Source organism: Dromiciops gliroides, chromosome 5, assembly GCF_019393635.1.
Source record: "Dromiciops gliroides isolate mDroGli1 chromosome 5, mDroGli1.pri, whole genome shotgun sequence".
Classification (NCBI taxonomy): domain Eukaryota; kingdom Metazoa; phylum Chordata; class Mammalia; order Microbiotheria; family Microbiotheriidae; genus Dromiciops; species Dromiciops gliroides.
The window spans coordinates 90,877,242-90,949,330 of record NC_057865.1 but is presented as its reverse complement, the minus strand read 5'-3'; the positions used below and the strand labels follow the sequence as shown (position 1 = coordinate 90,949,330).

The following is a 72,089-nucleotide window of genomic DNA, read 5'->3' as shown; positions in this document are numbered from 1 at the left end:
TAATTAAAAACCAGTGGAATAAGAGCACTGTAATAAGCCTGATCAAGCAAAATGAACCTGCAGTATCCATGTCCAAAAATGTGTGGATGTAGTCTATCATCTCTATCAGGAGGTAGCTAACATACTTCATCATAGGTGCTCTGGAGGAATTGGTTGATACTCTGACCATAGTTCAATATCTTATAAAGTTGTTTTCCTTTATAATGTTTTCTTTAAATAAGGCATTCTCAATAAAAAAAAGATAAATAAGTCATTCTCCTAGTTCTAACTATACTTTGTACAAGTTTATTATACTGCCTAGAATTCCCTAAAAATCATTTTCCATGATTGATTAAGGAGAAAAAGTATTGTTACATTAATATACCATAGTTTCTTGAGCTATTCCCAATTGATGGGTACCCTCTTATATTCTGGTTCTTTTCTTTTTTTCTTTTAATCCCCAATTAAGCATCAGGAAGTTTGTTTTGCTTGTAACTTATTCCCTCTCTGGTATTATCCTCTCTCTTATTTCTCCCCTCCTGTTTCCACTTATTTCCCGGTTGATTTTAATGTATTTCTATAAAGGACAAGTGTTCAAACCTCCTCTTCCTAATTCAGATAAGAGTAGTGGTGAACTTTACCAAAAAAATGGAATCCCTGAAACCTAGAGTAGGCCAAACAGAACTCCTCTATGAGGAAGCAATGAATATTAGAACAAAATAAAAAGATTGAAAAAAATAGAAGAAGATATATTAAAAAAAAACTTGGAAAAAAGATCAAAGATAACTTTTTAAAAAGATAATTTAACAATTGCTAGACTCCTAAAACCCATAAAAAAGAATGCCTGAGCAGTATACTTTAAGAAATCTTAAATGAAAACTGCTCAGATCTATTAGAACCAAAGGGCAAAGTAAAGATAAAAAGAATCTACCAATCACCTCCTGGGGGAAGAAAACCACCACCAAAAAACCAACATATTGCAGGAATGTCAAGGTCAAAATGTACAATTTTACATCAAAGAAAAGTGATGCAAATAGCCAGAAAGAAGGCATTCAAGTACCAAGTACTCATAGTCAGGATCACTCTGAGATGAGACCGGCCAACTCTACTACAAATGAGAGGAGAGGTTAGAACACAATATTTTAAAAGTAAAAGATAGGACCATATAACCAAGAACAACCTGCCCTGCAAAATTAAATGTTATCCCTGGGTGGTAAAAAATGGACTTTGAATGCAAAAGAAGATTTCTGATGAACTAAATGATCAGACCTGAGTAGAAACTTTGAAAAACAAATATAGATACCAAGAGCCAACATTACATGTAATTGTTGTTTTGTTGTTAAGTCATTTTTCAGTTGTCTGTCAGTTGATATATAATTGAGAAAAACCTTTTCCATAAGATGCAGGGATAAAGCACAAATGCCCATTATCACCAATAATATTTAACATAGTCTCAGTGATGCCAACTATAACAATAAGACAAGAAAGAAGAAATTGAAAGCAAATACAAAATGATCAATTTTTGTAAATTATATGATGTACCTAGAGAATTCTAGAAAGTTGACTGAAAATTAAAATAATTTTAAAATTCAGTAAAGATGTGGGATATAAAATGTTGTTGTTTAGTCATTTATGACTCTTCATGACCCCATCTAGAGTTTTCTTGGCAAAGATATTGGAATGATTTGTCATTTCCTTCTCCAGCTGATTTTACAGATGAAGAAATGGAGACAAATAGGGTTAAGTGACCTGCCCAGGGTCACACAGCTATAAGGGTCTTGAGGCCAGATCTGAACTCATGAAGATAAGTCTTCCTGATTCCAGGCTCAGGACTCTATCTACCCTGTCACCTAGCTGCTCAGGATATAAAATAAATCCACCTAAATCATCAGGATTCCCACATACCACCAACATAACCCAGTAGGAAGTTGTGGGAAGAGAAAGTTCATTGGAAATAGCTACAGAAGCTATGAAATATATTGGAGTCTTTCTGCCAAGACAAACCCAGGAACTATATGAATCCAACTACAAAACTCTTTGCAAAAATGAAGATGGACCTAAATAAATGGAACAGAGGAAGTGTAGCCTTGAGAGGAATGAAGATCTGGCTAGTCTGGGCCTCCTCTTTGAAATGGAGGTTCTGATGATGGAGAGGCAGAAGGGGCAGAGGGTGAAGGGGCACGGTAAGTGGTCCATGATAGAGTGAGCTTCCAGTTGAAGAAGTTTCTGGAGAATAACTAGGAAAGTCCAGAGTACATCCTGGAGAGGAATATAATAGAGTAGAAAGGGATAGAAGGGAGTGAAATTTGCTATTTCTTATAACTGGGGTGTGTGAGAAGATAATACAAATATGGAAAGTAGAGAGGGGAGTCAATATCAGACAAAGGACTTTTGAACATAAACATACACACAAAGGTTTTAGAGTAGAAATACATCAAACTCAACAGGTAAAAAAGTGTGTGGTAGGGGAGGATTAAGAAGAAGGATAAAACCACAACAGCCAAGAGCAAAACAAACTTCCTTATGCTTAAGGGGGAATTTAAAGGAAAAAGAAAAGAATTGGAAATGAAAGGAATACCCATCAAATGAGGAACCACCAAAAATGTGGTTATAAGATGGAATATTACTGGGCCATAAGAAATGATGAAATAAATGACTTTAGAGAAAACTGGGAAATAGGAACTGATGTAGAGTGAAGTGATCAGAACAAGAACACTTTTTTTCACTTAATAGTATTTTATTTTTTCCCAATCACAATAAAGATAGTTTTCAACATTCATTTTTGTAAGATTTTGAGTTTCAATTTTTTCAACCTCCCTCCTTCCCAAGACAGTAAGCAATCTGGTATAGGTTATACGGTGTAATCATATTGAACATTACTCATGTTGTAAAAGAAAAATCAGAACAAAAGAGAAAACCACGATAAAGAAAAAAAACAAAACATAACAAAAAGTGAAAATAGGATGCCTCTATTTGCATTCAGACTCCATAGTTCTTTCTGGATGTGGAGAACATTTTCCATCATGCATCTTTTGGAGTTGTCTTGGATCATTGTATTGCTGAGAAGAGCTAAGTCTATCTATACTTGATCATTGCACAATGTTGTTAATACTATGTATGACAACATGGGGCTTAGGATAATTCAGAAGAAGTTTCTCCTGTGAGAAGCAAAACCAAAGATGACCAGATAACAGGACAGACATATCACAGAATCAAGGGACTATTAAAGTTTAGATTGGCCAACTAGATAGCAGGATAGATGAACTGAAGAACTAAGAGAATATAAAATTCTATAGCAGGAAAGTCATTTAGGTGTGACTACTACCTGACCAGAGCTTGGAGACACCCCCCCCCATCAAAGGAACTTTCCACTTTCAGGTGTACACCTCATCTATCCTCTATAAAAGTTTTTGCCTTTCTTCTGTTCTGAGAGGAGGAGAATGTTTCTGAGTCCTCTTCCTCAGGGGTGAAGTCTTTGACTTACTCCTCAATCACTTTCTCTAGCATCAAATAAAAGACCATTTAAATTCTAATTGGACTGTGTGCTAGAGTATAATTCTTTACAGAGGAATACCTAAGGACCCTACCACCTTTTTCCCCATGACATATAATGTTCTTCTGGTTCTGCTCACTTCACTCAGCATCAGTTCATGTAAGTCTTTCCAGGTTTTTCTGAACTCTGCCTGTTCCATTATTTCTTATAGCACAATAGTATCCATTACATTCATATACCACAACTTGTTCAGTCATTCCCCAATTGATGGGCATCCCCTCAATTTCCAATTCTTTGCCACCACAAAAAGAGCTGCTATAAATATTTTTGTACTTGTGGGCAGGAGAACACATTTTACAATAACATTATAAAGAAAAACACCTCTGAAAGATTTAAGAACTCTGATCAAAGCTCTGACCAAAAACATCTCCAGAGCACCTAATATGAAGCCATTTACCCACTTCCTTAGAGAGAGGGGATGATTCATAGTATAGATAGACATACAAATTTTTGGACATGACTACAGTGTGGATATGTTTTACTTAATTATGCTTATTAGGGATAAGCCCCCACCCCCAATTTGTTTTTAACATTTTAACAGGGGTTGGGGGAGAGGGGAGAGAGCCCCAGGGAAGAGTCAAGAGGTTGTGGAGGAAAGAGTATTAGCAATACAGTTGCCAAAAAAAGAACAATGGAATATTTTTAAAATGCTTACAAGAGAACAGAAAGAGGTTTAGAAGGAAGCACAGACAAGTAGGGGGGCTTTGGAAGTAACAAGTGCCCTTAATTGTGTGTGTGTGTATATATATATATATTTTTTTTTTTTTAAAGCAATGTAAGGGGCTAAAATTCTAGCTAGTCTGTCTAAAATATCTAATGAGTGGTTGCCAATAAATTATAAGCTTTAGCAAGAGTTAGACTTTTAAGCATTTATTAAGGAGAATAAGAATTTGGTGAAGAGAGAAAGGCCTAGATTCATCTATCTATTAAAAGGAGAGAGCATTTTGAGCTCCACTCTCAACCAGAGTCCTGACAAAAGAGAGAAAGAGCTCCAGCCTTGTCCCCTCTTCCTCCCACAAGCAAATATCACTTCCTGATGCCAAAGAGCCGCATGTCTTGCCCTCAGACACCTTCTCCTCATGGCAGAGAGTCCTTCAATAAGTCTCCAGCAGGTGGCATCATTCCAATCATTACAGTAAGCAGTACAAAAATAGGAATATGTGATTTCATGTATGGTCTTTTTTGTGTTCTATGCACATGGAAATGCTTTTTTGTGTTTAAATTCATCATAAAAATAAAATTATAAAAAATAACCTCATTGCTTCTAAGGGGTACTCTTTGAACCCTGTGTGTTGGGAAATTAAGTCCAGGGATTATGAAGCTACGTATATGAACTTCATTTTATAAATTAAATTCTATTAAAAAATACTAAAGGAGTTCACTATTTAGATACAACATGAGACAGAAGCAAGAATCCTTTGCAAAGTGACTCTTTGTATAATTTATCTTTGGAATTTCAGACAATAGATTTACTCTGAGGGACACCTATAGTGTCTCATTTAAAGGGGCCCCATTTACAAATCCTACAGCTTTAAATCAAGGCAGCATGATAAAGTTAGAAATCCTCAATATTATTTATTAGCTGTGTGACCTTAGCCAAGTCTTTGAACTTTAGTTTCCTCATCTAGAAAATGGAATAATACTCTCCCTACTTCACAGGGTTATGGCAAGGATAAAATTTAGTCTGATCAAACAGAAACTCTCAGGACCTGGGTTTAAATCTCAGGATGTTTCTCACTGGATATTCCCCCTTAGGTATCTTACTTTCTTTCTATGGGAACTTCCTCAGCTATAAAAATAAGGGGATTGGATAGGTGAGGTATAAGGTCCTGTAACGCATGTAAAAACAACTATAACCAGAAAACTCTATATAATCATTTGCTATTATTATTAAATATAACTCTCTTTAAATGAACTATTTGTAAATTATTAGTAAGGCAATTAAATATCTTTCAGATCCTTCTTTAACAATGTTGAAAATTAAGAAACATTGATGACATATATACCATAAAAGCATTAAGTATTTCCCCCCCCTTTACAGGGATTCTGTAAGATCCCAGAAAATAGATGACTAGAATCCAATATTAAAACCCCCATTGCTGCTATTACTACAAGATTTCAGTTCCTGTTCATTCTAAGAAAAATCACATTTTCATTTCCTATATTTTATTTATATTAGAAAGACACTCCAATATTAATTCAAATATTCCTCCATTAAATGCAAAAATGTTAATGTAATATTAAGGATGAAATTTAAATCAAAGCAAGAAATATAATATGAAGGTTCCCATGGCAACTGTAACTACACGTTTCGCTTCCGCATTGTAATAGGATTATTCGTTACAGGTTCACATAAAATTTTATTTGGCAAACATTTACTTAATAAGTATAGGTTAATTCATGTCGATTCATGTTTTTAGATGCAGTGCCATGTAACATGTCAGGGAAAGAATTCCCACATGTATTAACTAAGATGCTTACCTTAGTCTTTAACTTCATGAAATTAATAGAAGGTTCACTGATTTGGGGCAATAAGGTGGTGCTTGTCCATATGAATCCTATACCATTTTGCAGATCTATACTGTTTTTTAATCTTTTTGTATGAAAACCATGTTATTGAGATTCTGAAAAATGTCTCAGTTCTTGCTCAATTAAGCCAGATTTATTGAATTCTAAATTTCTGGGGAAAAAAATCAGCTACATGATGACGTATATAGAGCACTGAAGACTTGGGTTTAAATCTGGGCCCAGACAGGGTAGCTACATGATGCTTAGCAAGTCAGCTTTTCTGTGCCTTAGTTTCCTCATCTGTAAAATGAGGGGAATAGTACCTATCTTTCATAGAGATACTATCTCTAAAGAACTGCGTCTACCTTAAACCACTATATAAATGTTAGCTGTCATTTTTGTTATTTTAAAATATTTATGTGATGGGTAAGGCTCTCAGCTATAAGGAAAGATGTTGGGAGATTCAGGGAACTTCAGTAGTTTTTACAAATCGGCTATATTTGGGGTCATGAAATCACAGTACTAAAAAATAGGAGCAACCTCTGTGCCAGGCAAACTGGCTCAGTTCATGTGCTCCCTATTACCAGAGTCCGTTAATGATTCCCACGTTGTTAGTTCTTCCCACCTTGGTCCTCCAAGTCACTTGGTATTTCGGATATATTATATATTTACATATCTGTTGTGATAAAATAATGGGATTTGGCAGATGCCCAGGGGTCCCATCTGAGGATTGATTTAGAATTGTTGGAATTGGGTGAGATTGAGAAACTATCTACTTAAGGGTGATTGAATGGAGCCCACACCTGGCTGGCCCTCTCTGTACTTAGCTAGTGTAGTTCTCAAAACAGTATACTACTGACATCAGCAAGAGACCATTCTCAACCAATCAGCTTGAAGGACCTCCCCTTTCGGGGAGGGAGATAGGAACTAGGAAGTGGAGGCTCATTGGCTGAGGCGGTCTCTTTTCTTGGAGGAACTGGCGTGGTGGCAGACAGGAGAAAAAGGAGGGTCCCCCTGGTCATCCAGGACTTTTGGTGTAGCGAGGGATTTCATGTGGGCTGCTAGGAAAGGAAGTTTGTTTTTTTCTCTCTGGCTATACCTAATAGATCTAAGATGGGATTTTCCATGCTATAAGAAATCTGTTCTCAATCACTCTCTCTCTTCACTAACTTTTAATATATTTTAATAAATCCTTAAAAGCCTAAAGTCCTGCTGAATTTATTAGTGATTTTAGCCAGCTTCCCCCAAAAAACTGGGGGGGGGCAGATTAGAACCCACATTTAGATTTTAAACAACACACTGTATACATGGTTTTCCCCAATGAATGTAAGCTCCTTGAGGGCAGGCTGTTTCATTTTTATTTTTGTATTTCTAGCACCTGACACACAGAAGGCACTTAATAAATTGTTTTTGTTATAATAATAAATTGTATTTTGTTATTAACCAGTCATATATATATATATATATATATATATATATATATATATATATATATATATATATATATATATATATATATATGTCTACTTAATGGAAGAGTGGACACAACTGAAACTACTGAACGACAACAATGAAAAAAGTTAGGAAGTTTTCCCTTATATGAAGCCTGAATTGGTCTCTGCAACTTTTATTCACTGCTTGTAGGACTCCCATCTGGCACTAAGCAGAGTGAGTCTGAACACTAGACTACATTTCAACCCAGATCTCAACTTGGTCTGACTAAGGTAGAATACATTGGTAGTTCTGCCTCCCTAGTTCTGAACACTGCAGTTCTGTTTACTCCACATACAGGGCTTTCCCTATTATAACATATTGTTTGTAAATAGTTGGAAAACCTGTTCACTTCTTATCATCCTCTGACATTTTGGCCTCCACTACTGCAGCGATCTAAGGTGTCCGTACAGGACTGAGGAAAATTATATAACAGCCAACATTTATGTAGTGCTTACCATGTACCAGGTGCTATGCTAAACTATCTCATTTGATCCTCACAATAACCCTGAGAGCTAGGTGCTATTATTATCCCCATTTTACAGATGAGGTGGTTGTTGTTGTTGGCTCATTTTTTTCAGTCGTAGCTGACTCTACATGACCCCATTTGGGGTTTTCTCGGCAAAGATACTAAAGTGGTTTGCCACTTCCATTTCCAGTTCATTTTAATTTTTTTTTTTTAAGTGAGGCAATTGGGGTTAAGTGACTTGCCCAGGGTCACACAGCCAGTAAGTGTTAAGTGTCCGAGGCCGGATTTGAACTCAGGTACTCCTGACTCCAGGGCCGGTGCTCTATCCACTGCGCCACCTAGCTGCCCCCTCCAGTTCATTTTATAGATGAACTGAGGCAAACAGGGTTAAGGGACTTGCCCAGGGTCACACTACTTCTAAGTGTCTGAGGTCAGATTTTGTTGTTGTTGTTGTTGAGGCAATTGGGGTTAAGTGACTTGCCCAGGGTCACACATCTAGTAAATGTCAAGTGTCTGAGGCTGGATTTGAACTCAGGCCCTCCTGAATCCAGGGCCAGTGCTTTATGTACTGTACCACCTAGCTGCCCCTGAGGTCAGATTTGAACTCAGGAAGATGAGTCTTCCTGACTCCAGGGCCAGAGCTTTATCCACTTTGCCACTTAGCTGCCCCCCAAACCACAGAATTGTCAGAAGTTGGATGAGGAAAGCAGGACAAACAGAACTTGCCCAGGGTCACACAGCTAGTAAGGCTGAGGCTGATTTCTCATTCAGGCCTTCCTGACTCCAGGCCCAGCACTTTATCCTCTGAATCAACCACCTAGCCATTTCATAGGTTTCCATGACCGAAGAATTTATCATTAAGCGGCCATTCTTTGGTGATGTGCCTCTCTGTACTTAGCTAGTGTAGTCCCTACAAAACAGACCCAGTCCCTGGTTGGGACCGTACTCAAAGTCCTTCCAGTTAGGTAGAATACACCAGAGATTTTACTCTTCTGGGTTCTTTTAGAACCTAGGGTCATCACAACGCAGTAATGAGGCATCCATCAGGGTTGTGGGGTTAAGGATCCAGTATAATTTTATTATTTCAAGAATCCTGTGGAATAGTACTTCTGGCAAGGCTTGGACTGGCTGCCTGACAATGGAGCCTAAATTGCTATGAATGGAAAGAGAGGAAGGTATTTCAGGTTCAGAACTGGAGGGTGGAGTTTTCCAGAGGAGAGAGAAGAACAGTAGCAACAGCAAGAGATGAAGTAGGCTTTCTGGGAGACTGATTTTAAGCCTAGCAGTGGTTTGTTCTTTTCCTTTCCTTGGTTTACAGAGTTTCCATCAAGGAGGTCTGAATTATAGCCACTCAGAAGAACTGCTGCAACAATGAGAAGGGGAAGGGGGAAGGGAACAAGTATTTATTAAGCTTGTACTATGTGCCAGGAATTGTGCTAAGCACTTTACAAATATCATCTCATTTGAGTCAATGGTAAATAGACTCCACTCTTTATCTCCTCTGTTTTATTGCCACATGCAACGGACACCATGGCTCATTACTAAGTATGTTTACCATTTTAAATTTTACTTACTAATGATATTTTTACTGGTGGTTTATTATATATTATTTATGTATCTTGCTTATATTTATCTTTATTTATATTGCCTGTAGTTATATTCATTACTATATATTTCCATACATATGTATATATTTTTTAATTGCACCTTGAGTTTGAGTTTTTGCTTAGAGTGTGATTATTTAAGGAGGAGGGTAGAATCTGGCAGGAGAACCTATGGATAACTGATCACACTAAATTCATTAGGCTTTGGGAACCACTTCCTGGTTGCCTGGTGGCTTAGAGCATTTTTTTTTTTTTTGGCAAGGCAGTGAGGGTTAAGTGACTTGCCCGGGGTCACACAGCTAGTACGTGTCAAATATCTGAGGTCGGATTCAAACTCAGGTCCTCCTGAATCCAGGGCCAGTGCTCTATCCACTGCACCACCTAGCTATCCCCCCCACCCTTAGAACTTTTTTTTTTTAAGTTAAGTGACTTGCCCAGGGTCACACAGCTAGTAAGTGTGTGTTAAGTGTCTGAGGATGGATTTGAACTCAGGTACTCCTGACTCCAGGGCCGGTGCTCTATCCACTGCGTCACCTAGCCGCCCCTCTACCCTTAGAACATTTTATAAATTTTAAGTTTTTAGTTTTACAGAGAAAGGAAATCAAATGGATTTGCTCTAATCAAAAACCCTCACCAGCTAATCTCATTATGACCAAGCAGATTTGGAATTTCTAGCACCCACAGGCCTTTTGGTTTTCACCCTTTCCCACCCCTTCAGGCAAGAGAATAGGGAGAGCCAGTACCGACCTCTAGTCAGGTTACACCCTGAGCCACTCCCAATAGCGAAGACAGGTGTGGTCAGTTCTACTCACTTCCCTCCAAGGAAAGGGTGTGTACGTGTGGGGGAGAGGGGAGGGGTGTGTGTGTGTGTGTGTGTGTGTGTGTGTGTGTGTGTGTGTGTGTGTGTGTGTGTGTGTGTGTGTGTGTGTGTGTGTGTGTGTGTGTGTGTGTGTGTGTGTGTGTGTAGGGGGGGGCAAACAATTGTGTCCCTTGCCTTCAAAATGCCCAAGACCTGATCTGGGCTCAGAATTTCCTGTAACACTACTTAAGTTCATCATCCTGATAATTAAATGTATATTGTATACCCAGGGCCATATTATTAAATGTTTGAGGAAGATAATGTACAGAGATTAAAGATTATGCTCTCCACACCAAGCATTTTAGAAGGAAGGCTGAGGTCCACATAGGTCAAAGGAAAAGGAAAATGGTCCCATGGAACTATACAACACTTACCACTTTGAGGAAGGTCATTTTCTTGTATATGCAGCTCTGTATTGAGGATGGTGGGGAGTGTAAAGGTTGAGTGTTTATAATCTAAAATGGCTGATAGTGGTGCTAAGGGAAAAATTAACTCAGGCCAAAAAAACAAACAAAACCAAAACTCCACCCTCCCAAAACCACTTAATTTTTAAAATTAAGAAAATTAGTGTAAGTTGGTTTTGCTTAGTAGAGAGTGTAGTTTGCATGTTAAAATGTGGGAACAGGCATAAATTATATTTGAGACCATTACCCCCCTCTACATGGTATATCTCTTTTAAGTACTAATGTCTAAACAGTAAAGTATTATCTATGATTTGTTTATAGTACAATGAGACTGGGAAATGTTGTATCTTATAGCTCATTCAGAAACCCATTCATTTATAGATATACAGAGTCAAATTGAAGGGGTCATTTAGTAAATGGGAAATGAGTCTGTCCAAACTCATTAAAACAAAATTTTCAAACCATGGCTACTTTCTAATGTGTTCATTGTTTTGCTTAGGTTGCCTATTAATCTAAGTCAGGGAGAAACATCACATTTGTAATACACTCCATATTTAGGAGTATATTGACACCCTGGCAAGGCTACAAATGGCTATGTTCCTTAAGTGCGCTAGAACATCTTTCATCTTTAAAGACAGAGAAAAGCAAAGGTGATTACTACCCATGTAAAGCTATATCTGGAAAGGTCAATGCATGACCAGCATTCTTTCTGTACTGCACACCACTCATTCATTTATCCAAAATGAATTTGAATGCTGCTGACAAGAAATGACTTTTAAATGATATATATAGCAGCTGTCTAGGCATTTCATTGTAAGACATTCTCTTGGCACATACAACTTGGTATTAGTTGGACCAAAAAAAAGATTGTTTCCTCCAAAAAAAAAAAGTGGTGGCAGACTGGTTGTGTTAATAGAACTTCATGGCAAAGGGTCCTCTTTCAATTAATCAATCAATCAATCAATCAATCAATCAATTAGCATTTATTAAGTATCTACTATATACCAGGCACTGTACTAGGCACTGGGGTTACAAACAAAGGCCAGAAACAGTCACTGCTCCTAAGGAGCTCATAATCTAACCTAAGGGCCAAGACAACTTATGAACAACTGGTTCAAACAAGCCATATACAGGATAGTGTACGTGGATATAAACAGGACAATTTATACAAGATAAATTAGAACTAAGAAACTAAGAATAAGGATGACCGAGAAAGGCTTCTTGAAGGTGTGACTTTAGTTGAGTCTTGAAGGAAGCCAGGGAAGCCAGGAGACTGAGATGAGGCATGGAGGGCCACCAGTGAAAACTCTAAGTGCTAAGTATGGCTAATGAGAGAGTGTGATGAATTGGCTCAGGAAGCTCAATGTCATATGTTTTTTCAGCCCTCAAATTCTTCTTCTTTTCTTTAAAAATTGAAGCTTCAGTTTGGTATGGGGTTTTATGTCCTGGCCTTGATGTCATCAAGGGCAGCTAGGTGGCACAATGGATGGAGCACTGGCCCTGAAGTTGGGAGGACCTGAGTTAAAATCTCACCTGGACACTGTGTGACCGCCCAGGGTTGTTTAACCCCAATTGCCTTAAACATCCAGGTCAGTCTCCAGTCCTCCTGATGTATATCTTGCCACTGGATCTAGATGGCTCTGGAGGAGAGAGTGAGGTTGGTGGTGACCTTGCACAGTCCTCCTTCACTTAAATCCAATTCAGTGCAAGTCATATCACCCTGATGTCACGCTCCTCTTCGAGAATGATGAACAAACAAAAACAATCACTCAACTCATAATTAGTTTGCTGCTTAGCATGGACAATATCCAGAGATGATACTGAGGCAGCTGGATGGTACAGTGAACAGAGAGTGAGACTTAGAGTTGGGAAATTCTGAGTTAAATTTAGCCTCCACTGATTACTAGAAGGATGACCCTGGTCAAGTCACTTAATCAGTCTGTGCCTCAGTTTCTTCATCTCTGAAATTCAGATAATAATAACAGGATTTGTAAAGTGCTTGGAAAACCTTAAAGCAATATGTAAATGTTAACTATAATTACCATTAATAATAATAATAATAAAGCAAAGCTCAGGTACCACTTCTCTAAGAGACTCTTTTTGATTCCTCCAGTTATCATGGCTCTCTTCTTCTGGAAATCACTTTGTACACCATTATATAGACTTTGTTTCAATTTCTTGGTATACGTGTTGTGCTTCAAAGTACAACATAAACTCCTTCAAGGGAGGGACTTTCATGTTTGTCTTTGTGCCACCAATGCTTTTAATTTAATTGAAGTGGATTTTGAAAGGGAAGCTGCAGGACTGCTTGCAGCATGACATTTTAGAGTTTCAGATTTAGAGCTTCAGATCACTTTAACAACACTACCACTGCAAGGAACTGGAAATTGAGGGGCTGCCCATCCATTGGGGAATGTCTGAACAAGTTGTGGTATATGAATGTGATGGAATACTATTGTGCTATAAGAAACGATGAGCAGGAGTTCAGAGAAACCTGGAAGGACTTACATGAACTGATGCTTAGTGAGATGAGCAGAACCAGGAGAACATTGTACACAGTATCAACAACATTATGTGTTGATCAACTGTGATAGACTTGATCCTTCTGAGCAATACAATGGTCCAAGATAGTTCCAGGGGACTCATGATAGAAAATGTTCTCCAAATCCAGAAAAAAAAAAAAAGAATTGTGGAATCTGAATGCAGATTGAACCATACTATTTCTATTGGGTTTTTTTTTGGTTGTTTTTGTTTTTTGAGGTTTTTCATTTTTGTTCTGATTCTTCTCTCATAACATGATTAATGCAGAAATATTTTTAATGTGATTGTACATATATAACCTATATCAGATTACTTGCTGTCTTGGGGAGGGGGGGAAGGGAGAAAAATTTGAAACTAGAAATCTTATAAAAATAAATGTGGAAAACTATCTCTAAATGTAACTGGAAAATAATAATTTTATATATATAAAATAACACTGCCACTGGCAAACAGTTTGTGCTTGGGTGAACAGATTAATTTAGACCTCAAGTTTTTTCATTTATACAATGGAGTAGAGCTAGCTTATTTCTAAGGTCCCTTCTGATGAAAAAATCCTATAAAGTAGGTTCTCGATATAAAAGCTACTATAGTTTTTTGAGGTAATTTTTTCAGTAAAAATGTGAAAAAATAATACCAGAACATATTGCTTGTGAACATGGATTTCAAATTTCTATAAACAGAAAATTCAGCCTTATACTGACATCTGATGTTATATAGCCATTAGGTTTTTATGAATTATTGGCCTAAGATTCACTGAGATATGAATGCAAAGGTTTAAAAAAAGAGTTTGATTTGATAACTAAAACTCAACTTCTACATTCTCTGATTTCTCCACACTGTCTGCTTCTCCTTCCTAGCTCCCAGTGCTCAGGCAAGTAAGCATATGACCTACCTAATACAGTGCTACGCAGATAGGGGGTGAAGTATGGGAGGAAGGAAGGACAGAATCAGTGGAAGAAGAAATGAAGTCTGGGATTATAGAAAGAATCTCTGGGAGGAAGGGAAAATGACTCTGATATAGTCCTGAGACACCACAACACTAGGAGCACCTATACAAACACTCCTACACCACTATGGATGGGATCTGGAATTCATTTAAAATCCCCTGCTGATTATAACACATGGCTAAAGGTTCTACAGGTTTTCTTAACCTGTAGATAGGATAGTATCCTGTCAAACTTGGCAATGATCTAAAATGCTAATTTTCAAGAATCCCCCAAATATGGACCAACCTTGCAACTAGCTCTTGCCTCTTTGATCTGAGTAAACAGCTTTACTGGTGTAGTCAAAAGATACCCTTATATCATCCAATTAGTTTATTCCTACCATACTTCTTCAGTGATGACAGATATTTTTTGTTTTTGTTTTTGTTTTTTGCGGGGCAATGAGGGTTAAGTGACTTGCCCAGGGTCACACAGCTAGTAAGTGTCAAGTGTCTGAGGCCAGATTTGAACTCAGGTACTCCTGAATCCAGGGCCGGTGCTTTATCCACTACGCCACCTAGCTGCCCCCGGTTACAGATATTTTTTAAAAATTCTTTTTTGTCTTTAGATTTATTTATTTATTTATTTAGAATTTTCCCCAAGTTACATGTAAAAAAATTAATTTTTTCACATTGATTTTTTTTGTGTGTGGGGCAGTGAGGGTTAAGTGCCTTGCCCAGGGTCACACAGCTAGTGAGTGTCAAATGCCTGAGGCCAGATTTGAACTCAGGTCCTTGTGAATCCAAGGCTGGTGCTTTATCCACTGCACCACCTAGCTGCCCCCACATTGATTTTTAAAAACTTTGTGTTCCAAATTTTCTTCCTCCCTTCCTCCCCACCCTAAGAAATCAAGCAATTCAATATAAGTTATACATGTGCAGTCATGCATAACATCTCCATATTAGTCAGGTTGTGAAAGAAAACAGACAAAATACCTTTAGAAAAAGGAACTAATAAAAAAAATTATGCTTCAATCTGTATTCAGATACCATCAGTTCTTCCTCTATAGATGGATTGCATTTTTCATAAGTCCTTCTGATAGCATCCTGCTCATCATTTCTTTCACAGTTACTATTGCTAACTGTATCACCCTCCATGCTATTCCTTCCCCTTGATATTTACTCTATTTTCTATCTTCTTTCACCCTATCCCTCCTTAAAAGTGTTTTGATTTTTACTGCCCCCTCCTCCAATCTGTTCTCCCTTCCTTCACCTCTACCCCTTGTCCCCTTCCCCTCCCACTTTACCACAGGGCAAGATATATTACTATACCCACTTGAGTGTGTATGTTATTCCCTCTTTATGCCAATTCTGATGAGAATAAAGCTCACTCACTCCCCCACTCCTTCCCCATCTTCCCCTCCACTCCATAAACTCTTTCTTGTTTCTTTTATGTGAGCTACTTAACTGCATTCCACCTCTCCCTTTCCTTTTCTTCCAGTGCATGATCACAGATATTTTTAATTGTCTGATAATTTCCCAAAACTCATCTTTTTTGTTTTGTACCTGTGAATCCTAGTGAGGTAACTCCCTATTCTAGTGTTTATTGGCAATTCTTCAGTGATTTATAGTCTTAGAGACTATGTAATTTAAAAAGCAAAATAATACCAGAACATACTGCTTGTGAATATGGATTTTAAATTTCTAAAAACAGAAAAGTCAGCCTTATAAATGATAAAACTTTATGACAGAAATGGTCTTTGATTTATGGAAGCAATCATAGATTTAGAGATGTAAGGAACCCAAAGAAGTCATCTTAGCCTAACCACCTCACTTTGTAGAGATGTAGAAACAGGAACAGAGACTCAGAATTTTGTCCAAGGTCATTCAGATAGTAAGTGGGAAATATGCAAATAAAGCTGGCTAGGAAGAATATTTCTATGAAGTGACTACTATCTTCCTTGATTTCTATGACAAGATCAGGGAGAAGTTCAGATGGAAAAAACAAACCTCAATTATAAGGCTTTGAAAACTTTGGCTAGGAATAGGTCACAATGTCCAGACCTGGGATATGACAGGTATTGAAAGGTGTTCCAGCTCAGCATGGAATTGCTTCTTGGGGATCTCCTAGTTGCTGTTGTTTCTTCCCTCCCTCCCCTACTCCAATCATCTAGATTACTGGAATTTCTGTCAAGTGAGGGGAATTCCTAAAACTATGCTCAGTTTGGGAGCTTAACCCCCTTTCCCTTCCATCTGCCTGGGTCTAACAGAACTAGGGTGCATTATCACAGTTTGGCAGATGTCAATGTGTAACTCCAGTCTGACAGTTCCTGAAGTTCAAAGTTGAAAAATCAATTAGCATCACATTTTGTCAGTCATTTTATTCAATATTCAGTAGAACTAGTTTACTTAAAATAAATGCTCCCTATATTCATGTTACTTTAGGTCATGGGCAGATTTTTTCCAAAGAAAAATCTAAAAGCAAACAAATACCAGAACATCCTGTTGTTGTTGTTTTTAAATATGCTTTTGAATCTAATATTTCAAATCAAGGTTACAAACAATCCAATGGAAATTAAAAACAGCCAAGGAATTACAGTGATACACCAAATTCCAGTGCATATGAAGCAGCTGGTGCAAATAAACTAGTAACATAACCTTGAACTGATGCAAAAAAAAAAAAAGTAATACAGAAATGAAAAAACTCTTCATTTCAAAACAGCAGATTAGTAATGTAACTGCAGCTTTAAAAAAAATTCCTTTGGGGAATTCTATTTCTTTTTCATTAGGCAAATCTTATTGTAAATGAAAATTATCTTTCTAATGGTTTGATGAAGGTTGAAGTTCAAGGGTAATTCTTTTCATTCTCTGGGAAAAACACAGTTTACTTAAAAAGCTTTTAATGGAGATCTACCTCTAAAGTAAGATGATATCATGGCAAGAGCATTTGGCTTGTTTGACCATCCTACTTCTGCCACTTATTAGACATGTGACTTTGGGCAAATCACTTTACCTTTCTGTACCTCAGTTTTCTCATCTATAAAATGGGGAGATTGGGTTCTAAGGTCCAATCAAATACTAAAAATCTAGATTAAACTAAACATGGTACAGTGGGAAAAGCACTGGATTTGGAGTTTAGAGGACCTATGTTCAATTCCCCTTCTGATACTGCCTGTGTAACCTTAGGTGATGATAATAATATTTATATACTATTTACTACATGCCAGGTAACTGTACTAAGCACTTTGCAACAATTATCTTATTTGATCCTCACAAACATCCTAGAAGGTAGGTGCTGTAACGATTGGAATGACGCCACCTGCTGGATACTTACTGTAGAAGAGTTCTGCCCATGAAGGGAAGGTCTTTGAGGGCAAGACCAGGAGTCAGGAAGTGACGCAGACTAGTGGGAGGAGGAAGGAAGAGACTGGCGCTCAGTCTCGGTCTTTTTTCCTGAGGACTCTGGCGGAGAAGGGAGCTAGAAATGTGCTCTCCCTTTAATAGATAGGAATCTAGGCCTTTTTCTCTCTCTTTACCAAATTCTTATTCTCCTTAATAAATGCTTAAAAGTCTAACTCTTGCTAAAGCTTATAATTTATTGGCGACCACTCATTAGATATTTTAGACAGACTAGCTAGAATTTTAGCCCTTAACAGATGGCTGACCACAAAGAGGAAAGCTGAACCTCACTTCTGATCTTCTGGTTGGGTAAGAAATTTCCCTTACCCTTTAAACTGCTAAGTACTGGCGTACTGGCTGTGTTTTCCCTTTAAATTTTTTCGAATGGATCTTTTAAACTCCCTAATTACCCTATTTTTGATTTTAGTCTGTTTAACCAGACAAATGGGAGATAAGATCATGTTAATGCTTTGTTTTTGTGGATTTTCTATTTTTCTTTTTATTTTTGTTAAAAGAGCCAGCAACTTACTCACACAAGGAAATATCTCTCCCTCTCCCAACCATGCTTTTTCAGAGAAACCTGAAGAGATTCCTGCAGCTTTTCCCAGTTCTAACACTAATTGTTGCTCTAATTTTGCATGCCTGGAGGCAATGACCCAAGCTTTTAATCCCCTAGCACCTGGAGGCAAAGTGGGGGAAGAGGAATCCAGGCCTGAGTTCAAAATCAAGTCGGATTCAAATTGCGCTGGTCCCTCCCCTCCTCCCCAGACCCCACCCTCTACTCCTCCTATGGCCAAGCCCATAGCTTCCCCTGCCTGGGAAGTCCAGAGATCTGATGCGCATGCTCAACTTTTTCTACCTGCATTTGCAGCTTCAGGCTCAGCCCTTCCCTGGCCTGGCTGTGCTTTTGAGACAATCTTAGAAAACTCTTTAAATTCCAGATATGCTCGTTTTGTTCATAATTTTGCTAACCTGCTTTTGTCTTTCATTAGTAATCTTATAAAGCATTTGTATGGTGAAAAGCCCGACAGACAATGTAGAGGGGTTAAAGAAGAAAAACTTAAGCTGAATAAGAATGACAATCATCAACATAGTTCAAGACTCTGCTTCTTTTGCCATGGAAGGGTATATATTGTACAGAAATGTAGAAGTAAGCAGCAAGGTATTGATATGAGTATTGGGGATTTTAGATATCGGAATCAAGAGTGTTCTGAATTCACTCAGATTATTAATGTCAGTTCAGAGGTTACATAGGATTTCTATGCTATTACATATACATTTTGGAATTAATGGTATAGGTTTATTTTCATAGAGATTTTAATGCTTTTGAGATTGTGTCTTATACTTAGTTTCTAAAACAAGGAGAATATTTGTAAAAGCTTTTTATAGTCATGCGATCAAGTTTATATTTTGTAATACTCTTATTAATATTAAGTTCATATTCATTTAGATTTCCCTAGTTTGAATTTCATTGTCTTTTATTATTCCACGTGTATTTTCTTCTGTTCATTCATCTATCTAATTTTGAAACATGGTTTTGATTTCATAATACAATGTTAATTCTAGGAGTATTGTGCTCCCATATTCTGAGTTATTTGTTTTTCCTATTTTTTCTCAACTGATTATTTGATCAAACTCTTTAAAGCATTTCCCTGGCAAATTGTTTGCCATGGCAAGTGTAAATTGATTCTAGAAGTATTATTTTTGATAAGCATATTCCAAAAAAAAAAAAAAAAAGAGAGGAACATTTGTAAAAGTTGTCTTTGAGATTGTGTTGTGCTTTAACTTGTATTTAAATATGTTCAGATTTTTCAAAAAAGTAATTGTATACTAAGTTAAAAAAGGGGTATTATTTGAAATTGTTGCATAATTATATATTATATTCTGAGTCAAGATGTATTCACATTTTTTGCAATCATTTATTATCCTCAATTTTTAAATCCATATGAGACTTGGATTATGGGAACTTATCATTTAAGACATTAATTGCCTTTATTCTGAGTTATCAGATGCCAGTTGGCCAAGATGCCATCCAATCACAAGAGGAATACATGCAAGAGCAGACACTGAACTGTCACATGAGGGGAGACTCGCATGAAGTCAAGGTATGGCCGAGGGAACGGCTTTTGACTAATGTTGAGGTTGGATTCTCTTGGTTTAATATTTTATTTTATTTTTCCCCACAATATTGTACAGATGGCTGGAAGTATTGATCCCACCCATCTCACTTCTACACCTGGCTTCTATGCTCCCTCCTATATGCCTGATGCCATGGACCATTTCAATCCCATGCATCTGATTAAGTCTGACTCAGTTTCCTCCAATATGTTTGGTGGCATGGACATGTATTCCATCCACCTATTTTAAGCCTGGCATACTGCATGGACAGTATATATTGCTCAAGTGTGGGAATGTTCATATCCCATCATTTCTCTGTTCTTTTATGGTAACCCCCATAATTATCTCAGGTGTCATGATAAATACAGTGTTGAATTTGGCCTTGACACCTGTTACCAATTATATTAGATTTTTTAATTTCTCATAATGGCATGAGGATAATTAGGCAGATGATGCAAAAAGTGATAAAACAAAGATAAAAATTATTTTTATTAATTAATATTGCAGCAATTGTCTTCTCAATTACCCTCCATAAGGGGGGACTATAGTAATATTATAATTTTAAAGAATGGTTCAATTTTTGTTTTATTATATGTTTCATGTGTAACAACTAAGATTCTGAATTCCCTTAGACATGTTTTTGAGAACTTTCATTGTTGGATTTGATTATTGACAAAGCTATTTTAAAGTTGTGTTAAGCTCAATTTTGTAGGAAATTTCCTGGCTGATTACCAGCATCCACACATCAACCCCTGAAAAGACTTCCATTCTACGACTACACCTAGAGGACATCTGAGAAAAGACTTTCAGAGACTTTAAATGAACAGTTTTGATTTGTTGTTTTTGTTGTTTTTGTTGTTTTTTCTCTTTCTGTTATAATATACACCATCTGTAACATGTATTCTCTGCAGAGGCCCTCCCTTTGCAAGACTAATGTCAAAGCGTCAGTTCATGAGGACAAAAAATCGCCCCTCTGGACAAAACTTTCCTCTCTTCCTTTTCTATATTGTTGTTCACATATTATTAGTTAGCAATAGTTATTATATTCTTTTTACTGTTCCGTCAAGGAAACATTTTGTTTCTTGAGGAACAACAGGGGGGACTGTAACGATTGGAATGACGCCACCTGCTGGATACTTACTGTAGAAGAGTTCTGCCCATGAAGGGAAGGTCTTTGAGGGCAAGACCAGGAGTCAGGAAGTGACGCAGACTAGTGGGAGGAGGAAGGAAGAGACTGGCGCTCAGTCTCGGTCTTTTTTCCTGAGGACTCTGGCGGAGAAGGGAGCTAGAAATGTGCTCTCCCTTTAATAGATAGGAATCTAGGCCTTTTTCTCTCTCTTTACCAAATTCTTATTCTCCTTAATAAATGCTTAAAAGTCTAACTCTTGCTAAAGCTTATAATTTATTGGCGACCACTCATTAGATATTTTAGACAGACTAGCTAGAATTTTAGCCCTTAACAGTGCTCTTTTTACAGATGAGGAAACTGAAGCACAGAGAGGTTAAGTGACTTGCTCATGGTCATACAACTAGTAGTCTGAAGGCAGATTGGAACTCAGGTCCTCCTGACTACAGGACCAATGCTCTATCTACTATACCACCTAGCTGCCTCTGTGAAATAGGTGCTAGTACTATGACCATTTTACAGATGAGGAAACTAAGGCACAGAGGAGATTAAATGACTTGTCCAAGGCCACACAGCTGGTAAGCATCTGAGGCAGGACTAGAACTCAGGTCTTCTTGACTTCATGTCCCACACTTGCCATTGTGCCACCTACATGATTTTAAGTTGCAGAGCAGGCACCAATTGGCTTTAGTAGATAAAGTTCCTTACCTGCTGTTGCTGACACTGATTAAAACCCAAAGTCTAGTTTAAAAACATACCTCCACACACAGTTAGAGGTATGTGAAAATGGAAAGGGCTGCCCCAGGAAGAAATGGGGTTTGATAGATGATAGATGTCTTTTTTTTTTTTTTAAGTGAGGCAATTGGGGTTAAGTGACTTGCCCAGGGTCACACAGCTAGTAAGTGTTAAGTGTCTGAGGCCGGATTTGAACTCAGGTCCTCCTGACTCCAGGACCGGTGCTCTATCCACTGCGCCACCTAGTTGCCCCAGAGATGATAGATATCTTGATGTCTTTCAAGCACAAATATTTATTAAGTGCCTACTATGTGTTAATTACTGAGCTGTGCACTAGGGATACAAAGAAAGGCAAATCAGTCTCTGATCTTGCGGAGTGTAAAGTCTAGGGCTGAGGGGGGAGACAAGACGCAAACAAATCTGTAACAACAAGCTATATATGGGAGACAAGCTGAAAATAATAAGGAAGGAACAAGAAATAAGGAGGATAGGGAGTCTTCTTGCAGAAGATGGGATTTTAGCTAGGACTTGAAAGTAGCCAGGAGATGGAGATGAAGAGGGATAGTATTCCAGGCATGGGGGCACAGTCAGAGACAATGCCTGGCGACTAGAAATGGAATGTCTTGTTCAAGGAGCGTCAAAGAGGCCAGTGTCACTGGGTCACAAAGAATGTGGTAGGAATAAGATGTAAGAAGACTGTACAGGAGGGGGCAAGTTACGTAGGGCTTTGAATGCCAAACAAAAGATTGTATATTTGATACTGAAGGTGATAGGGAGACACTGAAGTTTATTGAGCAAGGGGAGGATGTTTTCAGACCTGTACTTCAGGACTATCCCTTTGACAGCTGGATAGAGAATACACTGGGGTGGGATGTGGGGCAGGGAGACCAATCAGCAGGTTATTGTGAAAGTTCAGGTATGTGGTGAGGAGGGCCCACAGCAGGATGGTGTCAGTATAGAAAAAGGGGGTAATATGTGAGAGCTATCATACAGTAAATCTGACAAGGCTTGGCAGCAGATTGGATGTGAGGGATGGGAGAGGAGTCAAGGGTGACATTAGGTTGTCAGCCTCAGTGACTCCGTGGCACTAGGGAAATTAGGGAGGGGAGGGTTGGGGGACAAGATCATGAGTTCAGTTTTGTATATAATGCATTTTATGACTCCTGTGGTTCTTTAGTCATTTTCAGTTATGTCTGAGTTTTCATGACCCCTTTTAGGGTTTTCTTGGTAAAAATACTGGGGTGGTTCACCATTTCCTCCTCCAGCTCATTTTACAGATGAAGACACTGAGGCAAACAGGATTAAGTGACTTGCCGGCAGCTTCTAAGTGTCTGAGGCCAAATCTGGACTCAGGAGGGTGAGTTGCCTTGATTCTAGGTCTAGCACTCTATTCCCCGCGCCACCTATATTTAAGATTATCTACTGGTCATTTATTTTGAGGTATCTAATAGGCTGATGGAGACACTTCTGGAAATGAGCAGGGAGGTTAGGTGGATGAATAGATTTGAGAATCATAAGCAAAGGAATGATCATGGGATCTATGGGTGGGAATAAGACCACAAATTTAAATAGTTAATAGCCATTAAATATTTATTAAGCACCTATCATGTGCCAGGTACTATGTCAAGTACTGGGGGAAAAAGGTAGTCCTTGCACTCAAGAACAGGCAGAGGGTACTGGCTGTTTGTGGAATTGAAACCAAGCAGAGCAGCTGGTAGGAAATGAAAAGCTGGCTGGAACTTCTGGAGGTGTTGGAGTGAGTTTTTTATTCTGCCCTCCTGCCCTCCAATCAGAAGAAAGAGACGATTGAGGTTACTGAGCAGGTAATGCCAAAGCCAAAGCAAGCTCAATGATGACGAGATTTTTAAAAAATTGCTTCTTTTAAAAATTTTATTTTAAAAAATATGTTGTCTTGATAACATTTAAAAACAATTTTTCCCCCTTTTTTCCAATTACATGTAAAGATAGTTTTCAACATCTGATGACGAGCTTTCTGATGATGAGCATCCTGGAGCATGATGTTGGAGGAATAATGTGTACTGTAAAAGAGAACAGGATCCAAGAGCTAGTCCTGTGGGACACACACTATTGAGGATACAGCAGAGGGAATTTCCTTTTTTGGGAGTGGTTGGGATTAGACTTCAGAATCCTTCTCAACTCTGAAATTATGTGCTATGGAACTACCATATCAATTGTTTATCAATAAATGAAACCAAAGGCAGGTTGTTAGCTCTAACAGTTTAAATATTCTCTCTTTATAACTTAATCTGTATAATGAAGGAAGCCTTTAATAAACAAAGGTAAGCTTTAGTTAGACCCTTTTCTAAATTATAACAGCATAATTTGAATGCAGTTTAACTATATTTAAAATAAAACCCAAATTCATTTTAACGAATGGGATACATACAAAAGACAAATACATGACTTCCCAAGCTCATTTTATCTTTAAACACTCTGTGAGGCAAGGCAAGTATTTTCTGTTTTACAAACGAGATAGAACTGGGACTAGAACCCAGGTCTTCTTACTCCCACCCATTCTTTTTACTAGGCCATGTGGGTAATCCTTGCTTGAATATTTCCTCTTCTTCAAGGATTTCTGATTTCATCTTTTTCTCTCTTTTTTTTCCCTTAGTGAGGCAATTGGGGTTAAGTGACTTGCCCAGGGTCACACAGCTAGTAAGTGTTAAGTGTCTGAGGCCGGATTTGAACTCAGCTCCTCCTGACTCCAGGGCCGCTGCTCTATCCACTGCGCCACCTAGCTGCCCCCTGATTTCATCTTAGCAGCTACTACTGCTTCCCTGATGGTCTCTGAGAAATGTTACTTCTAAAAGATTCACTACCGAGTACCTAACTAGGCTGAGTCTCTAAAAATGAACAAGGATGGATCTCAGAGGACAGAGGAGGATGATGATGATGATGAAGAGTGTGTGTCTTTAAGGTTTGCAAAGAACTTTGCAAATATCTCATTTTATCCTCGCATCAAGTACTGTTATGATTTCCATTTTATAGCTGAATAAACTGATGCAGACAGGCTAAGTGATTTGGTCAGAGTTAGGGGCATTAAATGTCTGAATTAACTCACTCTCTCTCTCTCATCATCCTGGCCTACATGACAAATAACAATTTCCCCTCTCTGTGCCTTTGTACTGGTGGTCCCTATGCCTAGAATGTTCTCACTCCTCACAACCAACTTTTAGAATCCCTGGTTTCCTTCAAGACTCAGCTCAAAGGCCATTTTCTATAGGAGGCTTTTGACAGGTTCCCCACATACCAGTGCCTTCCTTTCTAAAATTACTTTCCATCTACATGTATATATTATCTCCCCCATTAGAATCTAAGCTTCTTGGGTGGGTGGATAGGGTTTATTTTTGCTTTTTCTATCTCCAGTGCTTAGCACAATGTCTCACAAGTAGTAAGAACTTAAAGTTTGTTGACTGATTCTGGTTTTTGTTATATTTTCTAGATAATATAGGATTCACTATACAGTAAAAGATGGTTAGCCTTAACATTGAAGGTAGGTGGAAGAGTGTAGAGAGATGGACTTGATGTTGGAAGGACTTGATTCTGACATATACTTGCTATGTCACCCTGGTCAAGTTACTTAATCTCCCAGTTTATTATCTTTGCATTTGAGAAGTGTGAGGCAAAACCTGAGCTGTATTCATTTGCATTTCTCTTATTAATGATTTGGAGCAATTTTTCAAGTGGCTGTTGATAGTTTGCTGATTCTTATTTTCAAAATTCTCTCCATCCTTTAACCACTTATCAACTGGGGAATGGCTTTTGGTCTTATACGGGAGTCAATTCCCTTTATCTCTGGGATAGCAGATTCTTATCAGGGATATTGAGATGAAAGATTTTTTGTTCTCTCCTCCATCATTTCTCATCTTATTCTAGCTACATTATATTTCTGCAAAAGCTTTTTATTTTTATATAATCAAAATAATCTATTTAGCCTTTTGTGATTTATATCACTAAACTGGTTTTGAATTATCCCCTTAACCACAGTTGTAAAAATAACCTCCGCCTTCCATTTTCCTCCAAATCCTTTGATTATTTTTTCTTTAAAATTTTAGGCTTGTGCACATTTGGCATACATTGTGCTACATGGTATAAGATGCTGATCTAAATTTACTTTCTACAAATTGCTTTTCAATTTCCCACCAGTTTTTGTTGAACAATTATTCTCTTGTTTTTTTTCTCAGGTTTACTGAACACCAGTGTGAGGCCTTGAATTTTGCTTATCTAGTCTGTCCTACTGATCTATTCTATTGTTAAACTTTTTAAACTATTTTTAAACCTTAACTCTACTCATACTCTACTTTGAATGATTATTTATTTTAAATAATTTGAAATTTTGTAATGGTATACATGTTTCATTTCTCTTTTTCCCATTAACTCTTAAAATTCTAGCACTTTGGGCAGCTAGGTGGCGCAGTGGATAGAGTACCGGCCCTGGAGTCAGGAGTACCTGAGTTCAAATCCGGCCTCAGACACTTAACACACTTACTAGCTGTGTGACCCTGGGCAAGTCACTTAACCCCAATTGCCTCACTAAAAAAAAAAAATTCTAGCACTTTTAATCTTACAAATAGGTTTTTAAAAACGAATTTAGTTAGCACAAAATTTGTAAATTAATTTATATAGTGTAGTCATTAGCACACCTAAATGAACCATGAAATTTCCCCCAGTTGTTTTTCATTTATTTACACAAAATGTTTTGTAATTGTATTTATGTCTTCAACGTGCAATATTAGTTTAGGTTAACTCATGCATTTTGTAGATATTTTGGATGATGTCCTTCTAGTGGGTTTCATTAGTGCTATGCAGAAATGATGATTCTTGTGATTTCATAGCCTGTTACTTTAGTGAGACTATTGTCTCAATTAGTTTCTTTGCTGATGCTCTGGAGTTTCTTAAGAAAACCATAATATTGTCTTATAGGTTTGTTTTGTTTTTAACCAGTGTTTATGCTTTTCATTTCTCTCTCCTGTCCTGCTACTACTATAGCTATCTATTCAAGAACTATATCAATAAACAACTTTATAGGTAGAATACAAAAAGCAATTCAGCTGAATTCTCCCAACATTCCCCTCCAAACAATTTAAAAATAACTCGTCAAATGAAATTTTGGAGTAGCAGATCCAACAAGAGATCAGAATGAGATATTTTTCCTGGCTAAGACAACAAAGGAGGGGTTATCGGGAGAGGTCTGTGACCCCAGGGTGGGCACTAGCTTGGCAGCACCAGCAGTAGGCCTTGGAGGTGGCTACAACAGTGGTAAGAGATCATTATGCATAGTAACAGCAATGTTGCAATGATCAACTGTAAAAGACTTGGTTACTCTGAGCAATACAATGATCCAAGACAATTCCAAAGAACTCACAATGAAAAAATTCCATCTACCTCCAGAGAGAAAACTGATGAACTCTGAGTGCAAATTGAAAAAAATTTTCCCACTTTTTTTTTTTTGTGGTATGGCTAGTATGGAAATGTTTGCATGATTTCACCTGTATACTTGATACCATTTGCTTGCTTTCATAGTGGGTGGGAGAGATGTGGAGAGAGAATTTGGAATGCCAAAGTTAAAAAGAATACTAAAAATAAATAATAAATTTATTAAAGGAAAAAACCCAACCACCTTATTTGCCCTTGTACTCATTTCAAGATTCTTGTATTTAACTTTTGCACATACTGGCTCTTGCTTTTAGATATATACATCTGTTAAAGACATGCCCCTATATGCCAATGTTTTTTAGGGTTAACATATATAACTGCTATATTTTGTCAAGGGATTTTTCTTGTATGTATTGACATAAATAAGTGGCTTTTAAATATGTTTATACTAGTTGCTTTCCTAATAGTGAAGCTTTCCTGCACCCCTATTAGATGTCTAACTTGCTCACTGTGGAGAAAAGAATGGGCATAAGGCTTTGACAACATAAAAACTTTTTTTGCATCAATATTATAATAGTACAAAAGCTAAAGGTAAAACAAAGCCTCTGGGTCTGATCTTATTGCTAAGGGATGGTCCAGGTCTGTTCCAATTCACAATTCTCACCCTACTTATCACACATAGACCAAAATAAGCAGTTCAGTTACCCAAAAAGAGCACCAGAGTTCAGGCTAGTCTGGTTAGTCTATAGATTGTAGGAAACACAAGTTATGTGTGTGTATCTATATAAAAATTCCCTCCCCCCCACCATGCAGGGCAATGAGGGTTAAGTGTCTTGCCCAGGGTCACACAGCTGGTAAGTGTCAAGGGTCTGAGGTCACATTTGAACTCAGGTCCTCCTGAATCCAAGGCTGGTGCTTTATCCACTGCGCCACATAGCTGCCCCCACCAGTAGTATATATTATTTTAGAATTAGGCCAAAAGCTGTACTTATTGTTAACCTACAGACAGCAGTAACAACTTCAAAAGTAAATGTCATATGTGGTAAATTTTATAACTACTGTTATAGTATATGTAGTTAAAAAAGAAATTACACAGTATGGCATGGACCTGAATCTATGCTCCACTTATGTACTCTGCCAATTAAGCACCTACTTTATCTATATGTATTTTAAGCATCCCTTTATCTGTATGGTATTCTAAGCAACACAAAGCAAGTAGGTAGCTGATTAATTTCAGCCTTTACATAACAATGCTATTTAAATGTACATAAATACAAATGGTTTCATTTCAATGTTTTATATTTACACTTTTCTTAAAAAATTAGGATTGCAACTGAGTTTAAGATTATGATCACTTAAGCATCCAAAGATACGAAACAAATTTATAAAATCCTCTTTTATTTAAACTGAAATATACTTATCTTTTGCATAGGTTTTATTCAAAATCAAAGCAATGATATTAAATTATTTAGCTCATGATGACCTAAGAACAGAAAATGTATTTCCTTACACCTGAAACTCATCATTCTTATTTAAGAAACACTGTAATTTATATAGGAAATATTGATATGTTAACCTTTTTTTTTTTTTTTTTTGGTGAGGCAATTGGGGTTAAGTGACATGCCCAGGGTCACACAGCTAGTAAGTGTCAAGTGTCTGAGGCCAGATCTGAACCCAGGTCCTCCTGACTCCAGGGCCAGTGCTCTATCCACTGCGCCACCTAGCTGCCCCTATCTTAACCTTTTTAGTCTTTAAAATTCAGAAATGCTGATATATCATCAAAGCATTATCATCAAGGGAAAGAAATTTTTAGACACCTTGAAAACTCAACACTTGATGTAGGGTATTTCTGATATAGATTAACAAAAATGAACCCCACTTTCTCTAATACTAAATAAACGCTTTATTAGATTGTTGCTTTTTAGATGACATGACACTATTGAAAACATTTGGTTGCTACTTTCAGAATTATCATGTCTGGAAAAAAATATTCTATGGTTTACCATTTGTTGCCATGACTTACAAAGATAGGGTCTATAATCTATGTCTACTTCTTCACAAGAAAGTTTTAAGGAAGATGATCTTTCTGTTGAATTTGAACTTTTTTGCATTATAGTTTGTGTTGTTGCAAAGAGAACCAAGTGATATTCTTTTACAAGTTTCTCCATGAACTTAGAACATTTCTTCAGAGTAACCTCTTGCAAGTTAAGGCTTTCTCCTCCATTGACCCGGTCTATCCAATAGAAGGCTGATAAACTATCTAAAATGAAAAGGCAGAGGGATGGGTGGCTACAAAACATAGTTTCCAGTGAGTAAAGGGTGATAAGTAACTGGTTACTGCTGCTGCAATTCACAAGAAAAAATCTTCCAAGACAGTGTTTTATTATGTCTTCTGTGCTTTGGGACAGTCTATGTTCAAGAATTGTAACTAGTCGAAGCATATCAAAGTGGTAGTCTGTGTCAATAAATAAGACTTCAACTTCTAATCCACCTTCTGATTTTGGAAGGATACATCTTGCAGTCAGATGATAGAGCATTTCTGTTTTTCCTGTTCCTTCTGGACCATGGAATTCTAGTATGTCACCTGTAAAAAAATGAAGGAATGCTAATTGGAAAACAGTAGTCAGAGCTGCAGTTGATGACAAAATTCAAACAATGGTTAAAATATTTTTTTTGCCTATTTTTTTTTAAGACGAAGGCTCCTTAGACCATGTGGAACCCCCCAACCCCTATTTTGTCAAAATTATAAGTGAAATTTATCAGGCATTAAAAAAGGAATAAAATAACTAAATATATTTTACTTTATTATGGAAAGTCAGCTATCAATTATCCTAGAGCAGATTAGAAGTATTCCAGTTTTTCCTTAGCCAATTCTATTTTTAAATTCTTTATTGGAAACACCATTCAATTTATTTAAAGTCTGTATTGACTCTTAATTTTGCTCTTTCTTCCTAAGCCTCCTGCAGTCCTTTTGAAAGGGAGCCATCTTTTTTTTTTAATAGTATTTTTTTCCAATTACATGTGAAGACAGTTTTCAACATTCATTTTTTTTTTTTTTGCAGGCAGTAGGGGTTAAGTGACTTGCCCAGGGTCACACAACTAGCATGTGTCAAGTGTCTGAGGCTGGATCTGAACTCAGGTACTCCAGAATCCAGGGCCAGCGCTTTAACCACTGCGCCATCTAGCTGCCCCCAACATTCATTTTTGTAAGATTTTGAGTTCCAAGTTTTTCTCCCACCCTCTTCTCCCTCCCCCATTCCAAAGTCAGCAAGCAATCTGATATGGTTATATATTACAATCATATTAATGTATTTCCACATTAGTCATGTTGTGAGAGAAGAATCAAAACAAAAGGAAAAAAACAAAAAAGAAACAACAACAACAACAAAAGTGAAAATAGTATGCTTCAGGGGCAGCTAGGTGGCGCAGTAGATAGAGCGCCAGCCCTGGAGTCAGGAGTACCTGAGTTCAAATCCAGCCTCAGACACTTAACACTTACTAGCTGTGTGACCCTGGGCAAGTCACTTAACCCCAATTGCCTCACTAAAAAAAAAAAAGAAAGAAAGAAAAGAAAATAGTATGCTTCAGACTGCATTCTGACTCAACAGTTCCTTTCTCTGGATGTGGAGAGCATTTTCCATCATGAGTCTTTTGGCACTGTCCTAGATCATTGTATTGCTGAGAAGGGCTAAGTCTATCACAGTTGATCATCACACAATATTGCTGATACTGTGTACAATGTTCTCTTGGTTCTGCTCATTTCACTCAGCATCAATTCATGTAATTCTTTCCAGGTTTTTCTGAAATCCACCTGCTCATCATTTCTCAAAGCACAATAGTATTCCATTACATTCCTATACCACAACTTGTTTAGCCATTCCTCAATTTCCAATTATTTGCCACCACAAAAAGAGCAGCTATAAATACTTTTGTATATGTGGGTCCTTTCTCCTTTTTTAAATGATCTCTTTAGGTTACAGACCTAGTAGTGGTATCACTGGGTCAAAAGTATGCACAGTTTTGGGGCAGCTAGGCGGCGCAGTGGATAGAGCCCCTGCCCTGGAATCAGGAGTACCTGAGTTCAAATATGGCCTCAGACAATTAACACTTACTAGCTGTGTGACCCTGGGCAAGTCACCGAACCCCAAATGCCTCACTTTAAAAAAAAAAAGTATGCACAGTTTTATAGCCTTTTGGGCATGGTTCCAAATTGTTCTCCAGAATGGTTAGATCAGTTCACAACTCCACCAACAGTACAAAAGTGTTTTAATTTTCCCATATTTCCAACATTTATCATTTTCCTTTTTTGTCATATTAGTCAATTGGGTAGGTGTGAGGTGGTACCTGAGAGTAGCTTTAATTTGCATTTTTCTAAGTAGTAGTGATTGAGAATATTTTTTTTATATGGCTATAGATAGCATTAATTTCTTCATCTGAAAACTGCCTGTTCATATTCTTTGATCATTTCTCAATTGGAGAACGACTTGTATTCTTATAAATTTGATTCAGTTCTCTATATATTTGAGAAAAGAGGCCTTTATCAGAAACACTGGCTATAAAAATTGTTCCCTAGCTAGCTTTCTGCTTTCCTTCTTATCTTGGTTGCATTGATTTTGTTTGTGCAACCCCTTTTTAATTTAATGTAATCAAAATGATCCATTTTGCATTTCATCATGTTCTCTATCTCATCTTTGGTCATAAATTCTTCCTCTCTCCATAGATCTGACAAGTAAACTATTCCTTCCTTTTCTAATTTCCCTTTGGTATCATCATTCTTTTTGTTTGTTTGTTTTGTGGGACAATGGGGGTTAAGTGACTTGCCCAGGGTCACACAGCTAGTAGGTGTCAAGTGTCTGAGGCCGGATTTGAACTCAGGTCCTCCTGAATCCAGGGCCGGTGCTTTATCCACTGCGCCATCTAGCTGCCCTTCACTTGATGTTTTCTAATGGTGTTTTACTATGCCCTGAAGATGCAAAATAATTTTTGTAAGGAAAATTTCAGGTGAAATGTAAATTAATATTAAAACCAGAAAAGAGGTTTACAATTTTTTGTTCATCTGAATTGTCTACTGACAAATGTGGCTGGCTAATGCTCTATGTGGACAGAAGAGAACAAGCATTTATTAAGTACCCTCTATGTGCTAGGCAGTCAGTATGCTAAGAACTTTACCAATTGTTATCTCATTTGATCCTCACAACTGCCCAGGAAGGCATTTGTGATGCTGTCATTATTCTTATTTTACAGCAGAAGAAACTGAGGCAGACAGAAGTTACATGACTTGCCCTCGGTCACACAGCTAGTATTTGTCTGAGCCTGGATTTGAACTCAGGTATTCCTGACTCTGGGTCCAGAGCTCTGTCTACCATGTCACCTATAAGGAATCATCTTATACAAGTTATTTATCAACTTCCCTACTTTTTCTTATGCTGACTATCCTAAAAAAGCCAAATCCTATTTAAATAGTAATATTTGCCTAATCAGAAACTGTCTTATATGTTGCAGACCTATGATCCTTCAAATAAAGCACAGCTTCACAGTATTTCAGTACAACTCTGACCTACTGATACACTGTGGAAACAACAGTTACAACAAAAGAAGAGTCAGAGATTTTGCTCAAGTAGGTGGTATTTACCTGAATCACTGGTAAACTACAACTCTATACAATCTCTGTATTGTTTTTATCAAGAAACTTCTTTTGACCACACAGTCAAGAGTATATAGTTCGGGGCAGCTAGGTGGCACAGTGGATAAAGCATGGGCCCTGGAGTCAGGAGGACCTGAGTTCAAATCCTGTCTCAGACACTTAACACTTAACTAGCTGGTGACCCTAGGCAAGTCACTTAACCCCAATTGCCTCACCCCCCCCCCAAAAAAAGAGTATATAGTTCACTCAAAGAACTATAAAAACAAAAGAATTTTAGAGTTAGAAGGCATGTAACAAGCCCCCCCCTTTCAATTATACAAACATAACTGAGAGAAATAGTGTAAACCTAAACTGTTTAACATTAACAATTGGAGCTGTTTCTCAAATTACGTACTATAGAAAGTCCAAGGGGTCCTGCAGAAAAAAAAAGTTGTAATGGGGAATAAGCACCCAAGGCAAACCTATCCACTCTGATGTCTTCAAGCTTCTCACATGATGTATATATTAAAATGAGGTGGATAGGGGGCAGCTAGGTGGCACAGTGGAGAAAGCATTGGCCCTGGATTCAGGCAGACCCGAGTTCAAGTCCAGTCTCAGACACTTGACACTTTCTAGCTGTGTGACCCTGGGCAAATCACTTAACCCTCATTGCCCCACAAAATTAAAAAAAAAAAATGATGTGGATAACCACTGGGGATTGGTTAAAATTAAACATGAATAAAAAGCTGTTTTCTTATTGGTCGGAAAACCAATACTATAAAGAAAAAGAAATCAAGTGTTTATCTAAATACTGTGTTTAAAATAATCAGTGTTCATTTACATTATTAGTTCTCTGTTTTTTAAAAATTCATATAGATTTTATATCCGCTCCTATTTTTAATAATTGTATACAATTGGGAAGTATGAAGAAATAGGAAAATAGAAAAGTTTTAAAAGCTTTAAAAACCAAGACTCTTAAGATGAAACAAACATCCATAAACTGAGTCTGAAAAGTAAATCTGGAATACAGAAGCAATGCAAATACGAAAATAGCTATTTCCATGTGGGGTTTACTTCAAGATCCTAATGCGGCGTTTTTGTCCAAAAAATTTACATAAATTATAAGAGGAATGATTGACAAAGAGCTAATTTAGAAACAACTTTAAAACATTTTAGTAGAAAATATGAAGTAAAAGAATCCCTTTCCAAATAGAGGCTTAACTAAGTAAATTTGAGTATGAAAATTGCTGTGAAGAATCCTACAAAGTGAGATTATATCAAATATTATTCCCATTTATGCAAATACTTATCAATTATAAATAATTACATACTTGTCATTAACATTTTTAGACTTCTCAAATGTTTAAGTGTAAATCTGTATTAAAGTTAATATTATATCTTTATTATGTATTAATTATTAGTTACAAATATAATGGAAGTCAATAAGAACATGTAATCACACATTTGCCTTACACGTCTTAAAACACTTCATCAAATGTAAAACATTAAGAAATTTCAAAGTATACTTTCTTTAAAAAAATTTTTTATGGGTAACTTGTTTTTATATCAGTCATATTTTCAAACCTCTTTCTCCCTCCTAAAGAACCATCCTTAATAATAAATGATAACAAAGAGAACAGTTTAGCAAAACTAACCAACATATTGAAAAATTCTGATATTACCTATCATATTCCACAACCAGAAACTATTTCTATAAAGAAGGGAGGGAGGTATCTTCTTATACTTTTTCTTTGGGGTAAAGTTTGATCATTTAAATTTCACAGTATCTTTTAAAATAAACTTTTGTTGATATCTTTTGTTTTTACATTGCTTAAATTTCTCTTGGCAGTAATTTTCTGCCTCCTTTCTAAAGAGCTATTTCATATAACGAAGAATTTTTTTTAAAGAAAAAGGTGGGGCAGCTAGGTGGCACAATGCATAAAGCACCTGCCCTAGATTCAGGAGGACCTGAGTTCAAATCCGACCTCAGATACTTGACACTTACTAGCTGTGTAACCCTGGGCAAGTCAATTAACCCTCATTGCCCCCCTCCCTCCCCCCCCCCAAAAAAGAAAGATAGAAAGAAAAGAAAAAGAGGGGGAAAATCAATACATTGAAACCAATCAATACACTGAAAAAGTCTGAAAATATAGGCAATGTTCCATACCCATCCACCTTCCACCTCTGCAAAGCAGTTGGAATAGGTACTTTTACACCTTTTTTTGGGGGGGAGGGAGTGATGCTAGTTCTTAGTAATTCTAAAACATTCATTTTTCAACTAATTTGTAGTTACTATTCTTTGCATTTAAATTGTAGACATTCTGTATATAGTTTTCTGGGCTCTGCTTACCTCATTCTGGATTAGTTCCTTAAGTCTTCTATGCTTCTCTGTATTCATCATATTTGTCATTTCTTACAGCACATAATATTCCATTAAATTCATGTACCATAATTTGTTTAATCATTCCATAATCAATAGGCATCTACTTTGTTTCTAGTTCTTTGTTACCTCAAAAAAGGTCAGTGTGCAGTTTCAATTGTTGCCGTTCTTTCTTTTTATGTTGTCATCACTATGCATATTATTTTCCCAATTCTTCTTACTTCACTTTAAGTTCACATACAATAAGTCTTTCCATGCTTCTCTATATAGAAGGGTAGTTGCTGTTAGCCTAAATTATTTCAGCTCCCTCCATCAGCTGATGTAATCACAGATAATAAGGAGTTAATGTTTTAAAATGTTAACATCCTTGCTGTCTTTTCACAGAAATGTGAACATCTTTTTCCACTGAATTGAAGTAATTATGAAACCTGGCCAAACTCCTGGAGGCCTTTAAATAGCTAAGCCTGGAATCAGATGATGTGGTCTGAGAGTTTGAGGCAGTCCAGATTGAAACACATTTGTTAAGGGTGACTACTGTGTGTAAACAAAGGGTGGGAATGGGGAGTTTCTCTCTTCCCCCTCTAATAAGTAAATGGCTCTTTGAATCTTTGCCCATTGTCCTACAGCTAGTAAGTGTCTAAGCCTGGAATCAAAACTAGATCTTTTCTGATTCCAAATTTAATGTTCTTTCTTTCATGCCATATTGCTTTCTCAGTCCATAGTGGGAAGGCACTGTGAACATGTTATTTATCTTCTCCCCAGTAAAACTCTATGGTTAAAGTTACTAATTCCTTTCAATGTCTGGGATCACGGGAAAAATAGAACTCACCAGGCCATTCATTTATACAGTCCATACATGAACTGGGTGTTTTAAAAATTGAGGAGTATCTATATATATCCTTTTTATTTTTTCTTTTTTGGCGAGGCAATTGGGGTTAAGTGACTTGCCCAGGGTCACATAGCTACTAAGTGTCAGGTGTCTGAAGCCGAATTTGAACTCAGGTACTCCTGAATCCAGGGCCAGTGCTCTATCCACTGCGCCACCTAGCTGCCCCTATATATCCTTTTTTAGATCTATAGTTTCAAAACTGCTAAACATTATCTTCAACAGAATACTTCTCAATTAGTTTTGTTTGCAACTACACTACCCCTTTTCAATTAAGTTAAACAAGTATTTGCCTAGTATTCATATAAAATTAAGGCTAAGTTTTATGACATATATAAAGGTATGATCTGGCTCATGACTTTAAGTACTTTGTCATCTAGTTGAGGAGACAATACTGAAGTACATAAAACAATCAGAAGTATAAAGAAGAATACAAGTTTCCAATAAATTGCTAAACTGAATATAATCAAATACCAAGGTGTAAGGTCCTAAGAATACAAAAATAAAAATAAGGGGTTCCCTCTACTTTCTTCAGGGAGGTGGGTCAAGGATGGCTTCACAGAGAAAGAACTTACGCTGAGCCTTGAAGGAAGGTTCTGAAAGGCAAAAAATGAGGAGGGTATACAATTCAGGCAGGACTAATGGTATATGTGAATACACAAAGATAAGCTAAGGAATATTGAATGCAGGGAATTTGCTTAGAACATAGAATGAATGAAGAAGAATATTATCAAATAAAACTAGAGAGGTAAGTTGGAAGCAAATCATGGAAGGTAGTTGGATCTTGAAAGACTAGCAGAATTTGGATAGTAAGTGGCTAGAGGAAAGCATCCTAGGCAGGTGGGACTGCACTGCAAGAGCAAAGGCACCAGGGAGGTAATGAGTACGATGGACACTGGTTTCTATAAAAAAAATTAGATTAAAGATGTAGCAATTTTAATATCATAATCCATTAGCATGAACTTCAACTTGTATTTCCAATTTCACTAAAAACAAAATCAATTATACTCAAGGAGATATATCACCAGAAAAGGAGATGATCTGGTCATATAATGAGAAAAAGATGCAAAAGATGGACAACCTGATTGCTACAATAGTACTTTTGAGATCCTAAAAGAGGGACAAGAAGGTATCTAGAACACTGACTATATGTTCTATGGAAGCCCGTAGACAGACAAGATTCAGGAGCTGCACTATGTATGGTGAGGGACACCCACAACAATGAGATCACCACCAAATAAAAAACATTTACCACATAAATATTCATATAAAAAAGCCAAATCCTACATGCAAATAAAATTAAACATCATGATGAATTTAAGATAACTGATTTTTATTTTTCAGTCTTAATATTTAATATTTTCAGTTCAATTATATATAAAAGATCAATAATTAGCAAAAATGTAATCCTTTGAATAATACATCAAAACAAAATATTCCTTATAAGACTTTCAAGAAAATTAAAAAGAAAAAAATTTATATAAAGAACAAAGCAAAATAAAGAATAATAATCCAGAGTAAGTTAAACATTTCCATAGGAGAAGTATTATTAGAACATGTATGCCCTTAACTAAAAATTTAAAACCACATTTCTTACATTTACATAAATAATCTCTTCATATACTCAAACATAATACACATATCACTTCAAATGGGGAACTTTACAAAGCAACCTTCTATACAGCTCCTTACGAACATCAGTCAATGACCAAAACCAAATTCAGGCAAATGATATACCTAAATATGTAAGGTGATGCCATATGAGAATAAGATATTAAAAATATCCTTTCCACTGTGCATACCCTTTGATCCAGCAATACCACTGCTAGGTTTAGATCCCAAACGCATCCTCAAAAAGAGAAAAAGACCTATTTGTACAAAAATATTTATAGCAACTTTTTGTGGTGGCTAAGAATTAGAAATGAAAGGGATGCCCATCAATTGGGGAATGACTAAACAAAGGTATATGATTGAAAAGGAATATTATTGTGCTATAAGAAATGACAAGCAGGATGATTTCAGAAAGGCCTAGAAAGATTTATATGAACCAATGTATAATGAAGTGAGAATGTTGTACACAGTGAAAGCAATATTGTTGAAGAACTGTGATGACTTAACTATTCCCGGCAATATAATGATCCAAGACAATCCCAAAGGACTAACGATGTAGTATTTTATTCAACTCCAAAGAGAGAACTGACATTGACTGAACACAGACTGAAGTAAGCTGTTTTTCACTTTCTTTCATTTTTTTCTTATTTGAGTCTTCTTATACAAAATGACTAATATTGCAATGTTTTGCATAATTGCCCATGTATAGCCTATATCTGATTGTTTGCTGCTTCTGAGCAGGGAAGGGAGGGAGGGATGGAATTTGGAACTCAAAACTTTAAACAAAAATATTTATTAAAATTTTTAAAAATATCCTTTCCCCCGTAGTTTAGATCTGTGATTTCAATAGTGTAGAGAACTTCTAGTGTGTAAATTTGCTCTCCAAGTGTAGATCTCCAATTTGCATCTAACTTATAGTTTCAGTTTCGTGGGGCACTTAGAGGAGTATCTGAGTTCAAATCCAGCCTCAGACACTTGACACTTACTAGCTGTGTGACCATGGCCAAGTCTGGCCATGGTGACACAGTTAATAGAAGTCAGAGAAGGACTTGAATTGAGGTATTCTAGATTTCAGGGACTTCCTCTCCAGTCACTGTATTATGTTACTTCTTTTCCTCTTTTTCGTGGAAAATCATTGAATAGTAAACAATACACATTTAGTCACCTTGCTTAACTTCTCTGAGCCTCAGTTTCCTTTCTGCAAAATTAGGGGATTATACTACATAACCTCTAAGGTCTCATGTCTCGAAAGTTCCATGATTTATTATCTAAACTGACATTATCATCTCAATTCTGAATTCACATGGCAAGAGTACTTTTTGTTTTTGTTTTTCTGATGGGGCAATGGGGGTTAAGTGACTTGCTCAGGGTCACACAGCTAGTAAGTGTCAAGTGTCTGAGGCCGGATTTGAACTCAGGTACTCCTGAATCCAGGGCCAGTGCTTTACCCACTGCACCACCTAGCTGCCTCTAAGAGTACTTTTTAATAGAGATTTATGTATAAATGCTTTTCAGGTACTGTTACACGGGATAATTAATTGCACTCATGAACATTCATTCTATCAAAAGTACTCCAGCTTCAAATGATAAAACCCTTTTAACATTAATATTTGATAGAATAGACTATTTTGTTTTAGTCTTTTGACTTCCAATTCCTAGAGCATTGCCTTGCACAAAGCAGATGCTTAATCAATGTTTTTTGAGTTGTTTGTTCAGTTCAGTGGTTTTGTTAAAAGTCTATTATCTATCTATTCTTTCTATCTATTCTATGTATCCATCCATCCATCCATCCATCCATGCATGCATCCATCCAGTTCAAACACCTAATTCTGGCATTTAAAGCTACCTGCAATATAATACCATTCTACCTTTCCATTTTTATCTCTTACTACTTCTGTCCATCACATTTGCATTTCAGCTAAACTGGCCCACTGATCATCCCTTACCTCTAACACTTAGTATTTTCCTGTATGTGTGAATTTGCTCATTCTGTTCTCCAAGCCTAGATACCCTCCCCTGTATTCCTACATTACAATCTAATTCAAATGCTATCTCTTTGAAGAAGCCTTCCCTAATTGAATACCCTTTGACTCAGAAATACCACTATTAGGTCTTTTTCCCAAAGAGATCATAAAAAAGGGAAAAGGACCCACATGTACAAAAAGATTTATAGCTGCTCTTTTTGTGGTGGCAAGGAATTAGAAATTGAGGGGATACCCATCAATTGGGGAATGGATGAACAAGTTGTGGTTTATGAATGCAGGGGAATACTATTGTGCTGTAAGAAACGATGAGCAGGAGTTCAGAGAAACTTGGAAGGACTTGCATGAACTGATGCTGAGTGAGATAAGCAGAACCAGGAGAACATTGTACACAGTATCAACAACAGTGTGTGTTGATCAACTGTGATAACTTGACTCTTCTCAGCAATACAATGGTCCAAGATAGTTCTAAAGGATTCATGATGGAATATGCTCTACAAATGCAGAAAAAAAGAACTGTGGCATCTAGATGCAGAGTGAACCATACTATTTCTATTTTTTTTTCTTTTTTGAGATTTTCCCTTTTGCTCTAATTCTTTTTTCATAGCATGACTAATGTAGAAATATATTTAATGTGATTTTATATATATATATATATATATATATATATATAACCTATATCATATTGCTTATTGTCTTGGGGAGGGGGGGAAGGAGAAGAGGGAGAAAAATTTGAAACTAGAAATCTTATGAAAACAAATATTGAAAACTACCTCTACATGTAACTAGAAAATAATAAAATACTTTTATGATTAAAAAAAAAGCCTTCCCTAATTCCCACCCTCAATATTATTTTTTTAGGGGACAGAGTTCAATTATCAGGAAAATTAATTCTCTAGTAATACCATTTAAGGTATTACTGTATGTACTTTCCTGACTCCTCATGCATCAGGTTTTATTCAAGAAGTACAGAAATAGTATGAATAAAAACAGCTGGGTGCTATTGATTTGAGTCCTTTTCTCTCTTGGACCTCACATAGCACTTTACTCCAATTATATCTCTTTCTTCCATACTTACCATGTATCACTTTGTATTATAATTATTTGTATTTGTATTTTTTATGGAATGGTTTTATCCTATTCTCTAGATTATAAGCTTTTTATACGTAAGTATTGTCTTCTGCATTTTTTATACTTTTCATGATTTGCTTCCTTCCTGCCTCCCTCAGAGATTAGGCCTGTGCATATGTTTTAGGAAAGGTTCCTAGCCTTGAGTTTGTAAATTTGTTTTGTTAATATTTTGATAACTGTATTTCAGTATAATTGGTTTGCTTTGTGATTCTACATTATTTTATTTTATGCATTTAAAAGCATTCTGAAAAGGGGGTTTATGACAAAAAAATTTGAGTCTTTATATCATAAGGATATTATAAAAGAATACATAGCATGTGAATGCTTATTGAATTGAACATCTTTTTTAAAAAAAGTTGCTACTAGGGGCAGCTAGGTGGCGCAGTGGATAGAGCACCAGCCCTGGAGTCAGGAGTACCTGAGTTCAAATCCGGCCTCAGACACTTAACACATACTAGCTGTGTGACTCTGGGCAAGTCACTTAACCTTAATTGCCTCACTAAAAAAAATAAAAATAAAAAAATAATAATAACTAGGGGCAGCTAGGTGGCGCAGTGGATAAAGCACTGGCCCTAGATTCAGGAGTATCTGAGTTCAAATCCAGCCTCAGACACTTGACACTTACTAGCTGTGTGACCATGGGCAAGTCACTTAACCCCCTATTGCCCCGCAAAAAAATAAATAAAAAACAAAAAAAACCTAGTCTAACCCTTTTGAAAATAAAGAGGTTGGGGGGCAGCTAGGTGGTGCAGTGGATAAAGCACTGGCCCTGGATTCAGGAGGACCTGAGTTCAAATCCAGCCTCAGCTAATTTGTAAGGTTCCTTCTAGTTCTAAATTCTATGGTGGAAATCTTCCTAAAATGCATTATATAGTTTGTTGCCTTATAAAACAGAACCTAATGTTTTCTTGATGATTCAGGGACATCATAACAGACATCAATTATTGAACTATATTATAACATGATCGTTTCTTATCTCTGAAGTACAAAAAGTTGTTTTCCAATGCACTAAATGGTCCCCAAATGCTATACTTTTGGGGCTTGTTTCTACTTTTGCTATTTTTTTTCAGTCTCCTCCCTCACTAGGAAGAGGTTGGCTATCCATATCTGCTCTTACTACTAAGCTCTCAGCACTCTTTTCAACTCTTTTAATACATTGTCAACTGGGTAGCCAGATAGTCAAGTATTGGAATTATTTCTAAAACAAGAATAAATTAATCATGGCAGAGAAATGACACTCTATTTTGGAGAGTCATGCCAATGAGATATCAGCTCTCACTGGTTCTACAGTGCTGGAAAAGTTCTGACTATGGTCCCCAGCAACAGTTTTGCTTTCCTTCCAAAAACCAGTATTATGAAGTACGAACTAACCACCAGTAAGTTGGTCACTTGGTGATGAGTTCTTTGACCATAGCAATCTATGAAACAAGTAAATAAGCCTCAAGTGGAAGTTTTTATTAGCTTTCCTCCAAGGTAAATGAATTATCTTTGGTGCACGGTCTTTGTGGCATCATTATGGCTAAAAGCATGACATACAGACAACTACAACATAAAATGGTGTAAGCAAAATGCAAGCACAATGCTTTATGAAATTAGTGGGTAGTACCAGTTTCATGAAAACGAAAGTATTTGTTTTTTGTTTTTTTAGTGAGGCAATTGGGGTTAAGTGACTTGCCCAGGGTCACACAGCTAGTAAGTTTTAAGTGTCTGAGGCTGGATTTGAACTCAGGTACTCCTGACTCCAGGGCTGGTGCTCTATCCACTGCGCCACCTAGCCACCCCAAAAAGAAAATATTTGAATTGGGCTTTTATGTAGGAATTCAGGAAGAGAAGTGGGAAGAAGGCAGTCTAGGACTTGGCTTTCCTTCAAATATATGAAGCTCCCAAATAAATGACCCCTAGATTCATGAAGTGTTACTGTATATATTTTACTCTATCCATTCAACTAGCTTGACTTTTTTCTTCAATTAAAGACAAATGAGCCTTTTAAACTAATATAAAAATGCAACTTAAGCAAAGGTGTTACTTACAGACTTTCCCTGGAATAGGAAATAGTAAGTGGTAGTGTTTCCTGTGTCAGACCGCAGCTCTCTTACAAATGATGAAGTACTGACACACCCTACCCCCATTCCAAAGGAACAGCTGGTTTGAGGAAGAAGTGGTGTTAGATAAAGGATATTAAATGTCAAAGTAGCTATTTATCAGGGTACTACTTTTTAAATGAAAAGTATGCCCCAGTGGGGCAGCTAGGTGGCATAGTGGATAAAGCACCAGCCCTGGATTCAGGAGAGCGTGAGTTCAAATCTGGCCTCAGACACTTGACACTAACTAGCTATGTGACCTTTGACAAGTCATTTAACCCTCACTGCCTCGAAAAAAACCAAAAACCAAACAAAAAAGTATGCCCCAGAAAAAAAAATCACAATATTTACCCACAAATAATGGAAGACTACCAAACAATAACAAAAAGTCAGGCAGCAAGTATTAATTAAATGTATACTATGTTTGAAACACTGTATTAAATGCTAGACAGGGCTAAGCATTGGTTAGAATAAAGAATTTGGTCTATTATCATTATCTCAGTATTTCATTTTTATCTTCTAGCCTGCTACCTCCTAGATATTTATGTGCTTTAAAATATGTAACTTTGACATGCTTGTTCATATATGAGGGCAAAAATAACATGAGATACATTTCCAAAGATTTTTGCACCCTAATCTTCAACCCCCCTTTAAAATTATTATTATTATTATTACTACTATTTTACCATGGATAGGAGAGCCTTCATCAGCAAACAAAAGAGGTTCTATATCTTTCAGGGAACTTCTACCTTCAAGTCGAGCAAGTAGCTTTCAAACAAAGAAAAAGAAAGAAAAAAAGCACATTAGCTATAAAAAATGACCATTAAACAGTTACATTTATGAGTATAAGAACGACTGCTAGAAATCCCTTTTTTACACTTTGGACTGGGATAAAATACTGCAAATAATAAACGTACCAAAAGAAGGTAAAATGATAAGGTAACTTAGGAGGCTGTCTGTCATGCCAAAATATTAACAGTAAAAATTGATCAGCAGTATGGAGAAAAATGATTATTATGAACTTTCTTCATCTCAGATAATCAACAGGAATCTAATGATTAGTCTAATTATGAACCAGATGCATATTTAAAGGTGTGAAACATTTCCCACTTTCAATAAAGTTTTATTATAAGGTCTCATCATGGAACAGAGCTAACAATGGGTTTTCAAAGGCAACATCAGTGTCTACATTAGCTGAGAAGATTTTTAGTAACTGTCTGGTAATGGTCTCTCTATCTCCTTTTTGAGGACAAGCTTGGCCAAGTTTTAGGAGACTACCTGCCCAGAAGGTTGGGCACATGGTGATTGGGGGGTGGGGGTGGGGTGGGGAGAGGAAGCACACCAAATCTATTGTAGGGGTTGCAATCTACATTAATGGGAGTAAGGACACACCAGTAAAATCACAGACAGGTGAAACATTTAAGAAAATTAGGTTACTCAATACTCTGTAGGTGAGTATGTACATATACTGAGTATTAAAGGAAATTTTTTAAATCACGCCAGCAAATGCTGGTAGTAAATAAAAATTAAAAACAAATATTAACCTAAATGAGTATTGCACTTCAAAGTACTTAGTTTGAGAGGTTATATGCTTATTGCAATAATTTCTATCATTCAAAACATTTCTGGAAGCATCTTTTAAAATTATCCTCTGAGCTAAACAAGAAAACAAGTTTCATCTTTTCTGTATGATCACATGTAGTGCAGTAACTAGGGATTTATGTGCTCAAGGCAAGTGACCAAAAAACAAACAAACAAAAAAACCCCACAACAAACTTGTTCTCATTTGGGGAAGAAGAAATAGTATCTTGCTGGGAAAGGGGTGAGAGAAAGTGACCCTAAGACACCAGTTTGAGGCTGTTACTGAGAGAGGCTGCTGTACTGCCATCATCCGATAGCTTCCTGTCTCAACTAATCAGACAAGGAAACATTGATTTAAAAAAAAAAAATCTCCCAATATGATGAGAAAGGGTGATAGGAAACTTGGGCTTTTGTAATGGAAGGTAGTCAATGGGGCACTGCTACATGATGGGCTGCTACAGAGTAAAGGGCACCTCTTGTATGGGGAAGATCTCTTCTAACTGATGTTGATGACATAAAAGGTCACATGTATAAACAATTTTATGTATTCTTAAATAAAGTGCTTTCTTCACTGCAACCCTGTGAGGGCCCTTATGGTCATTACAGACTTGAGAGGGCTTTTAGAATGGAAGTTCCTTTAGAGCAACCTGGGACAGTGCCCTGCATACATAGATGCTTAATTTGTTTAATCATTTACGCCAAATTTCCTATCTCCAAAAAAGAGCTTTAAACCTTCTCTTAGACCAAGAGATGCTGTAGTACGGCCTAGAAACAGTCGAGTAGCTATTTGAAGACCTACAAATTCAAAGTGTCAAAGGGTTACATCTCCCCTTGAGGTACAAGTGGACTAGTAGTATACTGACTTGTTTTTCTGTGTGGAAATTGGCTTAATTTCCTTTATTTTGCTTCAGACTTTCCAAGAAGTATTCCATCTGCTGGTCCAGGGACTCCCTAATCAGCATGTGTACATTCTCTCAATCTGTTTCAAGCCTAGAAGTGTTCTGTGGCCAAATTAGTTTGAAAAATTCTGAATTAGGTTAAATTTAACAAAATGTTAATGTGCTGTAGTCCAGAAAAACCTAATTTTTTTTCCCCTCTGTTCCCTAGGCTTTCCATTTTCTTGCCTGGTACCCTCTCCTCCCTTCTGACTTGCTCCTTGTCTGGAATCCTCATATTTAGAAACTTAGAAGATTTCAGGATAGAACTTATACTCTCCTAGATGATTAGGGACTCCCTGCCAGGGATTTCAGGAGTGAGAAACCAGAGACCCCTTAATATAACCCTTCCTCTCCCTACAAAATAACTGAGCTGCCACTATTCTCAGCTGAGCTCAGAGAGGTGCCCTAGAACAGGAAATCTGCTGCTAGACCATTGCTGACCATCATGCCCTAAGTTCCTCTGCAATATCCATAGCTGTATCACTTTCTGTTGGACCTCCCCAGTCCAACTTTGGAATTGTTAGTCCCAGTCCCGGTATGAGGGGGTTGAGCTATACAGCATGTAAGATATACAGATAAACAATATAAAGAATGATCTGGTTTATCAGAATTGGTCAGTCATGGCCCTCATCTAAGGGGTTCATTGAGCAGTTCTACTGTAAGGGGCTTGTTGTTGCCTTAGTATCTTCCCCTTTTTATCTCTGTCTCTTTTGCCCCCTAGGGAAGCTAAAAAAAAACCTCATTTTTTTCTCCAATTATAAATTTTCCTAGTTTTTTTGGCTGAATTTCTCCTTTGCTTTCATCACATCCTACCTGATATTATTCTTCTCTATGTCTTATCCCTCCTAGTAGAATACAAGCTTCATGGGGGGAACTATGTAATTTTTTATCATTGCTTCCCTCATCTTTTTTTTTTTTTTTTGGCGAGGCAATTGGGGTTAAGCGACTTGCCCAGGGTCACACAGCTAGTAAGTGTCTGAGGCTGGATTTGAACTCAGGTACTCCTGACTCCAGGGCCGGTGCTCTATCCACTGCACCACCTAGCTGCCCCAATTGCTTCCCTCATGACCAGGTATATTATCATAGTGCCATAATAGGAAATTCCTAGTTTTGGAACTCATCTCAGTAAAATAAATCACAAATTCAAAGTTTCTATACAGAACAAAATGAGCAGAACTGGAACAACTTATACAATAACAACACATTGTAAAGAGGCAGCTGATGGTATAGTAAATAGAGAAAAGGGATGGGAGTTAGAAAGACCTGAGATCAAATTTTGCCTCAAACATGTACTAGCTGGGTGTTCCAAGGGAAGTCAGTTAACCTCTGTCTGCCTCAGTTTCCTCAACTGTAAAATTAGGATAATATCCTACCTTCCAGGGTTGTTGTGAGAATCAAATCAGACAGTATTTACCAAAAAAAAAATCTATTTTTTCTAATTACATGTAAAGATCATTTTCAATTTTTATAAGATCTTTCTTTCTTTCTTTCTTTCTTTTTTGCAGGGCAATGGGGGTTAAGTGACTTGCCCAGAGTCACACAGCTAGTAAGTGTCAAGTGTCTGAGGCCAGATTTGAACTCAGGTCCTCCTGAATCCAGGGTCAGTGCTTTATCCACTGTGCCACCTAGCTGCCCCAAGATTTTTAATAAGACTTTGAGTTTTCTCCCTCCCTTCCTCTACTCCCCCTCCCCAAGATGGCAAGCAATCTAACATATCTTATACATGTTAAATATATTTCCACATTAGTCACATTTTAAAAGAACAATCAGAACAAAAGGGGAAAACCACAAGAAAGGAAAAACAAAAAAGAAAAAGTGAAAGTAGTATCTTTGATTTGCATTTAGATGCCATAGTTCTTTCTCTGCATGTAGATAGCATTTTCCACCATAAGTCTTTTGGCATTGTCTTAGATCACTGGATTACTGAGAAGAGCTAAGTCTATCATACTGGACTATCACACAATGTTGCTATTATTGTATACAATGGAATCCTGGTTCTGCTCTCGTCTCTCTGTATCACTTCCTGCAGGTCTTTCCAGGTTGTTGTTTTTCCAGGTTTTTCTGAAATCTGCCTGCTCATCATTTCTTATAGCACAATAGTATTCCATTACATTTATATACCACAACCTGTTAAGCCATTCCCCAATTGATGGGCATCACCTCAATTTCCAATTCTTTACCACCACAAAAAGAACCACTATAAATATTTTTGTACATGTAGGTCCTTTTCTCTTTTTCTGTGATCTCTTTAGGATACAGACTAGTAGTGGTATTGCTGGATCAAAGAGTATGTACAGTTTGATTGCCCTTTGAGTATAGTTCCAAAGTGCTGTCCAGAATGGTTGCATCAGTTCACAATTCCACCAACAATGCATTAGGGTCCCAATTTGTTAAATTTAACCTAATTCAGAATTTTCCACATCTTCTCCAATATTTATCATTTTCCTTTTCTGTCATATTAGCCAATTTGATAGGTGTGGGGTAGTACCTCCAAGTTGTTTCTCTAATCAATAGTAATTTAGAGCATTTTTTCATATGTCTATAGACAGCTTTAATTTCTTCCAAATTAGATATTTTTAAGGTGCTTAGCACTGTGCCTAGTACATAGGAGGTGCTCAATAAATGGTTGTTTCCTTCCTTCCTAAAGACAAACAATTTTGAAAGAGGTAAGAACTCTAGTCAATGTAATGAACATCACCAAAGGAATCACGTTAAAAACAAGCTACCAACCTCCTGACTCATGTGAGTGATGATAGATTTGGAGCAGAATGAGACATTTTCTGGACAAAATCAATTTGGGGACTGGTTTTGCTTGATCAAGAATATTTGTTACAAGGGTTTCCCCTTCCTTTTTCAGAGGTAGGAGAAAAAGAAAACAGATTTGTGTTAATTGAAAAATATTAAATTAATTTTTAAAAATTATAATAACATGCTTGGCTACATTTAAAGAAGAACTAATTTTTTCTTTTTCAGAGGATGGGAACTATAGGTGTGAAACAATACTTATTAATATCAAGACTTTTTTGATGTGTTGGTTAGTTTTACTGGAGTAATTTTCTCTTTTTTATTCTTTTTTATAAGGGATAACTTTCTGGGAGGGAGGTTGAGAAATGGGAACTGTAGGTGATAAAAAACTATCAATAAAAATGTGTTTAAAAAATAATTGAATAAATAACTTGTTCCAGGATCTATTCTATCTGAACTCTACCAAAAGAGATGAGAATGAGATAAACTGTAATAATCACAGCTCACAAAGTGCATTAAGTTTTGCAAAGCATTTTATATACAGTTATCTCATTTGATCCTCATAATAATCTTGTGAAGTGAGTGCTATGATTCCTATTTTATAGGAACTGAGGTTCATTATACATAGTAACAGCAATATTGTAATGATGATTAACTATGAAAAACTAAACTACTCAGATTAAGACAATGATCCAAGACAATTTCATAGGACCCAAGATGAAAAATGCTATCCACTTCCAGAGACAGAGCTGATGAACTCATAACTGATTAATTCTTTAAGCTTTCTTTATTTTGATTGGTTTTTTAAATTTTTTCACATTTAATTGGTAAATATTTAACAAAGTATATAAAAATAATTTTTAAAAAGAAAAAAACCCCTGACATTCAATGGACTTGCCGAGGTTCACCCAGTTATAAAGTGTCTGAAGGAAGATTTAAATTTAGGCCATCCACATGAGCCACTATAACACAGTGTCTTCTAACAAGAGAAAACAATGCTTAAAACAATGAACATATACAGTTAAAATTTGCATCACATTAACAAAAAGGTTTGTTTTAAGACTGAAGAACAAAGTTGTAGGAGTTACATGTATGGAAATGGCCAAAGGGAAACTGCTACTTTTATAAAAGTCAGGAAAGTCTCAAGAAAGGACTGAAGAACTTTTGGAATTACTTAAGAGAAGGCAGAAGAGAAAATAGGAAAAAAGTAGTAAACTGGCAGAATTAGAAAAGTAGACATTTCATTTGTAGGGTAAGAATTAGGCAATTTGATGTTGGGAACAGGATAACTAAAGATATTTAGTAAAAGGGCTAAAGGGAGAGACCATAGCTGGGGGAAATATTTATTAGAGGCAGAAGCTCAAGTTATGTGAGCCTTGTAATATGGGGAAGGTGAAACAAAATGGCAATAAATAGGAAGGGAGAGTGGAGGCAATGGTTAATAAGGGCTGAACCAATATAACTTTTGGCTCTTCTAATAATATTCCCTTACCTTTTTTTTTTTTTAAGTGAGGCAATTGGGGTTAAGTGACTTGCCCAGGGTCACACAGCTAGTAAGTATTAAGTGTCTGAGGCCAAATTTGAACTCAGGTACTCCTGACTCCAGGGTCAGTGTGCCACCTAGCTGCCCCCTTTCCCCCTTACCTTTTAAGGCATGACCCATACATATGGAAGTAAGCTTCCTTTGCTAGTTTAAAAAACATTAGCCTTCAGGGTACTGAACTAGGACCATCTGTTCAAAACAGCTTTTGTTTAAATAACATGTAAAAGTCAATCAATACTCTTTGACTATATTGCTAAATTGTATTTGTTTCTATGTATATACTCTGGGGACAGCTCATGGAACATTTAATAATATTTTTTAAATGTTTATATCATACCATACAAAAAGAAAAAAAAAGATAAAAGTAACCTATTTGTAATAACTTTAGGTAGCAAAAATTCCTAATAGAAAGTCTCACTGGGACTACCAAAACAGCCCTTTTTTTTTTTTTTGCAGGGCAATGAAGGTTGAGTGACTTGCCCAGGGTCACACAGCTAGTTAAGAGTGTCTGAGGCTGGATTTGAACTCAGGTCCTCTTGAATCCAAAGCCAGTGCTTTATCCACTGCACCACCTAGCTGTCCCCTCTTTTTTTTTTAATCTAGAAAATCTTTTTTTTTTAAATCAACCATTCTAATAGAATGGATTCATAGAAAAACCAAATAGAAAGTTGTTAAACATTTTGTATACAGTTAGTTATCTGCAAGCTATCAGAGGGAGAAAAGAATTCTGTAACATAGGAAGCTTTCCATTACGCTACTTTGTTGGTAGTAAAAGAAGAAATAATTATCAACAGTGAACTTTTAATACTCAGACTTCATTAAGTATGATATTTTCTGAGGGTAATTATAGGATTTTAAACATCTGAGCTGACAATTAAAAATCAGAATTATACTCATTAATTTTTTCTAACTCTAACCCTTCAGGTTTATGCAAAGTATATATTAAAAAACTAAGGTACATTACTCCCATAATGTATTGGGCAAGGTTTATTGTTAATTATAAAAGACACTAGAGCACTTAAAAAAATGAGATCTGGATTCTAGTTCCTAGACTTCCATCCATAAACAGATATGTAACCTTGGAAAAGTCTCTCTGGGTTTCATTTTTCTCATTTGTAAAATAAGGAGTCAGACTAGATCCTAGGTCATTTCTAAAACTCAACTCTAAAATCATGTTTCTAGAATTATAACACCAAAAATAATGAAAGTGTGCAGTAACAGTTTTTTCTGCCTCAATCAAGTATATGAAGAGCAAAGAAACATGGTATGCTTAAATATATCATGTTACTTTGCTCTTCTTCACATAAATAAGCAATAAATAAAAAGAAAACATTGTATGTATATCATACAATGTTGTCTTTATGTTTTCTTTTTATTCATGCTAAATGAAACAAAAGACAAAGAATTATTTGACCTCATAACAAGAGCGCATCATTGATTTACTCCTCTTTTTCTTAACTTTAATTCTGTTAGATTGCCTAGAGTGTGTGGTCAACTTAACTCCAATAATAAATTCAATCTTTTTCTCAAAAACGAAACCAACTATTCGATTAAATTAAGCATTTATGAATTGCCTATTGTCATGCCAAAGATATCCACCACTGTCACTGAAGAGAACCAGCACAGAATCCAGGTTGAAGAGGGATTCTAGTTCGGACATATAGAAAAATCCATCATTCATATATGTAGACTATTACATGCAATTAGATGGACAATCTAATTGTAACTTATGCATCACTCTGTGTGTGTGTGTGTGTGTGTGTGTGTGTGTCTTAGAGACTGTAAATGGGAAATGAGTTAGGCTCAGAAGTAAACAAGAGGCTAGAATGCCTCTGAAAAACTACAAGTTTCCTTTAGCCAGGTCAAAGGTCTACCTGAAACAAAGGCCCATATCTGATACAGGCTAAGAAATAGAAAGTTGGATCAATGGAACAGAGTATATATGCAATACAGAGTTGTAAATGATTATAGTAACCTTGTGTTTAACAAATGTAAAGATGTAAGCTTTTATGATATGAATTGACTATTTAGTAAAAAATAGTTGGGATGAAAAAAAATAGTTGGGATGGAAAGCAGTCCGGCAGAAACCAATATTTCATACCATTTACCAAGATAAAGTCAAAATGGATACACAACCTAGATATAAAGGGAGATATCATAAGTAAATTAGAAGAACATAGAACATTTTACCTATCAGACTTATGGAGAGGAGAATTTATGAATAAATAAGAGAGAGCATTCTCAGATATAAAATGAATAATTTTGATAATATTAAATTTAAAAGGTTTTGTATAAATCAAACCAACGTAGACAAAATTAAAAGGAAAGCAGAAAATTAGGGAGGAAATTATAGACGGTTTCTTGGATAAAGGTCTCACATCTCAAATATATAGAGAACTGTCAAATTTATAAGAATATGAGTCATTCCCCAATTGATAAAGAGTCAAAGGCAGTTTTTTGATAAAGAAATCAAAGCTATATATAGTCATATGAAAAAATTTTGATTAGAGAAATGCAAATGAAAACAACTTTGAGGTATCATCTCACACCTATCAGATTAACTAAAATGATAGAAGGGAAAATAACAAATGTTAGAGAGGATGTGGAAAAATTAGGACACTAATTCAGTATTGATGGAACTATTAACTAACTGATCCAACCATTTTGGAGAAAAATCCAAAATTAAGCTCAAAGAGTTATAAAACTTTGTATGCCCTTTGACCCAGCAATACTAAGAGGTCTACCAATTAAGTCTCTTTCCCAAGATGATTAGAAAAAAAAGAAAAGATCCCATATGTTCTAAAATATATATAGCAGCTCTCTCTTTGTAGTGGCAAAGAACTGGAAGTTGAAGGGATGCCCATCAATTGGAGAATGGTTAAATAAGTTGTGGTATATGATTGTGATGGAATACTACTGTGCTGTAAGAAATGGTGAGTAGGTTGATGATGTTAGAAAAACATGGAAAGATTTGCATGAAATAATGGAGTGAAATGAGCAGAACCAAGAGAATCCTGTATATAGTAACAGCAATATTGTCTGAAAAATAACTGTGAATGCTAACTTATTCTGACCATTATAAATATTCATATCCACTACAAAGGACCTACGAAGAAAGATGCTATCCACATCCAGAGAAAGAATTGATAAACAGAAGTAAGCACAGTATGTTTTTGAGAGTGTGTGTGTGCTCATGTACATGTATCTGTGTCAAATGGTGGCCTTTTCTAGTGTGGTCTGGGGAGGGAGGAAGACAGTTTGGAACTTAAAACATAATAAAAAATTAATTAAACTCAAAACAAAACCCCCCAAAATCCAAAGGCCCAGCTTTTTAATACGAATATTCTATTAGTGATGTTGTATGGTTTCGAGTGGGACAGCTAGGTGGCACAGTGGTTAGAGTGCCAGGCCAAGGATCAGAAAAACCTGAGTTCAAATCCAGCCTCAGATACTTACTAGCTATGTGACCCATGGCAAGTCACTTAACCCTGTTTGCCTCAGTTTCTTCATTTATAAAACGAACTGGATAAGAAATGGCAAACCACTCTAGTATCTTTGCTAAGAAAATCCCATATGGTGGTGGCTTCATGGTGGAAGTAACACTTGAATTGGCCATTAAGGATTTTTTTGTTAACTGATGGAGCAGCAATAGGGCATAATTCTAGGCAAGAGGGCCAAGGTTGGTAATGTCTTAGAGGTAGGAAAAAGACAACACCTATGGCCTACAACATCTAAGGCCCTATATTCATCCTACATTGGTATAAGACACTACCCTTGACACTAAAATGTTTGAGGATATTCCAGTGGTGGGCAAATTACTTGGGACAAGCAATAATTTTGATACAGTTACATTTTGTGACATCAATGGCCAAATGTATGTGCTTCTACTAACTAAAACTATGCTGCCTCAGAACACTTGGCTTTAACTAGAGGAAACTAAACTGAATTGGTTCCTCCAGCTTTAGTTAGTCGTCCAGGAAATGTGCCACATACGTATTCCATTGCTTTCTTTAGTTGTTTTTAATGCTGTAATTTGTAAGAATGGATGTGACTCCAAGAAAATAGGCAAAAATCACAGCTCTTCAAGAGCGTACTTTGTCGACTATTAGATAGATTTCAGTGGCTGTGGATGTGGGGAAGTCATTCATTCTCAAGAATGATTCAAATGAAACTGTATTAATCATATCAGAGCAAAAAAAAAGAAAGTTCATTAAAAGGAAAATGTCATTAAAAATAAAAAGTAACCCCTACTTAATCCTCAAAAACAAGTGAAGACTTTCAGAGGAAAATGACAGCTGAAGAAAGTGTTACTAATTTCTCTTTGGTGTGGCACAGGGGCTTGGTTACTGATCTAGAAAAGACATCCTGGAGAATGAAATCAAGTGGGCCTTAGAAAGCATTGCTAATAACAAGGCTAGTGGAAGTGATGGAATTCCAGCCAAGCTATTTAAAATCCTAAAAGATGATGCTGTTAAAGTGTTACACTCAATATGCCAGCAAATTTGAGATCAATAGTGATGGCTAGATTGGAAATGATCAGTTTAAGTCCCAATCCTAAAGAAGGACAATGCTTAGGCATGTTCAAATTACTAAACAAATTGTATTCATTTCCTGTGCTAGGAAGGTTATGCTTAAGATTCTGCAAGCCAGGGGGCAGCTAGGTGGCGCAGTGGATAAAGCACTGGCCCTGGATTCAGGAGGACCTGCATTCAAATCAGGCCTCAAACACTTGACATTTACTAGCTGTGTGACCCTGGGCAAGTCACTTAACCCTCATTGCCCTGAAAAAAAAAAATACTGTGAAGATTCATTGACTACACTAAAGTCTTTGATTGTGTGGATCACAACAAAATATGGAAAATCCTCGAAAAAGATGGGAATATCAGATCTTACTTATCTCTTGAGGAAACTGTATGTGGGTTAAGAAGCAACCGTTTAGAACCAAATGCAGAACAACTGGTTGGTTAAAGATTGGAAAAGGAGTACAGCAAGGTTTTTATAGCGTCATCTTATTTAACTTATATACAGAGTACATCATGCATAATGCCAGGATGAATGAATCAAAAGACTGCTGAGAGAAATAGTAACAATCTCAGATATCCAGATGATACCACTCTGATGGCAGAAAGTGAAGAAGAATTAAGAAGCCCCTTGAAGAGGGTGAAAGAAGAGAGTGTGAAAGTTGGCTTGAAGCTTAACATCAAAAAAAGCTAAGATCTTGGCAACTGGTTCTATCATGGAAAATGGAGGGAGAAGAAATGGAAGCAGTGTCAGATTTCATATTCCTGGGTCAAAGACCATTGCAGACAGCAACTGCAGCCATGAAATAAAAGACAGTTGCTCTTTGGAAGTAATGCTATGGCAAATCTTAACAGCATATTAAAAAGCAAAGACACTGTCTTGCCAACAAAGGTCCATATTGTCAAAGCTATGGTTTTTCCAGTAGCAATGTATGGCTGTGAGAGTTGGACTATAAGGAAAGCTGAGTGCCACAGAATTTATGCTTTCAAATTGTGTTGCTGGAGAAGACTTCTGAGAGTTCCTTAGATAAGAGAGATCATTCATTGGAAGGTCAAATGCTGAAGCTGAAGCTTAAATACCCTGTCTGCATAAGAAGATAGGACTCATTGGAAAAGACCCTGATGCTGGGAAATATTGAAGGCAAAAGGAAATGGGGATGGCAGAGGATGAGATGGATAGATAATGTCATGGAAACAATATAAACTTGAATAGACTTCAAGAGATAGTAGAGGATAGAAGGGACTGGAATGCTATGGTACATAAGGTCATAAAGACTCAGACACAACTGAACGACTCAACAATAACAACAATCTACAGTGTGGTAAAGGCTTCTTAAAGTTGGAAGAACAGTGAGACCAGTAAAGAAAAAAAAAATGCAATGACTGCTCATCATTGTTATGAAGAAAACATGTTAGTCATAGCCAAGATAATACAAAATGGAATCCTGAAAATTGGAAAAAGGTAAATTTTACTAATGAAACTGTTTAATTCAAGGTTATATTAAAACTAGTGTCAGAAGAAGTCCAGGTGAGCCTGTAAAGTCTAAGCATCTTCGTAAGACTATAAAAATCCACCTATAAAACATTTTGAGCATTTTTTTGTTTACTTCTAGTTGGCCTGGGGGTCTAATTCCCATTGAGCTCTGACAAACAGGATAAGAAGCAAAACTGTTCCAGAACAATTCTCAAATGAAGATTGAGTAGTCTAACACAGTCTTACATTGTGCCACATATCATTAAATAATAAGGACTTATCCATGAGATGAAGATAAACATAATTTCATAGCCAGGGGACTCACTTGATTTAAATCCCATGAAAAACTTACAGGTTATGATGAAGGGTAGACTTAGAAAAATGTTTGCCAATGTATTACATGATTTCTATAATAAAGAATAAAAAACTGGGGGCAGCTAGGTGGTGCAGTGGATAAAGCACCAACCCTGGATTCAGGAGGACACACTTGACACTCACTGGCTGTGTGACCCCTGGACATAACCCTCATTGCCCTACCAAAAAAAAAAAAAAGAATAAAACAATCTGTCAAAATCTTGTGAATTCAATGCCAAATTGTGTAAAAATAAATGCAGCAAAAAGAGGCCATATTTAATATTAAAAGTTTTTTTAAAGATGTAAAAAGTTGTAGGGTTTATTGTATAGTACATTTAATTATTTTATTTTGTCCAATTAATTTGCATACTTCAGTAGGTATATACCACCAATTTTTCCACATCATATTTTATTTTAAACTTAATTCATTGACATTTTCACAAGATATATTTTAAAACCATAAATTTCTGTATGTGTAAAGTATACAACTCTATTATTTACTACTTTTTTGCAAAATAATTATTTCAAGAGAAGTTATATAACTAGGTGGCACACTGGATAGTACCCTGAACCTGGAGTCAGGAAGACCTGAATTCAAATCTGGCCTCAGACACTTAACTGGTGTGAGGCAAGTCATTTAACCTGTCTGCTTCAGTTTCTTCATCTATAAAATGGGGATAATAACAGCAATAATAATAATAATAGCAGCTCCCATAGTTGTAGTGAGGATAAAATAATTTTAAATGTTTTGCAAACCTTAAAGTACTATATAATTCATAGTTATTATTGTTATTATTATTATTATTATTAAGTTGCATAGTACAGACCAAAAGAACACCACATTTGGAGTTGCAGGATCAAAATTAGACTTCTAGATTTTCAACTGACTGTATGATCCTGAATCAAGTACAAACTCTCTGGATCTCAGTTAAGGCATCTCTATCGGTAAACATTTTTTTGAGCACACCTTCCCAATAAGCATTTATTTATTTATATATTATATTCATGTACTACTATACTGAGAACATCATAAAACTTACACGAAAATATAAAGTTTTGTTTTTGTGGGGCAATGAGGGTTAAGTGACTTGCCCAGGGTCACACAGCTAGTAAGTGTCAAGTGTCTGAGGCTGGATTTGAACTCGGATACTCCTGAATCTAGGGCCAGTGCTTTATCCACTGCGCCACCTAGCTGCCCCAAAATATAAAGTTTTAAAAGACAAGATAAAGATGAAATAAAATTTGATCTTTGAGTCAATAGGGAGCCACTGGAATTTACTGAGTAGGGGAGTGACATGACACTTTAGGAAAATCATTTTGACAACAATGTGGAAAATGAATTAGACAGGGGAGAAAATTGAATCAGGAATGCCAATTAGTAGGAAATTATTGTAATATTCCAGGTAAGTGGTGAGGAAGGCCTGAACTAGAGTGGTGTTTGTATGAGTAGAGGATCAGAATGAGAGATGTGGAAGGAGAAATGACTAGATTTGACAATTGTCTGCATATGTGGACTGAAAAAATGAGGAACTGAAGATGACACTAAAGTGACAGACCTTGGTGATTGTGTTGTGATTCACTGATAGCTGTCTTTGAATGTAGAACCAACCCTCCAAAGTACATCTGCTGTAGCCATCTGGGGTGCACAGGAACAGAAAATAGTTGGGGGAATGAGCAAGAATTTTCCCAATGGAAACTTTGGGGTGTCAGACTGAGATTAGGCTATAACTTCCCTAAAGGGCCTATCCCTAATTCATAAAGTGGAAGATATGATTTTGGTGGAGACAAGCCCTACTGATTGGCTATTGTGGGGAGGGGAGGATTCAACTCATCTTCCTACCTCAATTAGTTGACTAATATAAACCTTGAGGTCTGGTCACAGCTTACATTTTGAGAACCACTGGTCTAAATCCTAACTTCTTTTTCTTTTTTTTTGCAGGGCAATGAGGGTTAAGTGACTTGCCCAGGGTCACACAGCTAGTAAGTGTCAAGTTACTCCAGGGTCAGTGCTCTATCCACTGCACCACCTAGCTGCCCCCTAAATCCTAACTTCTTAAACTGTGGGTTGAAACACCCCATATGGGGTCCTGTAACTGAATGTGGGGTTATGAAAAATTTGGCAACAGTAAGAGGTTATGTATATCTATTTTATATCCCTATGTACCTGGGATTATGTAAAAATTTCTTGGGCAAAAAGGGGTTGCAAGTGGAAAACATTTAAGAAGCTCTGATCTAAATGACTTCTAAGGTTCCTTACAGATATAGGTGCTGTTATCACCACTATAGATATTACTTATTATATCCTGACAGGGCTTAAAGTAAGTAATATGCTTTGTTTGCTATTCTCTATCATTCAGACTGATAAGAATAGAATTAAAAATAACTAAGATGTTATTTTAAAATGAAAATTTGTTAATTTTAAATGAAAAATTTAAAGGCTCATTTAATTTAAAAAGCCTATAAAAAACCTCAATGCAGTAGAAGTCAGAGAGGCATGAGACCGGGGAGAGACATCAGAGAAAACAACACCTGAGAATGAACTTGGAAGAAGATGATTTCAACAAGCAGATATGGGAGAAGTCTGTTTCAGGCTTTAAACTGTATTTAATGAGGTTGGAATTCCAAGGAATAAAATTATAAAGTAAACATATTTCAGTGGTGGAATCTTTTATTATTTCTGATATCCTTCTACATAGTCCCCAAGAGGGATCTCTCATAATAAACTGAATGAAGTTTAATAGTAATAATTTAGTGAGCTGATTTAAGGAGACAAAGAAACCGGACCTTTTCACCAGCTTCTATGCTTGTGTGCTTTAGTATATGCAAATTATTTTTAAGCATATTTAATTCAGCATTTATTAAACACCTAGTATGTGCTGAATACTATGATATGGAGTATGGATATGAAAATGAAAAACAGCAAAGTCCCTGCCCTCAAGAAGCTTAAAATTTAGTAGAGGAAAATACTTGTACATAAATAGAAATGTAAGCTTCTAAAGGGCTGAGTCTTTTCTTTTTACTTTGTATCTCTAGCATTTAGTACAGGGCTTGGCGCATAGTAAACACTTAATAATCACTCATTGATTGAAATAACTATGTTAGAATATATGTACACAGTAGAGGTCAGAGAGGCATGAGATCGGGGAGAAAGTGAACACTCTGGCATCAGAGAAGGCAACACCTGAGCTTGAACTTGGAAGATGATTTTAACAAGCAGAGATATGAAAGAAGTCTATTAAGGCTTAAAAGATAGGTTGTGCAAATACACAGAGGCAGGAAGGGGAAAGAGGAGGTCAGGGAATGACTAATTGTCTAGCCTGACTGGACCATCAAGTGTACACAGGAGAACAGTAAGACATAAAGGTGGAAAAGCAAGCTGGAGCCATAATGTAGAGAACTGGTTGTAAATGTCAAAATAAGGAATTAGTATTTTATCCTATAGGCAATGGGGAGTAAGACCTGTGTATTAGATTATTTTGGCAGGTCTATGAAAGATGAAGTAGACTAGAGGCAAAAGACAGATCAGGAAGCCATTCTAATAATCCAGATGAGAGGTGATGATGGCTTGAATTAGAGTAGTGGAAGTGGGAAGGAAAAGCAGGGGGCAGACATGAGAAATATTTCAGAAAATAACTGACAGGATTTGACAACTAATTAGAGATTGGGGGAAAGAGAAGGCTTTGAACCTGGATGATTAGGAGAATTTTGGTGCCATCAACAGAAACAAGGAAATTGGAAAGAAAGACAGGTGCAGTTTCAGATGTGTTGAATTTAAGGTGCTATTAGGACATACTGGTGAAGATGCCTAACACATAGAACTATGAGTTACTTTCAGCAGGAAAAATAATGGGTAGAGCTACAGGAAATCATCTGCTTAGAGATAATAATTAGTAGTAAACAAAATTGCCAAGGGAAAGAATATAAAAAGAAGACAGAGGATAAGTCTTAAGCTGCCCATACTCAGGGGGGCTAGGAAGAGAAATTATTAAATGAGTTTAAAAGAGGGCTCTCAGAAGAGAACTAATACAAAAGGGTCAACAACGCCTTTGGAGAAGTTAGTATCAAGAAGAGGGTGTTAGTGTCAAAAACTGCAGAAAGGTCAAAATAGACGAATGAGAAAAAGCCACTGAACTTGGCCATTTGGAGGTCATTAGAGACCTTAAAAGAATGGTTGGCAGGGAAATCAGATATGATGAGGATTAAGGATTAGGTAGGTAAAAAGAAAGCTGACACAATGAGCATAGATTACGTCTAGAAATGTGGCTGTGAAAGGGAAGAGAAAGAGGAGACAATAGTTTAAGGCCCAGCTTCTTCAACTGTGGGTCCCAATCCCATATGGGATTGTGAAAAATTCGGCAGTAAATGTTTGATCTGTATACCTATTTTATGTACTTATATATCCAGGTTCGTGTAAAAATTTCTTGGGCAAAAAGGGCTCACAAGTGGAAAAAGTTTAAGAAGCCCTGGTTTAAGGGACCAGCAATATCAAGAAGAGGAATCTGGGGGGGTGGGATTTTGACCAGAAGAGTCACTTTATCTTTTAAGATATGAAAGAAGAAAGAAGATACCTAAAGATAGAGAAAGACTGAAGGAAATGGAGAAACACAGTTAAGAAAACACAAAGAATATAGGTTTGGTGTTATCAGTAAAATTTCTGGGGCAAAGAAGAGAAGAACAAGATAAAGCTGTGGTGAACTGAGAGCAGTTACTTTGAGGAGGGTGATGGAATAATGAAAGTAAATGTAGTTGAGGACACAGGTGAAATTAGGATAAATTTAAAGCAAACCCAATTAGCCCAATTTCATGTGGGGCAAACTGTGAAGGAAAGGTAGCTTAGCTACACTTTTGCCAAGCTCTAACTCAATCTTTAATTAACTACAGCTATGCTTAGCTTACAAAAGGGCTCTGTTCCAGAAGTTTGTTTGCTAGTGGGTTGTTTGGAGCTCTAAATGCATTCTCCTTGAAACGATGTTATATTAGATGATTCTTTCCTAAATTAATCCACAAAATTCAAATTTAATCCAAAATGTACCAGAAATTTAGTACTGGCCTCATGACCCTGGGCAAATTCACTTAATAATTCAGTGCCTTAGGGCAGGGCTTCTTAAACTTTTTCCACCCAAGACCCTTTTTTGCTCAAAAAATGTTTATGTGACCCCGGGTATGTAGGTATATAAAACAGGTATACATAACCCTTTACTGTTGCCAAATTCAGTTATTTGGGGTCATGACCCACAATTTAAGAAGTTTTTCCCTAAGCAAATAAAAGTATAAATTGTAGAGAAGGTTCTAGCATTAAGGGGGACCCAGAAAGGCTTCTTACAGAAGGTGAGATTTTATCTGTCTTGAAGGAAGCCAGGGAAACCAGGAGGTGGAGATGAGGAGAGAAAGGCAAGCCATTATGTGGAGAAAAGTCCACTGGCTTTTAAATAGATCTGAGAGGTGGAGTATATTGTGCAAGGATGTTAGTTCCTAGATTTGAAAGTATATGGATGTGGAGAACATATGAGTCCTTTGGGATTGTTTTGGATCATTGTATTGCTGAGAAAAGCCAAATCTATCACATCTGATCATCACACAGTGTTGCTGTTATTGTGTACAATGTTCTCCTGGTTCTGCTCACTTCACTCAGCATCGGTCCACTTAAGTGAAACATGTCTACTCATCATTTCTTACAGCACAATAGTATTACATTATATTACATTCATATACCACAACTTGTTCAACCATTCCCCAATTGATGGGCATCCCTTCAAATTCCAATTCTTTTTTTTGGTGAGGCAATTGGGGTTAAGTGACTTGCCCAGGGTCACACAGCTAGTAAGTGTTAAGTGTCTGAGGTCATATTTGAACTCAGGTCCTCCTGAATCCAGGGCTGGTGCTTTATCCACTGTGCCACCTAGCTGCCCCTAATTTCCAATTCTTTGCCACCACAAAGAGAGGTGCTAGAAATTTTTGTACGTATGAGTCTTTTTCCCTTTTTTATGCTCTCTTTGGGATACAGACCTAGTAGTGATATTGCTGGGTCAAGGGTATACACAGTTTGATTGCCCTCTGGGCATAGTTCCAAAGTGCTGTCCAAAATGGTTGGATCAGTTCACAACTCCACCAACAATGCATTAGTGTTCCAATTTCTCCACATCTTTTCCAACACTTATAATTTTCCTTTTTTGTCATATCAGTCAATTGGGTAGGTGTGACATGGTACCTCAGAACAGTTTTAATTTGCATTTCTCTAATTAGTAGTGATTGAGAATATTTTTTCATATGGCTGTGGATAGCTTTAATTTCTTTATCTGAAAACTGCCTGTTCAATATCCTTTGACCATTTCTCAATTGGGGAATGCCTTATATTCTTATAAATTTGATTCAGTTCTCTATATATTTGAGAAATGAGGCCTTTATCAGAAACACTGGCTATAAAAATTGTTTCCCAGCTTTCTGCTTTCCTTCTAATCTTGGCTGCATTGCTCCTGCTTGTACAAAACCTTTTTAATTTAATGTAATCAAAATGATCCATTTTGCATTTCATAATATTCTCTATCTCTTGTTTGGTCATAAATTCTTCTCCTCTCCATAGATCTGAGAGGTAAACTATTCCTTCCTTTTCTAATTTGCCTATGGTATCACCCTTTATGTCTAAATCATGTACCCATTTTGACCTTATTTTGGTATACAGTATAAGATTATGCCTAATTTCTGCGATACTATCTTCCAGTTTTCCCAGCAGTTTTTGTTAAAGAGTGAGTTCTTATCCCAGAAGCTAGAATCTTTGGGTTTATCAAACAGTAGATTACTATAGTCATTTACTACTGTGTCCCCTGTGCATAACTTATCCTAAGTTCTACCTTCTTTAAGAAGCTTTTCCCACTTTATAACAATGATAATAACTAAGATTTATATGATGTTTACTATGTGCTAGGCACTGTGAAAAAGGCTAGGGATACAATAACAAACAAGCAAAACAATCTCAAGAAGCTTATATTTTAGTATAATTCTCTGTAGAGAGAAGCTAGAGTTGGGTAGGTGAAGTACAAAGGCTACATGCATTGCAGCCATCTCCAGACCTGGAAGTGGAGAGGCCGGGACTTGCTAAAATGAGGTGAAATTTCACCAATTCACAGGATGCTGACATATCACTCATCTGCTCAAACACCTTCAATGGCTCCTATTACCTATCAAATAACCTCTAAATTTCTTCAAGCCTCTCTTTCACTGAATAAAGTCTCTCCAGTTACACACTACTTAGGTCATCACTCAAGGCTACTTGAAAGTCTGAGCCCTTACCTACCTTTCAAATCCTATTTCCAACTACATGAGTGGTGGGTAATGGTCTACTACATTGGTTTCTATAAACCTTGCATGTTCAGCCTTTGTGTTATGTGCTTATGCTATTCCCACCTCCTAAAATACCAATCCCTCATCCCAGCCTGGACCTCTGGCTGTCATGCCTCTCTTTTTCAAGTTCTAGCTCAGTTGCTACTTCCTCCATAAATTCAATTCAACAAACATTTTATGAAATGCCTATTTTGTGCAAGATACTGTACTAGGCACTGGGAATATAAAGGAAAAAACCTAAATAGCCCTCATGCTCAAGGAGTTAGAGGGAGAGGTGGACACAAGACACAACACAAATATACAAATATACAAAAATAAACAAATATCAAGTCATATCAAGGAATTTCAAGAGGGAGAGAGTACTAATCACTGAAAGAATCAGGAAAAGCCTCAAATAGCATTTCAGGAATTTGGAACTCAAAACTTTAAATAAAAATGTTTATTTTTTTTTTATATGGGACTTTAGTTCTATTCTGAAGGAAGCTAGAAATTCTATTAGGTGGAAGGGAGAAGGGAATTCATATCAGGCACAAAAGCAGAATGAAGCATCGTGTAGAGAGAACAGTTTAGGCCTGTTTGACTAGAATTGAGAGTGCATTGAAAATATAATGAAACACAATAGGAAATGCTGATGGAAGGTAGATTGGGAAGGCTTTTACACACCAAAATGAGAATCTGGATTTTATTCTAGAGGCAATAAATTTCAGGTTTCGAGCTTCAGAGAATTAAGTTTAATTCAGCACTCATTAAATACAAAGGAAAGTGTAAGAAGGAGATGGGTGGAAAGAATAATAGCTTTTCTATTGTATCTAGAATAAAATCCCTGCTTTACACCTTTTGATAAATTATAGATAGTAGGGGTTGAGGGAAAAGGAAAGACCTGAGGAGTTCACCCAAAATTATGATTCTGGGGGATGAGAAAGGGGTTACCAGTAAATGTTTGAGGACAGGGGCTGTGTCTTATTCACCCCTCCATCTCTTCCAATCAAAATCCTCCTCTTCCTTCAAAGTATAAGATCTGGAGTTGTAGTCTTCTCCCCAAAACTTTTCTTGATCACTCTCAGTATAAGTATATCTTATAAGCAATCTTTCCTTTGCATTTCACTTTTTTCAAAACCTATCCTATGCTCTTGTCATAGAATAATTTGCATTCTAGCTATTTATATGTTAGTCTTATTAGCCAGCTTCTGGATTGTAAGCTCCCTAGAGAAAGCTAACTTTCAAATTTGCAGTCCTAGCACCCAGCAGTGTAAAAGTACTTAATAAATGATGATTTTTTTTTTTTTAGTAAGGCAATTGGGGTTAAGTGACTTGCCCAGGGTCACACAGCTAGCAAGTGTTAAGTGTCTGAGACTGGATTTGAACTCAGGCACTCCTGAATCCAGGGCCGGTGCTCTATTCACTGCGCCATCTAGCTGCCCCAAATGATGATTTTTTAAAAAAATGATGAATAGATACTTGTGGATAGGGCAATGGACTCTGAGTCAAGAAGAACTGTGTTCAAAACCAGACTCAGATGCTTATATGAGCTTAAGCCAAGTCTCTTTAGGTTCTGAGACTCCATTTCTTCATGTGTAAAATGAAGAGGTTGGGTTCAATGGCATTCTATGATTCCTTCCAGCTCTCAAACTATGGTCCTGCGAATGTCTGTGAACTGGATTATTCATCATTCTATTTCCCCACAGCATCTGGCACAGTGCCCATGTACATAGCAAGTCCTCAATAGATGTTTACTGAATGCACTCATACTAAAGTTTGCTCTTTCTCTATAAGTTCCTTCTCTCCTCCCTTGCCTCCCAATTCCTCTCCACACTTATTCCCTATTTCCATCTCCTTGCATCGAGGGTGCCCCTCGGGGGCAAACCTTAGAGGTGGCAGAAGGATGGCCCCCGCAGCTTCTGGCAGGGAGATGCCTTCCCCTCTACTGAGCTCACCTTAAGTCTCCACAGAGAAGAAGCTTAGAGTGAGGCAGGAGCTTGTGTGTCTCAGTAGGGATGAAGGAGGAAAGAAAGGGAGAGGGGGGAAGAGGAGCGACAGAGAGGGGAGAGAGAAGAAATAAAGAGGACAGGAGAGGATAAGTAGAAAGAGAAGGAACGAGAAGAGGAGAAAGAGAAGGGGAGGGAGAGGGGGCAAGAAGAGTGGGGAAGAAGGGAAGGGAATATGGGGGAAAGAGAGGGGAAAGAAAGGGAGGATGAAAAAGGGAGGGGAAAGAAAGGGAGGAGGAAGAGGGGGCGGGACCAGAGCGAGGGGGAGGGGCCGGGCTGGGGGGGGGGGAGGAGAGGAAAGGGGGCGGAGGAAAGGAGGAAGGGAGGGGGCAGTAGACCCCCTCCCACTCGGAAGCTTCTCTAGGAGGGGCTACAATCTCCGCCCCCACCCCCGCCCCCTGCAGGTCCCTCCCAAGGTGCCTGGCGGCCGGGAAGTGACTGAGGCGACCCCGGTTGGAGAGGCTCCAGGAAGACCGCGCGTCACCCCAGATTTTAACCTTCTTTCACCACCCTTTAAAAAAATGCCCCGGGGCTCACCTCCGTCCCAGACTCCGCCCTCCGGAAGTCACCGCTCATCTCCCCTGCGGCTCTAGAGACCAGAGAATCAACTTTCCCTCCTTCCTCGCCATTTAATGATTCCCGGGCTGGTGAGCCATGGGAAACACAGCCGCCCTTCAGCAAGCATGCGCGCTGCGCTGAGTGGTGCCCAGGGGGAGGAGGAGCCCGCGCATGCGCGTTTTGGGAGCTTTGGCCTCTTCTCCGCCCCAGCGGTGGCCTCGCTGCCTCCTGGTCCCTCCTCCCCTTTGGTCTGACATCTGGACTCTGCTTCCCTGAGGCAACTGTAGTCGGTCTCTTGAAGAGATGAACTGAAACAGACGGAGATACTGTTTCCTTTTTTCGTTCTCAAGATCAGCTAATATTTATTGAGTAAGACGAGGAGCTTTATGAAATGTTTACCATACACTCCATAAATAAGTAGGTCTTTTCCCCCCTCCATTCTTAATAAGTATGCAATAGTATGTGCATATTTTTAATGGTTACTTTTTCAAAAAGTAAGATTTTATATATGTGTGTGTGGATAGATAAAAAAGCTTTCCTTCACTAGGTGTCACCACACCGATGAAATTGTACATCCAGACAAAAACAGAAATAAATATGGGATGTAACTAACATACCTTAAGCTTCCGGAATGAAAGCATTGGAGTTTTTAGAGGAGGTGAAAGGTGTTTGATTATTAGAAAAATAGCTGCTTGGCAGAATGGGCTTTTAAAACTCACTTGCAAACACTTGTGCCCTGATCTAAAGGAAAAATTTCGAGTTTGATGTTTTTTCCACTTCCATTTTCCCCAGTCAGTGATCCTGCCCTGTCTTTATTCATACGTTCAATAAATATTTATTAAGAATCTACCTTGTGACCCAAAGACTCCAGCTTCTGGGATAGGAACTCAGGATTTGACAAAAACTGCTGGGAAAACTGGAAGATAGTATGGCAGAAATTAGTCATAGACCAACATCTTGCACCTTATACTAAAATAAGGTCAAAATGGGTACATGATAGGGGGAGTTAGGTGATGCAGTGGATAGAGCACCAGCCCTGGATTCAGGAGTACCTGAGTTCAAATCTGGCCTCAGACACTTGACACTTACTAGCTGTGTGACCCTGGGCAAGGCACTTAACCCCAAATGCCTCAAAAAAAAATGGGTACATGATTTAGACATAAAAAGTGATGATACCAAAGGTAAATTAGGAGAGGAAGGAATAGTGTACCTATCAGATTTATGGAAAGGAGAACAGTTTATGACCAAACAAAAGATAGAGAATATTATGAAATGCAAAATGGATGAGTTTGATTACATTAAATTAAAAAGTTTTTGTATAAACAGAAGCAATGCATCCAAAATTAGAAGGGAGGTAGAAAGCTGGGAAACAATTTTTATGGACAGTATTTCTGATAAAAGCCTCATTTCTAAAATATATTGGGAACTAAATCAAATTTATAAGAATCCAAGTCATTCCCCAATTGAGAAATAGTCAAAGGATATGAACAGGCAGTTTTCTGATGAAGAAATCAAAGCTATCTATTCCCATATGAAAAAATGCTCTAAATCACTATTGATTAGAGAGATGCAAATTAAAACAACCCTGAGGTACCACCAGACACCTATCAGATTGGCTAATATGACAAAAAAGGAAAATAATAAATGTTGGAGAAGCTGTGGAAAAATTAGAACACTAATGCATTGTTGGTGGAGCTGTGAACTGATCCAACCATTCTGGAGAGCAGCTTGGAACTATGCCCAAAGGGCTATGAAGCTGTGCATACCCTTTGACCCAGCAATAACACTATTAGGTCTTTTTCCCAAAGAGATCATAAAAAAGGGAAAAGGACCCACATGTACAAAAAGATTTATAGCTGCTCTTTTTGTGGTGGCAAGGAATTGGAAATTGAGGGGATGCCCATCACTTGGGGAATGGCTGAACAAGTTGTGGTATATGAATGTAATAGAATACTATTATGCTGTAAGAAAGGATGAGCAGGCAGATTTCAGAGAAACCTGGAAGGACTTACATGAACTGATGCTGAGTGAGATGAGCAGAACCAAGAGAACATTGTATACAGTATCAACAACATTATGTGTTGATCAGCTGCGATAGACTTGACTCTTCTCAGCAATACAGTGGTCCAGGATAGTTCCAAAGGACTCATGATGGAAAATGTTCTCCAAATCCAGAAAAAAAGAACTATGCAATCTAAATGCAGATTGAACCATACTATTTCTGTTTTTTTGTTTTTGTTTTTTGAGGTTTTTCCTTTTTGCTGATTCTTCTTTCACAGCATGACTAATGCAGAAATATGTTTGTTGTGATTGTACATATATATCCTATATCAGATTGCTTGCTGTCTTGGGGAGGGTGGAGGGAGGGAGAAAAATTTGAAACCAGAAATCTTATGAAAACAAATGTTGAAAACTATCTCTACATGTAACTGGAAAATAATAAAATACTTTTATGAAAAAAAAAAAGAATATACTGTGTGTGGTACATATGTCCCATTCTTTGTTCAGTTCCTTCAGGGTTTTGCTCAGTTATCTTTGCAACTTTTGACTAAAGACCACTGCTAGTAAAACATGCTAAACTCTCTTGGGTTCTGTAACACTTACTTGTTGGATCAATTTTCTTCCTAGTTTCCTTTGTTGAATCATCCTCCTCTGATCCACTAAGTGTCCTATCACACATTTCAGTCACCTCCAAGGCTCTGTCTTAGATATTCTACTTTCCTTACACTGGTAAACTGCAATTGGTAATTTCATCAGCTCTTATGGACCCAATTGTCATCTCTGGTGATGATTCCTAAATCTCAATATCTTGAGACCTAAAGTAACCTCTCCTGAATTCCAGTCCTGTATTATGTATTGTCTGATGGACATCTCTACCATATCCCAAAGACATCTTAGCTCAGATTACTAGTCACATTTATTTGCCTTCCAAATATCACCATTTTTTCTTGAATGAGTGAAAAAGTATTTATTGAGCTCTTCCTCTGTGCAAAAAGTTGGGATTATGAATGGAAAATTGAAGAAGTTCCTCCCTTTTTTCTTTTTTTCAAATTTGTTTTTTTATTCTGAACTTATGAAAAAACCAAACATTTCCATAACAAAGTAGAATAGAAAAAGAGGATTGCACACGAAACTTGCAAATCTGTTATGTACATCTTGCTTTTCCTTTTAAATATATAATAAAGTTATCATTTAACTTTCTTTTTCCCCCTTCCCACCGCCCCCAGATAGTTACTGTTAGACACATATATGTATATATATGTATGTATATATATATATGTGTATATATGTATGTAAAATCATTCTATCAGTTCTTTCTCTGGATGCAGATAGCATCTTCCTTCATAGGTCCTTGAGTATTTATAATAGTCAAAATTATTTAGTTGCTCAAAGTTGTTCTCAAAACTATTGCTGTTACTTTATACCAAGGCTTTTTAAACTTTTTCCACTCATGACCCCTTTTTGCCTGAGAAATTTTTACTGGACCCTGGGTAGATAGGTATATAAAATAGGTATGCATAACCTTTTATTGTTGCCAAATTTTTATGGCCCCCACATTTAGTTACTTGACTCAATATGGGGTTACAACCCACAATTTAAGAAGCTTTGCTGTATACAATGTTCTCTTGGTTCTGCTCATTCTGCTCTTCATTATTTCATGCTAGTCTTTACATAAACTGCCTATACCCTTTCATCCCCATTTTGGTTGAAGGCACTGCTGTCTCTTTGGTCACCCAGGTTTGCAACCTTAGAATCATCCTTGGTTTATTCCTTTTCATCTACCTTCCATATCCTTCCTAACCTAGGCCAAAGCTTGTTTAATCTACCTCCAGAATATTTCTTCACTTCTCTCCACTCACAAAACCATTTCCCTACTTCCCTCTCATTATCTATCTCTCATCTGGACTATTGCACTGTACTCCTATCCAGTCTCCCAACATCCAGTCTTTCCCTTCTCCAAGCCATCTTGAACTATTGCTCCAAGATATTTAAAACATTTCCCCAATTGTAAGTTCCCCTCCCATTATCTTGAATTTTAAAAAAATACATGCCTTGTGTCGTATTCCTTGAAAAATCTTGTAGAAAGTAAGTCCGGGAGAAGGACTACCTCTCTTTTCTCTTTTTATCCCCTGAGCCTAGCACTATACCAGACGTATAACAGGTGCTTCTGGTTTTTGGTTGATTGATGTCCCTCAAGCCAAGTTTTATTAAGTTCTTCCTACAAATGTCCTAGAAGAGACTCTTGTTTAGGAATAGGTTAGATTTGATGCCTTTTGAGATTCTTTCCAACTCTTGAGACTCTGATTCTGAATCCACAAATTTAAAAAGTCTGCTCTTCTAAAAAATTTTTTTTGTGATATGATCAGTTGTTTCTTTTCTTGTTGCTTCTGGTCTAAATGCAATTTTGTGTTTTGGAATAAAGCAGTAATTCTTTTCCAATAATTCCTCTCCTTTTCAGTTTCCTCTCCAAATATCACAACTATTTAACCCCTCATTCGCCAAGTGCTTCCACTAAACAGAAAAGAAGTTTAAATATTCAGATTGTTCAAGTGCATACATTAGGCCTAATAGATAGGCAAAGGAAGGATGGGATAATAAAAGCCTATGGCCACAGATTATGTTGTAAGGAAAGAGACCAAAATATAGCATAAGCACCACCATAATGGAGAGTAAATAACTATCTGCAAATTGGCAAACCCATCAGTCAACGAACATTTAAAGCCCTTGTTATTATTAGCTCTTACAATGTGCCAGGCACTGTGTTGGTCACTTTGTGCTTCTTTTTTGTTTGTTTGTTTGTTTGTTTTTGTTGTTGGTTTTGTTTTGTTTCGTTTTGTTTTTTAGTGAGGCAATTGGGGTTAAGTGCCTTTCCCAGGGTCACACAGCCAGTAAGTGTTAAGTGTCTGAGGTCAGATTTGAACTCAGGTGCTTCTGACTCCAGGGCAGGTGCTCTATCCACTTTGCCACCTAGCTGCCCCTGTGCTTCTTTTTTACTCAATTGTTAATAAATTAGGAAGATGCTTCTGAAGTTCGATTAATGTTCATCACTGAATGAAAGGCATAGTAATAATATCTACCTTGCAGGATGAAATCAAATCATTCCCAACATTGATAGAATTGTGATATTGACATACTATGAATGAACATAAGAGGAGGCCCTATACTCCTTGTCTAGACTCTTATTTAGTACTTGGTTATAGCTAATCTAAACTTTTATTATGAAAAATGTGGCTATAAGGTAATTTCACTTTGTTTTTTGAGAAATATATATCCCTCTTTTATTTTCTAGAAAAATTTAAACATATTCATAATATATACAGAAGATATACATATTCATTTGTAGAGAGTTTCATGAAATCCTAGAGCTGGAAGGGACCTTTAAGGTCATTTAGTCAAAGTCCTACCTACAGCATGAATAAATCCTCTCTTAAGTCTCCCACAAGTGATCATTCAATCTTAGCTGGAAGATCTTATGTGACCAGCAAATCACCATGAACCAGGCAGTTCTTTTCATCTGGCATATACACAGATTTGATCATATCATTCATTCCACCTTTTAAAAACTCTTTAGTGTGACTCCCTATTTACCGACTAAAATCCAAACCCTTTAGCTTGAAGGCCTTTCTTAAACATCTGATACTTGCCTTATCTCACTATACTCCCCTGCATATAGGCCATGCTATTGACAAAAACCTAGGTAGGAATAACATTTCTGTATTTTCTGGTGGAATTTCTGAACCCTCTAGGTGAGTAGTTCTGGACCCCCAGAAAATGATATGAGTTACTTCAGGAGTTCCTGAAATCCATATGCAAAGCAGTCATTTTGTCATTAGGAATTTTTTTCAATCAATAGATGTTAATTGTACATCTACTATCATAAAGATATGCAAAATATTTGTACTTTACAAAAGGAATCTTCCTACTTGAAAAAGGTGGAAACCATTGCTCTAAGTTTTAGGGCCATAAATTATGCATGGTCGAAAGACACTGAGACAGAATTACTTTGAATTTAATTCTTCTATTTTGGGTTGTTAAAGTGCCAAAGTAAGCATTCCCATTGGGCAGATGGTAATGTGGAGTTTGAAAGCCTGAAACTTCTGCAATAGAGTTGCCAATTCCAGTGGAAATATGACAATGACAACAACAACAAACATTTCTATAGTATTTACAATGTCCTAGGAACTGGGCTAAGTGCCAGACAATTACTATCTCTTTTGAACCTCACAACAACCTTGGGAGGAAGGTGCAATTAT

General features: G+C 37.0%; 1 protein-coding gene across 2 annotated transcripts; it reads right to left on the bottom strand.

Moving 5' to 3' along the window:
• Positions 1-26,271: 26,271 nt before the first annotated feature.
• Positions 26,272-65,964, bottom strand: XRCC2 (X-ray repair cross complementing 2). 2 transcript variants are annotated; one of them, XM_043965256.1, is made up of 4 exons: positions 65,815-65,944; positions 48,049-48,166; positions 43,486-43,567; positions 26,272-29,689 (listed from the first exon to the last, which is right to left on the bottom strand). In XM_043965256.1, the coding sequence occupies exons 2-4, from the start codon at positions 48,058-48,060 to the stop codon at positions 28,965-28,967; spliced, it is 819 nt and encodes a 272-aa protein (XP_043821191.1). In that variant the 5' UTR covers positions 48,061-48,166; positions 65,815-65,944; the 3' UTR covers positions 26,272-28,964. The 2 variants fall into 2 exon arrangements, with proteins under 2 accessions (XP_043821191.1, XP_043821190.1); XM_043965255.1 differs by lacking the exon at positions 48,049-48,166 and having other exon boundaries at positions 65,815-65,964.
• Between the last annotated feature and the right edge of the window lie 6,125 nt (positions 65,965-72,089).

Coding starts and splice junctions, on each gene's coding strand:
- XRCC2 (XM_043965255.1), bottom strand. CDS start 65,853: ATGAGCGGTGACTTCCGGAGGGCGGAGTCTGGGACGGAG. Junction 43,568..65,814: donor GGGCGGAGTCTGGGACGGAG/GTGAGCCCCGGG, acceptor TTTGTTTGAAAG/CTACTTGCTCGACTTGAAGG. Junction 29,690..43,485: donor TGAAGGCTCTCCTATCCATG/GTAAAATAGTAG, acceptor ATTTTTTTACAG/GTGACATACTAGAATTCCAT.